General features: G+C 48.2%; 4 protein-coding genes and 1 pseudogene across 6 annotated transcripts; 1 reads left to right on the top strand and 4 right to left on the bottom strand.

The window, feature by feature from the left end:
• Positions 1–8816: 8816 nt before the first annotated feature.
• Positions 8817–16560, bottom strand: UPK1A (uroplakin 1A). The gene is made up of 7 exons (XM_049786665.1): positions 16486–16560; positions 13983–14183; positions 13292–13366; positions 13066–13173; positions 10083–10262; positions 9116–9199; positions 8817–9032 (listed from the first exon to the last, which is right to left on the bottom strand). The coding sequence occupies exons 1-7, from the start codon at positions 16558–16560 to the stop codon at positions 8988–8990; spliced, it is 768 nt and encodes a 255-aa protein (XP_049642622.1). The 3' UTR covers positions 8817–8987.
• A 3097-nt stretch (positions 16561–19657) lies between these two features.
• Positions 19658–19770, top strand: LOC126029241 (uncharacterized; annotated as a pseudogene).
• Positions 19771–28949: 9179 nt separating this feature from the next.
• Positions 28950–37388, bottom strand: LOC126027685 (cytochrome c oxidase subunit 6B1). Its single transcript, XM_049786690.1, has 3 exons — positions 37283–37388; positions 33504–33604; positions 28950–29117 (listed from the first exon to the last, which is right to left on the bottom strand). The coding sequence occupies exons 1-3, from the start codon at positions 37386–37388 to the stop codon at positions 29064–29066; spliced, it is 261 nt and encodes an 86-aa protein (XP_049642647.1). The 3' UTR covers positions 28950–29063.
• Positions 37389–45214: 7826 nt separating this feature from the next.
• Positions 45215–47792, bottom strand: ETV2 (ETS variant transcription factor 2). The gene is made up of 6 exons (XM_049787459.1): positions 47723–47792; positions 47529–47633; positions 47224–47286; positions 46631–47095; positions 45629–45741; positions 45215–45415 (listed from the first exon to the last, which is right to left on the bottom strand). The coding sequence occupies exons 1-6, from the start codon at positions 47790–47792 to the stop codon at positions 45215–45217; spliced, it is 1017 nt and encodes a 338-aa protein (XP_049643416.1).
• Positions 47793–53123: 5331 nt separating this feature from the next.
• Positions 53124–61919, bottom strand: RBM42 (RNA binding motif protein 42). 3 transcript variants are annotated; one of them, XM_049786611.1, is made up of 10 exons: positions 61717–61919; positions 61355–61490; positions 59369–59453; positions 59195–59269; positions 57804–57869; positions 57555–57727; positions 56632–56964; positions 56228–56345; positions 53454–53648; positions 53124–53368 (listed from the first exon to the last, which is right to left on the bottom strand). In XM_049786611.1, the coding sequence occupies exons 1-10, from the start codon at positions 61842–61844 to the stop codon at positions 53256–53258; spliced, it is 1422 nt and encodes a 473-aa protein (XP_049642568.1). In that variant the 5' UTR covers positions 61845–61919; the 3' UTR covers positions 53124–53255. The 3 variants fall into 3 exon arrangements, with proteins under 3 accessions (XP_049642568.1, XP_049642569.1, XP_049642570.1); XM_049786612.1 differs by having other exon boundaries at positions 57555–57706; XM_049786613.1 differs by lacking the exon at positions 57804–57869 and having other exon boundaries at positions 57555–57706.
• Between the last annotated feature and the right edge of the window lie 232 nt (positions 61920–62151).

The raw sequence follows: 62151 nt of genomic DNA, 5'->3' as shown, positions 1-62151 counted from the left end.
CCCAGCATGATTAGACTGGAGAATCTGGTGTTGCTACAATGCATGATCTCCAAAACAGCCAGGGGTGTAGATACCACAACTAGAATGTGCAACACCCATGATCACTGCAAGATGCATATGCAAGGCCAAGGATGTAGCTCAAAAAGCTGGAGCATATGACTTCATGTACAGACCCTGAGTGCCTCAAGCCACTCCCGACCTGTCCAGCACTGCTATATTTAGTCCTGGTGGCTCCAAGTACTGTTGAGCCCCACCATCACCACATCACTAGGCTCTAGCATTGAATTATCAGTCCCAATTGCCAAAATGAATATTTCTGGGAGTGGCCACAGGACTGTCCCCCTCAAAATAGATGTTGAGAGCACCTTGGCCAAGCATGTGAAAGCACATGTGAACACCCCATCCCCAAGGAAAAAGATTTTAGTTTATTTTTATTTGTTTGTTTGTTTGTTTGTTTGTTTTGGTTTTTGGGCCACACCCGGCGGTGCTCAGGGGTTACTCCAGGCTGTCTGCTCAGAAATAGCTCCTGGCAGGCACGGGGGACCATATGGGACACCAGGATTCGAACCAACCACCTTTGGTCCTGGATCAGCTGCTTGCAAGGCAAACGCCGCTGTGCTATCTTTCTGGGCCCCTTAGTTTATTTTTAATTGAAAAGATAGGGGCCTGGATGATATTGCGGCAGGTAGAACATTTGCCTTGCACACAGCCGACCCATTGTATGCCATTATATGGCACCCCATATAATCCCCCCTAGTCTGCCAGGAGTAATACCTGGGCACTAAGCTCCACTGGGTATGGCCCCAACTAAAATATAAATCAATAAATAAAATTGTGAAGATGGGGCTGTACAGTGAGTGGGTAGGGAGCTTGCCTTACATGCTGCTGACCTTCGTTTGATCCCTGGCATCCGATATGGTCTCCCAGGCCTGGTCAGAAGTGATTCCTGGGCCCGGAGAGATAGCGCAGCGGCGTTTGCCTTGCAAGCAGCCAATCCAGGACCAAAGGTGGTTGGTTCAAATCCCGGTGTCCCATATGGTCCCCCGTGCCTGCCAGGAGCTATTTCTGAGCAGACAGCCAGGAGTAACCCCTGAGCACCGCCGGGTGTGGCCCAAAAACCAAAAAAAAAAAAAAAAAAAAGAAGTGATTCCTGAGTCAGGAGTTACCTCTGAGCATTGACAGGTGTGTCCTCCAAGCCAAAAGTAAACAAATTAATGAAATGAAATTATGAAAATACAAAGAAGTCTTTAACATATAGTAACCCATTACAAGGTCAAAAACTGAAGAAAGGGCCCGGAGAGATAGCATGGAGGTAAGGTGTTTGCCTTTCATGCAGGAGGTCATCAGTTCGAATCCATATGGTCCCCCGTGCCTGCCAGGAGCAATTTCTGAGCATGGAGCCAGGAATAACCCCTGAGTGCTGCCGGGTGTGACCCAAAAACCACAAAAAAAAAAAAAAAAAAACCTGAAAAAAATTAACATTGATACTATGCAATAAACTCCCAGCTTTATCAAGATTGTTTCCCATTTTTCTCATTTGTGTTCTATTTGTCTATTTTAGGAACCAGTTTAGGAGACCAGATGGCATTTAGCATACATTTAGTTTTAGACTTTGTGTTTTTCTCAATAGGCAATACATCTTAGAGATGACTCCTTTTATTTTTATTTTCTTTGTTTTATTTTCTTCTACTCAAATGGAAGAATTAGTAGCTGTTAGGCCATATCCAGCTGTGCTCAGGACTTACCCTGGTTCTGTACTCAAGTATGACTTCTTTTTTTTTTTTTTTTTGGTTTTTGGTTTTTGGGTCACACCGACAGTGCTCAGGGGGTTATTCCTGGCTCTATGCTCAGAAATCACTCCTGGCAGGCTCGGGGACTATATGGGATGCCGGGATTCGAACCATCATCCTTTTGCAAGCAAGGCAAATGCCTACCTCCATGCTATCTCTCTGGCCGCTTCCTCTTCTTTTTCTTTCTCCTCCTCTTCTTCATTTTCTTCTTCCTCTTCTTTCCCTTCTTCCTCTTTTCTTGTCTTCTTTTCTCTTCTTTTCCTTCTTCTTTCTCCTCTTCTTTTTTCTTATTCCTCTTCCTCTTGCTCCTCTTTTTTATTCATCTTCTTCCTTTTTTCTCTCTTTCTCTCTCTCTTTCATTCTCCTTCCTTCCTTCCTTCCTTCCCTCCTTCCTTCTCTCGTTCCTTCCTTCCTCCCTCCCTTCCTTCCTCCCTCCCTCCCTTCCTCCCTCCCTCCCTCCCTCCCTCCCTCCCTCCCTCCCTCCCTCCCTCTCTCTCTCTTTCTTTCTTTCTTTCTTTCTTTCTTTCTTTCTTTCTTTCTTTCTTTCTTTCTTTCTTTCTTTCTTTCTTTCTTTCTTTCTTTCTTTCTTTCTTTCTTTCTTTCTTTCTTTCTTCCTTCCTTCCTTCCTTCCTTTCTTTTCTTTTTTTCTTTTTTCTTTTGGTTTCTGGGTCACACCCGGCAGCACTCAGAGGTTATTCCTGGCTCTAGGCTCAGAAATCGCTCCTGGCAGCCTCAGGGGACCATATGAGATGCCGGGATTCGAACCACCATCCTTCTGCATACAAGGCAAATGCACTACCTCCATGCTATCTCTCCGGCCTCTCCTTTTTTCTTTTTATTCTGCTTCCCCTCTTCTTCCTTTTCTTTTTAATCCTCTTCTCCACTTCCTCCAACTCTTCTTAATATTCTCTTCCTGAGTCTCTGGGACTCCAATGATTCCTGTGTCATTCCTGTTGAGTTTATCAAAGACTTCTATTTTCATCTGTTCATATTTATTGAGTAGTTTATTCATTGTCTGATCATTTGCTTTAAAGTTCTTTTCTAATTTCTTCTGCTGTATTGTTGTTCTGCATCTCATCCTCTGGCTCACTGACCCCGTCCTCAGCAGCTGTTACTCCCTTGCTTTTCATTGAGGTTTTCATTTCAAATACTGAGTTTTTCAGTTCTGTTGTTTGAGTTTGGAGTTTTCTGAGTTCTATCATTGTGGTCTGTTCAGCTCACATCTATGCTTACTTTGAGTTCTTTGAGCATCCTCCATATTAATACTCTAAACTCCTTATCTGAGAGGCTTTTCAAGTCGTCTTCATTTTCTATGCATGGTGTTTTCATGCATTTTTTTCCCCATTGCAACACTTGTATAGTGGTTTTTACTATATGCTGTGCTGGGGTTAGTGGATTAGAACCTCTGGCTACATCTTATTGGGTGGGGCCCTTACTGGATTTGGGCCCTGAAGATTGTGTTCAATGGTGTCTTCTTAGCTGTCTTATGCAGAAAAGCAAACAGGGAGCAAGGCAGCAGTCTTTTATACCGGCTATCCTTATTAGGTTGGGCCCTTACCAGGTTTGGGCCCTAGAGTAACTCCAACTCTTCTACGTCTTTGCACCACGAAGACCAGATTCAAAGAGTTGGAATCAGGGCCCGGAGAGATAGCACAGCGGCGTTTGCCTTGCAAGCAGCCGATCCAGGACCAAAGGTGGTTGGTTCGAATCCTGGTGTCCCATATGGTCCCCCGTGCCTGCCAGGAGCTATTTCTGAGCAGACAGCCAGGAGTAACCCCTGAGCACCGCTGGGTGTGGCCCAAAAAAAACCAAAAAAACCAAAACCAAAAAAAAAAAAAAAGAGTTGAAATCAGGCAATTCAAATGAGTATCTATTTTCCAGTTAATGAGTAAATAACTGGCTCCTTGGACAGCATGGAAGAAGCAGTGGATGGGGTGGTGGAGTGTCTGCTAACTGACTTCAAAATTTTTTCTTTTCTCCATTCTGTGATCTCAGAGATCTTGACTCAGTGGATTAGGAAAGAAGGAGGTGGTGATATGACAGGCCATGAGACCCCTCAATGCCCAGCTGAGAAGCTAAACTTTGTGATAATGGTGCTGGGAAGCTAGAGGCTGGAGAAAGCCATGGAAAGATGGGCTAAGGGTGGGTGGGTATTTCAGTAGAAATGACCACAATATAGTTGTCTTTGGAGGCCAAGGTTATAGTACAGCTTAGGGAGTTTGTGTTGCATACAGCCAACCCAGGTTGATCCCCAGCACCCCATATGGTCCCTTGAACCTCTTCAGGAGTGATTCCTGAGCATAGAGTTAGAAGTAAGTTCTAAGCATGGCTGGGTGTGGTTCCCCAAAAAACAATAGTTGTCTCAGTCTTGAATGGTCCAGGGAGACTTACCAGACCCTCATCCCTCATCCCTTTGCTTCCCTCTCACCCACAGGGGCAGGCCTTGGAGTGGAGGGGGCAAGGTAGATGAACCTGTCTTGCAGGCTCAGACCTGGCTCCCCAGGCCACAGTGCTGCCCATCCGGCTAGTCCACACTCGTGGTATGTGGTCAGGAGAGGCCGAGACAGGAGTGGCAAATGTGGGACAGAGGGTAAGACTTGTGGTAGTGCCCAGAGACCAGGAGCTCCCCCCAAGCCCCCAGAACCTGGCAGGGATCTATCTATCTTTATTATTCTGGTAATTTGAAAATATTCTTGGGCCTGGAGAGACAGCACAGCGGTGTTTGCCTTGCAAGCAGCTGACCCAAGACCAAAGGTGGTTGGTTCGAATCCCGGTGTCCCATATGGTCCCCCGTGCCTGCCAGGAGCTATTCTGAGCAGACAGCCAGGAGTAACCCCTGAGCACTGCCGGGTGTGACCCAAAAACTAAAAAAAAAAAAAAAATTCTGCAGTCTAATTCTTTCCTCAACACATATCCCTGCCAAGACAGGGATGGATTTTGGTGGAAAGACAAAAGTAATAATTATCATAGCCTATTTGGAAAATAATAAAATGCCCAGGAACAAAATAAAAATCCCCTATGTTTCCCTTTCCTCAATAGCCAATGTTAATCTCTGGAAGATTTTATCATCTTATAGCAAACATCCATATAACTGTTTGTCTTCTTTTGTTTTAATGGTTCTCAGAACTTTCTCCTGGCCCTGCACTGAGTGATCACTCCTGGCAGGGATATGGGGTTGCAAGATAAGAAAGCAAGTTCCTTATTTGTTGTACTATCTTTCAGGTCCCCATGGCAGGTTTTTCTTTCCCACAGCAATTTTTAAGAAAAAGCTGTTTTGCATTTCAATCTCTATAAACTCCATAGCCATTCTTTAAAGACCAGAGCAATGATACAACAGGTAGAGCATTTCCTTGTATGTGGTAAAATTGGGTTTGATCCTCAGCACCCCATATGGTCCTTCATACCAACCAACCTGAGTGCAGAGCCAGGAGTAAACTCTGTGCACTTCTGGGGGTGACCCAAACAAAACAAAACAGAAAAGTAGATTAGGATGGAATCTCTCCCTCTCTCAGTTACACTTACATGTTGGTCAAATACATGTCCAGGATTGGGGAGACATTTCATTCCAGGGCCTGCTGAAAAACCAGCTAGGCCAGTTAATCTAGAGGGGCTGTGTGCTAAAATATGTTGTGTATTTTGTTTGGGGTATTGGAGATTTTACAAAGAACTCACACATGAAATATGTGTGCTGAACCACTGGGCTATTTCCTTATGGTACATATTTCTGGAGGTCTCCCAAATGAGGCTTAGGGGGTCAAGGACTACTGCAGGTGATATTTGGATAACTGGGCCCAGGGTTCATTGCAAAGGCCCAAGGATAAATATTCTTTAGTGCCAGAGATGACTTAGGCCATCCCAGCAATGCTCAGGGTCCTCCAGGATCACTCCTGGGCTTGGGGGACCATGTGATTCGGGGATTGAATTGGAATTGGTTACATGCAAGCTATATGTCTTAACTCCTGCACTTTCTCTCAAACCCAATGGTGCAGATTTTCAAATGACTATGATGGCACATCAGGCCAGAGGCCACCTTGATTAAAATGTTGGGCTTGGGGCCAAAGTGATAGTACAGCAATAGGGCGTTTGACTTGTACAGGGCCGACCTGGGTCGGACCCGAGTTTGATCTCCAGCTTCCCATATGGTATCCAAGCCTGCCAGGAGCGATTTCTGAGTGCAGAGCACTGCTGGGTGTGGCCCAATCTCCCCCAAAAAATGTTGGGCTTGATCTGGGTTTAGTCCACAGCACTGTGAAAAATGAAAAAGTAAACATAACAAAAACTTAAAAACTGAAATCACATATGCATTTATGCTTTCTGTTCTGCTCCTTACCTCTTTAACCCACTAATAGATCCTGCTACATCTATACTCTGAAACACATTTTAACGATAGAAAAGAATATTTGATACAGGAAAATGACCATAATGCATAGTGAAAAAAGAACATTTTAAATTCTATAAAGCAAGTATGACTATTAAATATATGTGAAGTCTTATTTAAATTTATATAGATGTGTCAGTTTCAAACATCAAAGGACTGTTATTTTGTTCACCTTGCCATTCTTTCTAGTTATGGTGGGAAATACGCTTGACGGAAGCTTACTGGGACTAGAGGCCTGGAACACTCCCATTTCTGTATTTGATATTTTCTTCTTATTTGTTTTGGTTTTGGGATCATACCTGGTGATAATCATGGCTTATTCCTAGCTGTGTGTTCACGGATCACTCCTGGTAATGCTCAGGGAACCATATTCAGTGCCAGGGCCAGCCACATACCTATACTATATTTCTGGCCCCATTTTATTTTTATTATATCATCTTTGAAGAGGAAAGGTCACACATAATTTTTGCTTTTTTGTTGTTGTTTGTGTTGATGCTGCTGTTCTGGATCACATTCAGTGATGCTGAGGGGTTACTCCTGGTTCTGCACTCAGGAATCATTCCGGGTGGTGTTCAGGGGACCATATGGGATGCAGTGTATCAAATCTGAGGTGATTCAAGGCAAGTGTCTTATTGGCTGAAGTATCTCTCAGGCCCCCAAACTTGAATTATTTCTTTAAAAAGAAAGACCAACCCTGTGTATGTATCCACAGGAATGTATCAGCTTTTATACTGCTTGTGATTTGCAGGGTTTCCTGTTCTGCAAGTCTTAGAGCTTTCCCCATGTTAAAACTAGAGCAGAATTGTTCTTCTTACTGTGTGGTAAGGTTTTTTTTTCTTTCTGAAGGTCAAGGACACATCCAGCATTGCTCAGGACTTACTCTTGGTTCTGTACTCAAGAATCATTCCTGGTGAACTCAGGGGACCATACAAGGACCAGGGATTGGACCCAGGTTGACCACTTGCAAGGCAAACATTGTACCTGTTGTAATATTGCTCTGGCTCCCAAATTATTATTTATTTTATTTTTATTTATTTATTTATTTTAGTTTTTGGGTCACACCCGGCAGCGCTCAGGGGTCACACCCGGCAGCGCTCAGCACTCCTGGCAGGCTTGGGGGACCATATGGGATGCCGGGATTCGAACCACCGACCTTCTGCATGCAAGGCAAACACCTTACCTTCATGCTATCTCTCCGGCTCCCAAATTTTTATTTTCTTAGTATACAGAGGTATACATGCAGTTGACCCTGTTTCAAATAGCACCACAAATAGTCCCTTCAATACAGCTGAGTGTGACCTAAACCACCCTGTACTCCACCCTCCTCTAAATTTTTTTTTAATCTATTTTGGTTTTGGGACAACACTTGGCAGTGCTCAGGGTTTACTCCTGGTTCTGTGCTCAAGGATAACTCCTGGAAGAGCTCAGGGACCATATGGGGTGCTGAGACTCAAACCTAGGTTAGCTACATGCAAAACATCCTTTCTACCATACTATGGCCCCCTTCACAGATTTCTTACAAATATATGTTTAAAAGCTTGCAACTGAATTTTCAGAGCTGCTGGAGATGAGTCGAGGGAGGGAGGAGCCTGAAAATGCCACTAGATAGTAAAGGAAATCAACCTTCATCCCCACCCCACCCCCCATAGAGACCAACTTATAAAATGACCAAGGGCGGGCCAATGTGGAAGTAAAGTAGAATGCTGGTGAGATTCTTTTCTTTTTTAGATGGGGCACACCTGACTGTGCACAGGGGTAACTCCTGGCTCTGCACCTAGGAATAACTCCTGGCAGGCTCTGAGGACCATGTGGAAAGCTGGGGATTGAATCCAGGTTGGTCGTGTGTAGGGCAAACACCCTATCTGCTGTGCTATCACTCTGGCCTCACTGGTGAGATTCTTAAACTTCTGTTGTACATTCGTTAAGGAACTTGCTGGAAGCAATAGCCCCTGGAAGGAGGATGTCTGTCACTTGTATTGGCATCCCAAGTATATTTTCCCTGGGCCACCATTGGCTCCCTTGTTAGCAGATACTGTTCCTTCCCCAACCAAAGGGGCCAAACCTGAACCAAGACAATGAGGTGGAACCCCACTCTTGGATAAAGCCATTAGGAGGGACCCTTTCCCACTGCTGTTACTTAGCTCTAAAGATGTCAGCCTGGTGTTTCTATCTGAGAATGAAGCAGGCTTCCTGGAAACCCAAATGGTCCTCTCTGGATCCAGATAGACCTGAGGACTGATTCATTTCTGTGAATGAATAAATACATGTACAGTCTCAGTCCCAGCTGAATGCCTGTCACTTCCAATGAGTGGTCTTATTCACTTTGATCCAGCCAAAAAAAATGCATTCATTTCATCAATTTTTATTGAGTGTTCATGCTCAGCCCAATGCAGGGGACAAGATAATGACCATGACAAAATCCATTCCTGCCCTCTTAGCGTGGCCCATCTCCCAGAGCTTAGATAGTTCACTGAAAATGGTTCTGCCATAACCTGCCACAAAGGAGGGGCTTGGGCAGCTACAAGATAGGCGTGGCAGGACCAGGAAGACACCCTGAGAACAGGATCAGGTTGAGTTAGAAGGCAGGTCAGGAGTCAGACATCAATGAGGTTTGATGAAGTTAAGGGTTATGGGTGCATACATAGTTTGGGCTTGCTAAGGGCACCTTCAGTCCCAGCAAAGCCTAGAAATCCATCCCAAGATCTTTGATGGAAAGCAGGAAAGGCACCAGGAAGGAGTGAAGCAAGGGGGCCAGCAGGCCTGGGGGTGGGCAGAGCAGAGGATGTAGAGGGGTGCGCTGAGCCGGCCAATCTTGTTCCTCACAAGGTGGTATACAGGTACATGGCCAACAACATCACAGGCAGCTGGACAAAGGGTAGTGAGATTGGGAGGGTCTCCAGATTCCCCCAGCCCAAACCCCCCAGTCCACCGTCTCCCCATCTCTCACCGTCCACATCAGGATGGCAAACCCGAACCACGAGATGCCCCAGGTGTAGCTGTCGATGGCGTGACCAATGTGCTCGAAGCAGCCCTGGACAGGGGACAGGGGGCTTGAGAAAATGCCCAAGTATGACTGACAGCTAGAGGCTGTAGCAAAGTCTTTGCCTTCCTGGAACCTCTGGATAATAAGGGCACAGAAGCATCTATGTGGGAGGTGGATCCTGATGCCCTGAAGGTGGCCATGAGGGTCGAGGCAGGTTGTCCTGCTTTCTGCAGGTCCTCAGAGTATGAAATGCACCTTTAGGATCTTTTGACACCTCCTTGAAGCCCCACATCCCATCCCCTCCATGTACAGCCCTGGCCCCCCAGTGGTAGTTGAGTATAAAGATATAGTATGTCCTGGAATCAGACAGGACAGAACAGGGAGTGCCCAGCATTGTCTGGCTGGGGCTTAGAGATTACTGACCCCCTGAACGTCTGCTGTCCTATGTGGAAGGTGGGCAGCTGGGTAGCACAGCCCTTGTGGAGCACTTTGTGGGTACCCTGTGAGCACTTGGCCCAGAGTTGGGGCTTGAGAATAGGCTGACCCATTCTTGTGGGGTGTCTCCATGAATCCTAGTCCCAGACCAGCAGTGAGAGATGCAGTGAGGGATGGCTGTGTCTCCACTCACCTCTCCACCTTTTATCTCAGCCTCTGCACCTGGTGGGGACTCAAATGTCCCAACCCAGACCCTATCACCCTTCCCTAGTCAGAATCCTTTGGGTTTCATCCTCTGGAAAATAGGATCCTTATGGCTGGAGAGAAAGTAGGAGGGCTGGAGCTGGTGTTCTGTATGGGGGAGACCATCCCCAGCACTAAGCAGACATCTTGTTAACTTGTAGAGGGAGATATGGAGAGACAGAGGGGTGGCATGCAGGGTGGTGACCCCAACTGGAAAGGGGAGGTAGAAGAAGCAGGGAGAGGAAGAACACACCTTAGTGTACAGGTAATCCACGTGGCCCACGCGACAGCCTTCTTTGTTGAGAGGAAGGAAGTTGCCTGATCTGCGACAGCACAGCGGTGGCCAGGGGAACACCACTTCTGGGGTGGCTGCACGGAAGACCGAGGTGAAGTTCACCCAGTCCATGGGCCCAGAGGTGCCACAGCACTGTTGCTGGAGAGAAAGGTCAGGTCAGGTAGGTCCAGCATGGAGAGAGCAGTCTGGAGTTACACAGGAAGGGGGTCAGGTGTTTCTTTTTATGAGGTGGGGATCACACCTGGCTTTTGGTTAAGGATTACTTCTGGCTCTGCACTCAGGTGTTGTTCAGGGAACCATATGGGGTACTGGGGATTGAACCCAGGGCAGCTACATACAAGGCAAATGCCCTACCTGCTGTGCTATTACTCTGGCCCCAAATAAATGACTTTAAAAAATTAAATTTTACAAAGGGCCAGAGAGGTGGTGAAAGGGGTAAGGCATCTGCTTTGCCCATGCTAGCCTAGGACGGACCTCGGTTTGATCCCCCAGCGTCCCATAGGGTCCCCCAAGCTAGGAGCGATTTCTGAGCGTATAGCCAGGAGTAACCCCTGAGCGTCACCTGGAGTGGCCCAAAAACAAAAACTAAAACAAAAAAAAATTGGGGCCAGAGAGATAGCATGGAGATAGGGTGTTTGCCTTGCATGCAGAAGGATGGTGGTTCGAATCTCAGCATCCCATATGGTCCCCGAGCCTGCCAGGAGCGATTTCTGAGCATAGAGCCAGGAGTACCCCCTGAGTGCTGCTGGGTGTGACCCAAAAACCAAAACAAAAAAAAATTAATATAAAAAGGAAAGCCAGAAAAATAATACAGCAGGTAGAATGTTTTCATTACATATAGCCGTCTCCAGCATTCCAGGAGTGATCCTTGAGCACGTAGCCAGAATAGCCCCTTAGCACCACCAGATATATCCCCCAAATATAATAAATAAATAAATAAATGAGGACAGGAGGGATAGTACAGAGGATTGAACCTTTGTCTGTACTTAGCCAACCTGGATTCAATCCCTGGCATCCCTTGAAGTGGCCAAGAGTAATTCCTGAGTGAAGAGTTAGGAGTAACCCCTGAGCACCACCTGGTGGGACCCCAAAACAAACAAACAAAAAGGAGCTTCAGGGCCAGGGAATCAGACAGTGGTAATATGCATGTCTTACATGTATGAGGCCCTAGGCTTGATCCCCAGTTCTGCAAAAAAGAAAAGAAGAAAAGGGGAACTTCTAGGGTGAGCGATGAGGGCGGGAGAGAAAGGGAGAGAGAGAGAAGAAGAAGTAGAGAAAGAGAGAGAAGGAAGGAGAGAGGGAGAAAGAACACTCAAAGAGCACTTTGTATGTAGGTTCAACCTACAGCACTGCATAGGCACCCAAACATCACCAGGAATAGCCCAAAAATAAAAAGGGGGAAAAAATAAAGTAACTTTTGGAATCCAGTGGCCTGATTCCATGACCTCCAGTGATCCATTGAAACTCCTCTCCACAGGAAATCAAGAAAAACAAAGAATTAAAAAAAATTAGACAAAAGAACAAATAGCAAACAATACACCCAACTTACCTGTTTCCTTTTCCCTGAAACACTGATCTTCCTTACAGAGTGATGGTGAAAATTAGAACAGTTTTTAAAGTGCTCTGAACTATATAAAAGTTAGTGCTTATGAAATGTCTGTTATTGTCCCTTGTGGTTATATTTTTTGGGGGTGGAGTGGGGTTGAGACATATCTGGAGGTGCTCAGGATTTATCCTGGCAGTGCTTTGGGATCAAGCCTGTGTCAGCTGCATGCAAAACTGCACCTTGGGGCCCGGAGAGAGCACAGCGGGCGTTTGCCTTGCAAGCAGCCGATCCAGGACCAAAGGTGGTTGGTTCGAATCCCGGTGTCCCATATGGTCCCCCGTATTTCTGAGCAGACAGCCAGGAGTGACCCCTGAGCACCGCCGGGTGTGGCCCAAAAACCAAACCAAAACAAAACAAAAACTGCACCTTGATCTCTTAATTTGAATTGGAATTGGGTGGGGGGTTGAGCAGTGCTAGGGGAATTATACTCTGGAAATCCAACCCAGGAATCACATGCTGAGCAAGTGCTTCAGCTCTTTGACAACTCCCAGAGTTGGATCCATTTTGATGCACAGTGAGCCTAATGGCAGAGAGGAAGGGCATGGGCCTAAGCTGCCAAGTTTGCACTCAGAGCTCCCACTTGCCAATTGACTTTCCCTTTAGAAGCCTGCTTATTAATCTAAAATGGTGATCATTAGGAAATTATAAGGAAGCAGAGACTCTTATAGCCCCTGGTCAGCCAGAAGTGGGGTACTATCTCTTTAAAGGTGAAGCTGTCAACTACCAGGTAGTTGCCCCTTGTAACTGCTGCTGGAGGGCAGTTGGCCCAGGTATATAAAGTGAAGTGCTAGAGGATGACCCCAGCTGAATTGCTGGGGAAACTGTTAGCTAGTTTCTTTAATTAATTTTTTGGTTTTTGTGTCACACCCAGCAGTGCTCAGGGCTTACTCCTGGCTCTACACTCAGAAATCGCTCCTGGCAGGCTCAGAGGGCCTTATGGGATGCCGGGATTTGAACCACCATCCTTCTGCATGCAAGGCAAACACCCTACCTCCATGCTATCTCTCCGGCCTGCTGCTCCTGTTTCTTTTGCAGCCCCTCTCCTACTGTTTCCCTTTCTCTGGTGGCTAACTCTTTGCCTTGGTCTAACCTTGACCTTCTCTCCCTCTCTTGGCCTAGGGGGTTGACGGTAAAGGCCCCTAGCCTCTCTGCCTCTCCCTTGATTAAATCCTGTTAACTCTCTCTTGTTGAGATTTTGTTTGGCACTGACAGTGATGACCACAGACTTCCCAATCAGGACCCCAAGAGTGGATTCACATACATGTAGGGCATCATGGGAGCCAACCTGGCTCAGTCACAACATCTAGCGGCCTCATTATGGCCTTCTCCACCTACCTCCATCATGATGCGATCCCAGAGGCGGGTCAGCTCCTGGCCCTGGGCTGTGTCTGCACTGTAGAAGGTCAGCATCTGCTTGGTGATCAATGAGGGGTTGGACACCATCTGTCCAAGGCAAGAACAGCGGTCAGTGGGGCTAACCATAAGGGAGGTCACGGGCCAGGCCTGTACCCTCTCACCCCACCCTGGAAGCGATGCCATCCCAGGCCTATGCCCTGCTCACATAATCGCGGTGGGTGTAGGATGTGATGCAGGAAGCGCACTCAAAGATGTAGACAATGAGCATGAGCAGCAGGTACTGGGGAGAGAGGAGGGAGGGCAGAGATGGGCCTGGTCAGGGCAAAACATGTGAGACATACTGCAAAGTGCCTTGAGGGGCAGACCAAGGCATTAGCTAACTGGCAGCTGTTATTATTATTTTTCTTTGTTTTTTGGTTTTTGGGTCACACCTGGAGGCGCTCAGGGGTTACTTCTGGCTCTGAGTTCAGAAATCACTCCTAGCAGGCTCGGGGAACCATATAGGATGCCAGGAATTGAACAACCATCCATCCTGGGTTGGTTGTGTGCAAGGCAAATGCCCTACCACTGTGCTATCTCTCTGGCAACAACCGCAGTACTCAGGGATTCCTCCTGGTTCTGCACTCAAGAATCACTCTGGCAGGACTCACGGGACCATATGGGGTACCACGATTTGAACCCGGATTGGCAGTGTGCAAGGCAAGCACATACTGCTGTACTATCTCCCCACCCTGATCATCACTCTCAACTCGAAGGCACACCCCTGGCCACATTAGCTGAGAGTCACACCCCACTCCTCTTGCTCAGAGCAGCCTCCCCTCCGCCCACTGCTCCCCAGGTTCCTGCAGGGTCCACCTCTGTGTGGGAGACCCCCCTCCAATTGCCCGCCCACTCACCGTCAACAGCATGGAGCGGCGGTGGCACAGCGCAGCGCCCACACCCAAGCTGCCCACCACGAAGAAGGAGAAGCCACAGAAGATGGCGATCCAGGCACCCGCGAAGACATCGTCCTTGCCGGAGACACCCAGCATCGGGTACACACGATACTGGTCAGCAGCCACCCACACCGTCTCGGCAAACAGGGCCAGGCCTGCCAGCTGGATGGGCAGTGGGTTAGCAAGGCCCTATCCAGTCCAGGTCATGATCGCCTGGGAGGCGCCCACCTCACCCCCCCACCAGTCCATCTCCGTGCCCAAGCAGCCTGGTGGGAATCTGACCTCCAGAATGTTGGGAGGTGCCATGCCACAGCCTGGAGTGCAAGGCAGGAGGACAGGTAGTGGGGGCACTCAGGCTCGATGACAAAAGAGGTGATGGGCAGGGAATCAGCCCCCAAAGGGCCCCTGTCCTGGGCAGAACATCACAAGCCTAAGGGCTGTTCACTGTCACCTAGTTTAAGGGTACCAGAATGCCACACTCCAGGGAACCCCTGTCTGAGAACTTCTGAAATGGGGTGAGGTGGGGAGGGGAAGGGATAAAGGGAGAGGAGAGGGTCTCTTCTAGGGAGAAGCTGAGCTGGGGAGACAGTTCAGGGTCCTGTACCCTGCTGCTCATGTGAAATCCTTGCTGGGTCTGAAAGGTTCCCTAAGCATCTACAGGCAACCTCTGAGTACCTCTGGGTGTGGCACCAAATCCAAACAAAACAACGCACCCCCCCATAAAAACCACCAACAATCCTAGCCTTCTGGAGTATTTACTGGGTGTCCTGCAGTGTCTTAGCATGAGCTGTCTGTGTCTCCGACTGTCACCTGCCTTTGGTCACTGCACATGTAAGCAGCGAAGCCAGCCAGAGGGTGTTTGCCTTAACCCAAGTTCAATGCCTGAGACTCCTAAGGTCGACTGAGAGTGACCAGGAATGATCCCTGAGCACAGAACCAGGAGTTAGCCTTGAGCACATTTATGTATGGCCCCAAACAAACAAAACAAAACAAGACTAACAAGCTTTCCTTTAATCATCAGCTCCTATTTGACTTCCATCTTACAGATAAGGAAATGGACACACCAGGATTTCTTTTTTCTTTTCCTTTCTTTTTTGGGCCACACCCAGCGGAGCTCAGGGGTTACTCCTGGGTATCTGCTCAGAAATAGTTCCTGGCAGGCACCAGGGATCATATGGGACACCCGGATTCAAACCAACCACCTTAGGTCCTGGGTCAGCTGCTTGGAAGGCAAATGCCGTTGTGCTATTTCTCCGGCCCCTTTTATTTGTTTTTTTTTTGGTTTGTTTGTTTTTTGTTTTGTGTCACACCCAGCAGTGCTCAGGAGTTACTCCTGGCTCTGCACTCAGAAATCATTCCAGGCAGGCTCAGGGGACCAGGATTTCAGGATCAAACCCAGCAAATACCTTACCTGCTGTGCTATTGCTCTGGCCCCACATACCAGTATTTTTGACACCACTGGCAAGTTTCCTCAACTAGAAACTAGCCATGCTGAGATTTCAATTCAGCTAGTTTTGTGCTGCTAAAAAAACAACAATGTGGAGAGAAGGTATGTATGAGAGGTGAGATTGTGTTTGTAGTTGACCCGGGTTTCATCCTTGACACTGCACAGGTCCTCCAAGTTCTGCCAGAAGTGATCCTTTGGTGGGGGGGAGGCAGAGAAATAGCACAGCAGGTAGGGCCTTGCTTATGGTTGACCTAGGTTCAATCCCCAGCATCCCATATGGACGCTGAGCACCAACGGAAGTGATTCCTGAGCAAGAAGCCAGGAAAAAACTCCAGGGTTCCTCTAAACATTGCTGTGTGTAGCCCCAAAACAAAACAAAACAATCAAAAAAGAAGTGATCTCTGAGCACAGAGGCAGAAGCAAGTCTTGAGCACAGCTGGGTATGAGCCAAAAGAAATGAAAACCAGTCCAAACAACAATGCCATTGTTAATCCTGTCTGGCTGCCTGAGTGCCCAGCGGGCATTTTCTGAATCTAATCAGGGTGATAAGAGTTTACCCTGGGGTCGGAGAATTAGTGTGGAGGTAAGGCGTTTGCCTTTCAAGCAGGAGTTCCTCTGACATCCCATATGGTCCCCGTGCCTGCCAGGAGCAATTTCTGAGCCTGGAGCCAGGAATAATCCCTGAGCACTGCCGGGTGTGACCCAAAAACCACAAAAAATTAAACAAAATAAAAGAGTTTACCCTGCACCTTTTCTGAATGGAGTTCCTATATATCCACAGCAGTCCCCACAGTGAAGAGCCACTCACTCCACCAATGGGGAAACAGAGGCACGGAGCGGTAAAGTGGCTTATTCCAGGCTGCTCAGAAGGGGAGAAGCAGAGCTTGGGACCAGATTCCAGGCTGCCCTATGGACAGCTTACAGCAGTGGCCTCCCAGAAACACTGTCCTCAGGCCTACCCAGACCTGCCTGTCACCACCTCACTCTAGGTTCAGGGCCACACTGGGAATGTCTCACCAGGATGATAATGTTGCCCAGGACCAGCAATCCCTCCACGACTGGAGAGCCCTTCTCTGCCTCCTCAGAAGCCATGTTGTGCCTGCGACACATAAGTAGGGATGAGGACCCTCTCCCACTCCCCAACCCCGCCAGGGGCTGCCCTGTTTTCTCTGCTAGGCACAGCTGATACTAAATATTTCTGCCTCCCTGTCAGTTCTGGGCCAGTTTGCAGAAGGGGACACTGAGGTTTAGATGCAGGAACATTGACCACAGCCCAGCACTGGCCCTCCCAGGGCTTCAAACCACCCCAGTTCCCCAGGTCCTATGCAGACCCTAGAGGCCCTTCCTCACCTTCTCTGTCGGGGTGTCTTTGACCAGCCCTTCCCAAATAACTCCCTATATATATGCCCAGGCCCCTCCTTAGCCAGTCTCTGCAGAGGGGGGGCTGGGTATCTAAAGGAGGGGCCGAGGGACCCAGCAGGCTGAGACTAGCACCTGTCCCCTTAGCCCAAGTGGTTCACAGACTTGAAATTCCAGACTGGTTGGCTGGTGGCAGTGGAGTGGGGAGGACTCGAGGTGAGTGCAGGGCTGAGGTCTTGTGCTGCACACATAGAAGCCTAAGATGGAGTCGTGACCATGTGCCAGTCCAACCCTGAAACCCAGAACTACCTCCTCTGCTAGGCATCTGGGAAGGTGGGACAAGAACCCCGAAAGTCACACCAAAAAGTCAGATGATTGTATGGAGGGAAGGCGGGCACTGTAAACTGGGTTAGCAAGGGGTGAGTGTAGGCCAGAATGTAGAAAGAGCTGAAAGAGGAAGGGCTGGGGCCGGAGAGATAACATAGCAGTAGGGTGTTTGCCTTGCAAGCAGCCAACCCAGGACCAATGGTGGTTCGAATCCTGGCATCTCATATGGTTCCCCGTGCCTGCCAGGAGTGATTTCTGAGCGCAGAGCCTGGAGTAATCCCTTAGCACTGCTGGGCGTGGCCCAAAAACTACAACAACAACAAGCAAAAAAAAAAAAAAAAAAAAAAGAAAGAAAGAAAGAGATGGGGCCGGGCGGTGGCGCTGGAGGTAAGGTGCCTGCCTTGCCTGCGCTAACCTAGGACGGACCGCGGTTCGATCCCCCGGCGTCCCATATGCTCCCCCAAGAAGCCAGGAGCAACTTCTGAGCGCATAGCCAGGAGTAACCCCTGAGCCTCACAGGGTGTGGCCCAAAAACAAAAACAAAAACAAAAAAAAAAAGAAAGAAAGAAAGAGGAAGGGCTGGACAGGGTAAAGGGACATGTAAGGAGAACAAGCACACAGATGCACACATACATGAGAAAACGGACACACGAACACTCATGCATACATGAGAACACACATACATGCACACACAGACGTGTATACACACATTCACACAATCACACATACATGCCTGAGGGTGCAGGTTAGCCCCAGCTAGCAGCCATGGGGGGAATATCTTCAAGCTACAGAATCAAGACCTAGGGACCCCCCCCTTCCCCGCTCTGCCACCTCTGTGCTGTGCAAACGGGTGCATATGCCCCCCAACGGGCATCATCAAGCCCTTTTCTAGGATGGTGTTGGCCATTCAGGGCCAGATGTCTGCAAAGGAGTCTTTGGAGTCTGGGAGGCCGCAGAAGGGGCCCCGCTACCGGGAGACCCAAGGTCATTAGATGCTGCCCCCTCGTGGCATACACTGATAACGCAGACGCAAAAGACGATTGGGAATTCTAGGCTTTCCCTACCTAGAACTTCTCCCACCCCGAGGCCCCGTCTTCTTTGGACCCCGGCTCCCGCAGTGCATGCAAAAATGCACAGACAAATGGAACTTAACATTCCATTGTCAGGATATTGTTTCTGAGACCCGAGATGTTTTCCAACTAAAAGTAGACCATTGAGTTTTCAGTCAATCCACTTTCTACCTGGGCAGTTTTTCTCTGCTGATCTGCATTTATATTGAAAGAACATTTTCTTTGCTATTGTTTTCTGCTTGGGTGGGGTTTTTGGGCCGCATCTGGCAGAGCTGGGGAAGGTGGAGGGCTGGGCTGTGCCTCAGGGACCATTAAACCCAGGCTTAGTCTGTTGCGCTATCTCTCTGGCACTTAAAGAAAAAAAAAAAAATCTAGTACAGCAGGTAGAGCGTTTTGCCTTGAACATAGTCAACCTGGGTTCAATGCCCAGAATACTATATAGTTCCCCTGAGCCTGCCATAAATGATTCCTGAATGCAGAGCCAGGAGTTAAACCCTCAGCAATTCTGGGTGTGGCCTCCACACACACACAAAAGTTTTAAAATAAATTTACAGGGGCCAGAGAGATAGCACAGCAGTAAGGCTTTTGCTTTGCACGTGGCCAACACAGGACAGACCCCGGTTTGAATCCTGGCACCTCATGTGGTCCCCCAAGCATGCCAGGAGCAATTTCTGAGTGCAGAGCCAGAAGTAACCCCTGAGCGGCCGGGTGTGACCCCAAAACAAAACAAAAAACAAAACAAACAAACAACCTCGGACTTTAGGGTTTACCTTAAAATGTAAAATTATTTGGAGCTGGAGAGATAGCGCAGCGGTAAGGCGTTTGCCTTGTAAGCAGCCAATACAGAAAGGGACCCAGGTTCAAATCCTACACACCATATGGTCGCTTCTGAGTGCAGAGCCAGGAGCCAGGAGCCCTGAGCACCACTGGGTGGGTCCCAAAACCAATCACTCAATCAATAAATAAAGTTTGAAAAATAAAGTAATTTTACTTTTTTGTTTCTTTGTTTTTGGTTTTGGGTCACATCCTGCAACACTTAGGGGTTACTCCTGGCTCTCTGCTCAGAAATCATTCCTGGCAGGCACGGGGGACCATATAGGATGTCAGGATTCGAACCAATGTCAGTCCTGGGTCAGTCGCTTGCAAGGCAAACGTCCTACAGCTGTGTTATCTCTCCGGCTCCAAATAATTTTCCATTTTAAGGTTTTTTTTGTTTTGTTTTGTTTTGTTTTGGGGGCATCCTTGGTGACACTCAGCGGTTACTCCTGGCTATGCATTCAGAAATTGCTCCTGGCTCGGGGACCATATGGGACTCCGGGGGATCGAACTGCGGTCCGTCCTTGGTCAGCCACATGCAAGACAAATGTCCTATCGTTGTGCTATCACTCCAGCTCCATACATTTTTAAATTTTAAATTAAAAATAAAAAATTTAGTGCTCGCTTCGGCAGCACATATACTAAAAAAAAAATTGGAACAATACAGAGAAGATTAGTGTGGCCCCTGCGCAATGATGACACGCAAATTCGTGAAGCGTTCCATAAAGAAAAAAAAAAAATTTAGCAGGGGCCAGAGAGAAAGCACAGTATGTAGGGCCCTTGCTTTGTGCACCACAGACCCAGTTTGATCCCCAATACCCAAAATGATTCCCCAGGCTCCTCTGGGAGTGACCCTGAGCACAGAGCCAGGAGTAATCCCTGAGCCTCAGTGGATGTAGTCCAAAATCTAAAAAGTAAGTCTGCAGTTAAAGAAAAATAACTTAAATTACATTATATATATTTAATGCCATTTATTTGGTGTGATCTTTTGTACATTTGCATGTCTAAGTGAAAATAAACTGCAAAATAGTGCTATTTCAGTAATGTGAAATACTTTTATTTTCAAATAGTTGTTAACTACTGGTAGAAGTTATATAAAATGTTCAGTAAAGGCAAAAATTTATCACCAGTCATGAAAAGATCCATTTTATTCTGAAACATGAAGCTAGTGTACTTTATGTCAAACTTGAATTTTTAGGGGCTGGAGCAATAGTACAGCAGGTAGGGCATTTGTCTTGAGTGCAGCTGACCTGGGTCTGTTCCTAGTATCCCATATGGTCCCTTGGGCCCTGATAGGGTCCTGAGCACAGAACTGAAAGTAAGCCCTAAGAACCCTGGAGTATGGCCCCAAAACAACATCATCACCACAAAAAAATCTTAAATTTTCTCTATTTTTTCCTTACTAAGCCATTCGCAAAACAATGCATTTTGAAATGCTAATTACTTCTCTTTTATAAAAGACCCTCCTCATAAGAGTTTGAGGGTTCCATCCAAGCACTTTAAAGTGTGGCCCTAAAACAAACAGTACAAAATGAAAAGTAAGGGGTCCGGAGAGATAGCACAGCGGCGTTTGCCTTGCAAGCAGCCGATCCAGGACCAAAGGTGGTTGGTTCGAATCCCGGTGTCCCATATGGTCTCTTGTGCCTGCCAGGAGCTATTTCAGAGCAGATAGCCAGGAGTAACCCCTGAGCACCGTCGGGTGTGACCCCAAAATCAAAATAAGTAAATAAATAAGTAAATAAATAAGTAAATAAATAAATAAATAAAAAAGAAAAGTAAGAATGACGGGCCTGGAGAGAGTTTCTGTAGCAGAGCACATAATTATGGTGCAAGGCCCAGAGGTCGAGTCTCAATCAGCTCACACAGGCCACTGCGCACAACAGGTAGGACTTTAGCGCCACCTATCACAGTTGGGTGGAACTTCATCAAGAGCGGTTCTTTGGCTCACTGAGCACTGCGAGGTGTGTGTGTGTGTGTGTGTGTGTGTGTGTGTGTGTATGTTGTGTGTGTGTGTATGTTGTGTGTGTGTGTGGCCCCTACATTGCCTGTGTGAGGCACCGGATTTAGTCTCTAATCTCTCAGGGTCTCTCAACACTGCAGCACTGTTGGGTCCCAGCAACATCGATAGCATCACTGGGTCAACCACTGAATCGTCCAGTTCAACTGGCCAAGTTTCTGGGAGTAGCACCCAGACCCCCTCTGAGTGGGTGTCAGCCCCCACCCCACTCTCACAATGAGAAGACCTAGTAAAGAACTAGCATAAGTCTATCATATAATCCTAACATATATATATTGTATATAATAACATATAAGTCTGGCATATAATATCATTAGTCCCTGGGAATTCCCATTTCTGTGTACCAATTATGTGAATGTATTCATATCAACCCTTAATTATAATGATAAACCTTTACAACAATAGATTTAATAATAAAAATGTAACAGCACATATTTTTTTAATTTTATGGAGCTGGAGTGATAGCACAGTGGTAAGGCATTTGCCTTCACGCCGCTGATCCAGGACAGACCCCAGTTCGATCCTCAGCGTCCCATATGATCCCCCAAGCCAGGAACGATTTCATTTTTTTTTAACCTTTACTTATTTATTGATTGGTTATTGGGCCACACCCAATGGTGCTCAGGGGCTACTACTGGCTCTGCACTCAGAAATCGTCCCTGGATGGCCCCGGAGAGATAGCACAGCGGTGTTTGCCTTGCAAGCAGCCAATCCAGGACCAAAGGTGGTTGGTTCGAATCCCGGTGTCCCATATGGTCCCCCGTGCCTGCCAGGAGCTATTTCTGAGCAGACAGCCAGGAGTAACCCCTGAGCAACACTGGGTGTGGCCCAAAAACCAAATGGGATTCCGAGAATTGAACTGAATCCCTCCAGGGTTCGCCGCACACAAGGCAAATGTCCCACCACTGTGCTATCCCTCTGGCCCAGAATTAAATTTTCATATTTACACTTACTGCTCTTTTTTGTTTGTTTGTTTTTGTTTTGGGGCCGTGCCCATTGACACTCAGGGGTTACTCCTGGAATGCTGGGGATCGAACTGAGGCCAGTCCTGGATCAGCAGTGTGCAAGGCAAATGTCTTACCGCTGTGCTATCACTCCGGCCCCTCCAGAGCGATTTCTGATTTCTGAGCGTATAGCCAGGAGTAATCCCTGAGCATCACTAGGGTGTGGTCCAACCCCCCCCCCCCCCGCTAAAATTTTTGGGCAACACCCAGTGTTGACAGATTCAGGAAACCATGTGGGATACCGGGGATCAAATCTCATTGGCTGCATGCAAGGCCTTACCTGCTGGGCTATCACTCTGCCCCTAGAACGTATAATGTCATATACCACCAAAGCACTTAACTATATATGTATAACATAAACACACAGTATGTATTGTATATGTATGGCATAATATATGCTGTTTATGATATATATAACACTTAAACGCTTACTCTTACCTGGAGCATAGGTGTGCATTATGGCAAGTATGCACAATGAAACTTCACAGCAATAAAAGGGAAAAAACCATAGAAAATACAGAACACCCAGCAATGTTCAGAAATTACTCCTGGCTCTGTGCTCAGGGACCATTCCTGGTGGAGCTTAGGGGACCTATTTATGATGCTGAGAATTAGGTTTGATCAAGGTTTGTGCAAGATAAGCACTTCACCCACTGTACTTTCTCGGGTACCATTCTTGATCTTTATGTATTGACACCCCCATTGGTACTGTTTTTGCTGTATCCACGGATTCTATGTTGGTCTTTCACTTCCTTTTTTTTTTTTTTTAATTTTTTTTTTTTGGTTTTTGGGCCACACCTGGCAGTGTCAGGGGTTACTCCTGGCTGTCTGCTCAGAAATAGCTCCTGGCAGGCACGGGGGACCATATGGGACACCGGGATTCGAACCAACCACCTTTGGTCCTGGATCTGCTGCTTGCAAGGCAAACGCCGCTGTGCTATCTCTCCGGGCCCACTTCCCTTTTTTTTTTTTTTTTAAAAATATATTTAAGCACCATGGTTACAAACATGTTTGTAGTTGGGTTTCAGTCATAAAAAGAACATCCCCCTTCATTAGTGCAACATTCCCAGCACCAATGTCCCCTTCTCCTTCCTCCGCCATACCCTGCTTATATTTGAAACGGGCATTCTACTTCTCTCACTCACTACCATTGTCATGATAGTTGTCAGTGTAGCTATTTCTTTTTTTTTTGGGGGGGGGTGTAGTTATTTCTCTAACTGCACTCACCACTCTTGGTGGTGAGCTTCATATTGTGAGCTGGTCCTTACAGCCCTTGTTTCTATTGTCTCTGGGCATTATTACAATAGTGTCTTTTATTTTTCTTAAATCCCATAGATGAGACTATTCTTTTTTGTTTGTTTGTTTTTTGTTTTTGGGCCACACCCGGTGGCACTCAGGGGTTACTCCTGGCTATCTGATCAGAAATAACTCCTGGAAGGCATGGAGAACCATATGGGATGCCAGGATTCGAACCAACCACCTTAGGTCCTGGGTCCGTTGCTTGCAAGGCAAACGCCGCTGTGCTATCTCTCAGGCCCCTAGATGAGACTATTCTGTGTCTATCTCTCTCCCTCTGACTTATTTCACTCAGTATAATAGTTTTCATGTCTATAGATGTATAGTAAAATTTCATACCTTTATTTTTCCTGATGGCTGTTTAGTATTCCATTGTGTATATGTACAACTGTTTCTTTAGTCACTCATCTGTTGTCGGGTGTCTGATTTGTTTCCAGACTCTGACTATTGTAAATAGCACTGCAATGAATATAGGTTGTAGAAGGAATTTTTGTGTTCCTAGGGCATATTCCTAGGAATGGTATAGCTGGATCATATGGGAACTCAATTTCCAGTTTTTTGAGGAATTTCCATATTGTTTTCCATAAAGGCCTTTCTCTCCACATCTCCACCATCACTGATTGTTTTTGTTCTTTGTGATGTGTGCCAGTCTGTGGCGTGAAATGGCACCTCATTGTTTTCATTTGTATTTCCTTGATGATTAGTGATGTGGAACATTTTTTCATGTGAATTTCCCTTTTTCCCCCCAAGTACCTACTATGTCTAATCCTATAAAAAGGGAGGCCAAACTGACCTGAGTACATTTTACAGTGAATGTGAGAGAAGCCAATCAGATAAAAAAAAATCCAATTTCATGTCATCTTTGACTGTTATCAAATTATACATACTTGCTTATTTTTAATTTTGGGGTCATGCCCACTAGTGTTCAGGGGTTATTCCTGGTTGAGGGATATTTGTCCTGGTGTTGCTGAGGGACCATAAAGGATGCTGGGGACTTAACCTGGGTCAGCTGCATACAAGGAATGTACCTTACCTGCTGTCCTATTGGTCCAGCAAATTTCTCATATTTAAACTGGAGCAGTAATATGGTAGGTAATGTGCTTGCCTTGTATGCAACTGACCTGGTTCGAACCCCAGAACTACATCAGAAATGACCACTGAGTACAGAGTCAGAGTAAGTCCTCATCGCTGTCTGGTATGGCCGCAGCACAAATCTTCTCATATTAGTCTTTTTGCTTTGGGTAGTTTTGTTTCCTGCACTGAACCTTATTTTATGTAGTCATTGGTGTGCAAATATACCAAACTGCATGGGATGGGAGCATCATTGTAAAATAGGGGTCGTCTGAGTCATACATGGCTTGCCAATTTTTTGGAAGGGCCTAAGTAAGATAGGGAAATAGTAGTTTTACAGCCTCTAGCCCCTTGCTAAGAAAGGAGGTGGAAAGAACTGTGTGAAATCAGAACTAGGGAAAAGTTCAGACCTGGTTTTGTTGGGGTAAGTCATCTCTAAAGTGCATACCAAAGCAATGCATCTCCAATGTATTTCTTCCACTTTGTAGTTTTAGGTTGTATAGTCAGGTATAGTTCATTTTGATTCATTTTTGTGTGGGGTGAATTTCATTTTATTTTTTTATTTTTTTATTTTTGGCTTTTGGGTCACACCCGGCAGTGCTCAGGGGTTACTCCTGGATCTACACTCAGAAATCGCTCCTGGTAGGTTCAGGGGACCATATGGGATGCCGGGATTCGAACCACCAACCTTATGTATATAAGGCAAACGTCTTACCTGCATGCTATTTCTCTGGCCCCCCATTTTTTTTGTTTTTTGGTTTTGGGTCACACCTAGTGCCACTCAGGGGTTACTCTTGGCTCTGAGCTCTGAAATGGCTCCTGGCAGCTGCTTTCCTGTGTGAGGTAGCCAAGAAGACGAAAGTGAATATAATCTCTTCAGGGCCCAACACCTGGTAAGCTGTCTCTGCCCAATAGGATGTAGGCTGATTCCTGCTGTTTGGGCACAGGAGAGTCATTATATAAGGCTGCTTCCTCGCTCACTGCCTGTTTTCCTTCATGAAGCAGCCAAGAAGAAGGCAGCAAACATAATTTCTTCAGGACCCAACACCCAATAAGGGTGGAGCCAGAGGAGTGCAGCCGCAGAGGGAAGCGGAGCGGCCATGCACATCTTCTAGCCCATAAATCCAACCACAAAATATATTAAAAACCACATTACAAAAGTGGCAATGGGGAAACAATGCAGGACAACACCATGCATAGAGAATGAAGATGGCAGTCCTGATGACCCGAAAAGTACCAACTAACTAGTTATCCTCTCAGGGAAGGTGTTTAGAGAATATGGAGGATGTTCATAGAACTCAAAGAAAGCTTAGGTGGAGCCGAACAGAGCACGAAGATAAAAATCAGAAAACTCCAATCTGAAACAGCAGGGCTGAAAAGTCTCAGTAGATGAAATGAAAACCTCAATGGAAAGCCTCTTGGACAGAGTAACAGCAGCTGAGGGCAGAATCAGTGACCTGGAAGAGGAAAGCAGAACAATTCCATACAGCAGAAGAGATTGGAAAAGAACCTTAAAGCAAATGATCCGTGGGAAAACTCTCAAAGAATGTGAACAAATATAAATAGAAGTCTTTGATAAACTCAACAGAAACAACATAAGAATCATTGGAGTCCCAGAGACCCAAGAAGAGAATAATAATAAAATGAGCTGGAGGAAGAGTGAGAAGAGGAGGAAGAGAAAGAAGAGAGAAAAAAAAGAGGAGAAAGAAGAGGAGGAAGCTAGGGATGTGGTTCAACTTGTAGAGCATATTACCTTCATTTTCCCATGGGATTGTTTTAGCTATTGGGAGTCTTTTGCAGTAGTAATGCTTTCCTTTTTCTTGAAAAATATCATTTAGGGGCCAGAGAGATAGCAGAGTGGTAGGGTGTTTGCCTTGCACACATCCGAACCAGGATTGATAGTGGTTAGATCCCGGCATCCCATATGGTCCCCTGTGCCTGCCAGATTTCTGAGCAAAGAGCCAGGAGTAACCCGAGTGACTAGGGGTGTGGCCCAAAAAACAAACAAACAAAAAATGAAATTGAGGAAAGTCTGCTGAGAGGAATAAATCAGAGAGAAAAAAACACCAACATAAACGATGACAAAACAAACAGTCCTTAGACTCTGACAGCAATATAGTGGTTTCCAGAAAGGCATGGTGGGGGTGGGGTGGGGCCTATGGCAGTGACAGAGGGTCAGACACCAGTGATGGGCATGGATGGTCTACATTTCAAGAGGTGATAAGCTGAACTGCCCTAATTCAAACTGTCCTGGAAACCAGTGTAGGAAGAGGAGGAAAGGAGAGGGGGAATAAGATGGAAGAGGGAAAAAGAATGAAGGAAAAAGAGGGAGGGAATGAAAGGAAGTGGGGAAAAGTAAAAAGGGAGAGTGAAGGAAGAAACAGAGACAGAAACAAAGAGGGAGAGGGAAAGGGAGAGACAGAGACAAGAGAGAACCACCATGTCCCTTGTTGGAGCAGTGCTCCGAGCTTACTGCTGGCACAAAACTCAGGGTTGATTACTGCTGGTAAGGCCAGGTAGACCCTGGGTGCCAGGGTCAAATCCCAGTTGTCAATGTACAAGGCAAGCACCCTATGTGCTGTACTATCTCTAAGGACCCACATAGGTGCTATAAGAGGAAGAATCAAGGTGCTGGCTGAGGTTTGGGATAGTCCATTGAAAATTCCCTTCCTTGGTTTATTGGGAAATGTGAAAGGATTTGGGCCCTTTGGGAGAGCCTTTTCCCTAGATCACCCCACAGGACCAGTGAGAGTGGCGAAAGGGAAAACTTCTTGTCCCCAGAAGAAATTGCCAGTGGCCACTTCACCCACGAAGGGGGCCACCAAGCAAGCAGGTGCTTTGGTAGGAAGATACCCAGATGCACACAGGAGCCTCCTCCTTACTAGCCTCCTGCCAGACCTTTAGTCATTCTAGTTTCTAAGCTCTGCAGAAGATGGTGGAGGCTGGCTGACCCCCTGATTGAGCAAGGTAAATCCAGAGTCAGGATGCTTTATCTGTGACTGAAAAATTAAAAGTTATCTTTTGGGGGCCTGACAGTATAGAGGTTATGGTGTTTGCCTAACAGGACTGACTGTGGTTCCATTGCTAGCACCACTTATGGTCCCCTGAACACTGCTCGGAATGACATCTGAGCACAGAGCCTTAAGTACCACGGGGTGTAACCTAAAAAGTCTACAAATAAAATCATACAGATAAGAGTTAAAACATGGGGCCGGGCGGTGGCGCTAAAGGTAAGGTGCCTGCCTTGCCTGCGCTAGCCTTGGACGGACAGCGGTTCGATCCCCCGGTGTCCCATATGGTCCCCCAAGCCAGGAGCAACTTCTGAGTGCATAGCCAGGAGTAACCCCTGAGCGTTACTGGGTGTGGCCCAAAAACCAAAAAAAAAAAAAAAAAAGAGTTAAAACATATAAAGTTGGCGCCGGCGAGGTGGCGCTAGAGGTAAGGTGTCTGCCTTACAAGCGCTAGCCAAGGAAAGGACCACGGTTCGATCCCCCGGTGTCCCATATGGTCCCCCCAAGCCAGGGGCAATTTCTGAGCGCGTAGCCAGGAGTAACCCCTGAGCATCTAACGGGTGTGGCCCGAAAAAAAAAAAAAGAAATTAAAAAAAAAAACATATAAAGTTTTGAGGCTATTTTGTATAAACCCTCTGTTGTCTGGCATGGGAGATGTCAAGGTTCACTGATTGAACCTGAGGCAGTCTCAATTGGAGCCTTTGCTTTGCTTCATCTGCAGGACCCCTGAGCACAGTGGGATATGGCCCAGCCTCACCTGCCCTCCAAAAGTTTGAAAATAAAATTTTAAAAGAAAATAAAATACAAAAAAAAAAAAAAAAAGAAAGAAAGAAAAAATAAAACACGGGGCTGGAGAGATAGCATGGAGGCAGGGTGTTTGCCTTGCATGAAGAAGGATGGTGGTTCAAATCCCAGCATCCCATATGACACCCCCCCCCCCAGCCTGCCAGGAGCGATTTCTGAGTGTCAAGCCAGGAGTAACCTGAGCACTGCTGAGTGTGACCCAAAACAAAAACAAAAACAAAAACAAAAAAAAAAAAGAAAAGAAAAGAAAAGAAAATACAGGGCTGGAGATAGTACAATTGGCAGGACATTTGCCTTGTACTGGCCAATCTCCAGCATCCCATATCATTTCCCAGTCCTCATCAGAACTGACCATGGGCTAGAGCGGTGGCACAAGTGGTAGGGCATTTGCCTTGCACAGGCTAAACTAGGACAGACCACGGTTCGATCCCCCGGCGTCCCATATGGTCCCCCAAGCCAGGAGCGATTTCTGAGAGCATAGCCAGGAGTAACCCCTGAGCATCACTGGGTGTGGCCCACAAAGCAAAACAAAAACAAAAAAAAACACAACTGACCCTGAGTTCAGAGCCAGGATTCAGGACTATGCACTGCCAGGTATGGTTTCTTCCCCCACAAAAAACTCAAAACCCCAAAGCAGTTTGAGTCTCTTATTGTCACATCTGTCTTACCACCAGTTTCTTTCAGCCCTTTTACACAGAGTCTTACATGGGTTTTCAGTAAGTGTTTATTAGTTAAGTCAAGAGTCAGAATCCCAGCGTGGGGATCTCAAAGTGCTCTGGTCCTTCAGCATCCTGGGAAAAGGACAGAGGGTGGAGCCAGCTCAGATCTTCCCCGGAAACGTGCCGTCAGCCCGGCGGTCATCCCACGCCGACACCTGCGGGGACAGGGCCAGTGTTAAGTCCATTGGGGTGACCCCCTGGAGGGTCTTCAGCCCTCCTCCCCAATTTTGTGTGCCGGTACGGGCATTGCTCCAGCCAGCATCGCTGTCCTGGGTTCAATCTCCCCACACTGCATGCTGCTACTGGGCACCACCAGGTGGAACATTCCCATCTTCTGCCCCCAAGAACTGTCCTTCCCAGGTAGTGGAAGGAAGGAGGAATAAGAGACAAATCCCCTGTCATGTCCCGTCCCAGCAGGGCTGTTCCTGAGAGAAATATGGAGTTTCAGGAGTGTGGCTGTGCCCTGCCTAAGGAATCGGAGTCTAGAGGTCTTTATCAGGAAAAACAAACATACAAACAGGGAAAAGCGGCCAGTGCAATAGCCCAACAGGTAAGGCATTCCCCTTGCACATGGTGGACGGACCCGGCTTCAATCTCCAGCATCTCACATGGTCCCCTGAGTACAGCCAAGAGTAATCAGAGCAGAGACCCAGTAAGCCCTCAGCACTACAAACAAATGAGAAAGAAAGCCAAAGGAGAACTAGACAACCGTGGGGGAGAACAAGGCTGGGATTGACCCCAGCAAACAAGGGTCTCCAAGAGAGCCAGGTTCAAAGATTCCCAAAAAGCACTTCAGCCGGGATAGCTGGAGGGCTACAGTGAGACAACTGGTACCCCTGCCGAGCACCAAGACTGGGCACATAACCCCAGTCACTACAATAGGACAAAAGGGGTGTGGAAGAAGGGGCGGGATTCTATTGACAAGCGCACTCTTCACTTTCCCCTGCTCCCACGAACCTTCCTTTCAGGGCTTCTTAGAAGCATGTTTGCTCCTCTCACCTGACTAGGAGTAACTTCTGATACACTTACTTGTTAGTTACTAGAGGCCAAAAGCAAGGCTGATAGAGGTGAGTCTGAACTCCCATCCACAAATGTCTGTGTGAGAACTGAGTTAATGACATGGCCAGTCAGGGGCTCGCTTCCCAGGCTGAAAAATTAGCATCTCGGAGCCTGACCTCACCCTCCTCTCTCAGGGTCCTTTAGATACCATCCAATGTCTTCAATGTGGCTGGCATGAAGTCAGTGCCAAATATGTGTGACTTTATTACACACCCACATCTTGCTGTGCTTAAAGGTGGGTCAACTAAGGAGACTGTTCTAGAACTTGCATGTCCTGGTTTAGAGCTCTTTCTGCATTATCATGTCAAGCCAGATAAATGTACCATGTCTGACCTAACATGGGTTCTTCTGAATGTTCCCTGGTTCTTAGAGAAAACACATTTGGTGCAATGAAATTGTTTACTAAAGTAGCATTTGAAATAGTGACATGGCTAGGGGGGAGGGGCATTCAAAGGGCTGAGCCCATGCTGCATGCAAGAGGCCTGGGTTCCAGCCCTGGCACAGGGTCCTCTAAATACCACATGGGGCATAGCCATCAGCTCTGTGTAGCCTCCAAAAAAAGCACCATGCAGCTGGGCATAATGGAAGGAGCCCCACAGACTGCTGCAGCCCAGTCAGGGCAAGCCCCGTGCTTGGGATGGGACATGGGGTGCCACTGGGACCTGCAGCAGGATCTGGGACACCCGAGATTGGAGCACATGACAAGAACCACGTGTTAACAAGATTGTGGAGAGCCAAGAAGTCCAAAGGCCACTGGAGACTCAGACCCAAGTCAGTAAGATTAGTGAGGAGAGAAAGCCAAGAAGCTCCCCAGGCAAAGGCCCAAGGAACAAACCAAAGACAGGCATCAAGATGGGTAAGACACTGAACAACTGTGGAAGAGACAGTTGAGTAGAGTGCTTGTAGCCACCGCAGCTCAATCCCCAGCATCAAATTGGCTCCCCAAGCACTGCTATGAGTGATCTCTGAGCATAGAGTCAGGAGTGGCCCAAGCCCCCAATAAAGAAAAAAAAAAAAAAAAAAAGAACCCAATCTCAAAAGGAAACCATCTAAAAATTAAGGCAATATGGCAGGTCAATAAAAAAGGCTCCTACGGGCACTGGTAAGAAGAGTACAGCAGGTAAAGCATCTGCCTTGCACATGCTAATTCTAGCAAACCCCCAGCACCCCATATGGTCCCGTGAATAATTTCTGAGTGCAAAACTAGAGTACTCTTGAGCACTGCCAGGTGTGACACAAAAACAACTCCCCAAAAAAGATCTAAGAGGGGCCGGAGAGATAGCACAGTGGTAGGGTGTTTGCCTTTCATGCAGAGAGATGGTGGCTCAAATCCCGGCACCCCATACGGTCCCATGAGCCTGCCAGGGGTGATTTCTGAGCGCAGAGGCAGGAGTAACCCCTGAGCGCTGCAAGGTGTGACACAAAAACAAAAACAAAAACAAAAAAGATCTAAGAAAGAACTGGTGATGTTTGGGGGTGCCAGGGCCATGTTTCCTTTGGTTAACATATATTTGACTTGATGAAAGGAGCAATGCTAAATATTATTTCATTATTAATAAATAAATAAATAAAAGAGGTGCTGGAGCAATAATACAGCAGTTAGAGCATGTGCTTTGCATGCAACTGACCTAGGTTCTATCCCTGACATCCCATATGGTCTCCTGAGCACTGGCAGGAATGATTACTGAGTTGTAGAGCCAGGAGTAATTCATGATCAGTGCTAGTTTGGCCCAAAAATCAAAAGCATATGAATGAAATAAAACTAAAGAGTATGACCGAGTGACAAAAAGAGATCAATAGTCTGGTCCTATGAGGACCAAGGTTGCAGAGTTCTGACTGCCAGCACCTCCAGGACGCACACTGTACTCAGCATAAAATGGTCCTTCTGACTTAGTTGATTAAAATATTTCAGCAAAGGAAAGAAAAAGGAAACAGACGATCAGAGAAAGGTGAAAAAAATCTTGAAACTACTGTTTTTTTTTTGTTTTTGTTTTTTTAGTTTTTGGGTCACACCCGGCGGTGCTCAGGGGTTACTCCTGACTGCTCAGAAATAGCTCCTGGCAGGCACAGGGGACCATATGGGACACCGGGATTCGAACCAACCACCTTTGGTCCTGGATCGGCTGCTTGCAAGGCAAACGCCGCTGTGCCATCTCTCCGGGCCCATCTTGAAACTACCGACTTTGAGCAATGAGTTCATTTGTGGTTCACTGAACTATTTCTCACTCTTTTCTTTTTTTTTTTTTTTTTTGGTTTTTGGGCCACACCCGGTAACGCTCAGGGGTTACTCCTGGCTATGCGCTCAGAAGTTGCTCCTGGCTTGGGGGACCATATGGGACGCCAGGGGATCGAACTGTGGTCCGTCCAAGGCTAGCGCAGGCAAGGCAGGCACCTTACCTCTTGCGCCACCGCCCGGCCCCATATTTCTCACTCTTGTCTATTTGAAATGTTCATAATAAAAAGGAGGATCAGGAAGAAGGCATAAAGGGGAGGATAACAGTACACACTTTACGTAAAAGCCCTGGAATCAATCCCCTGGCTAGTTTCTTACAGCACCAGTGAGACCAGCCTCCAAGGGGTTGCTCTCCTGAACTAGGCTGGCCCCAAAATACATAAACAAAAGCCGTTAATTGTGACAAGAGAGACTACAGGTGGTACTAACTGACCATGGTGTGATCACCAGCACTACATAAGGTTCTCTGAGGCCTTCCAGGAGTGATCCCTGAATTCAAGAGCCAGGTGTAAGCCCTGAGCACTGCTAGCTATGGCCGCAAACAATAGAAACAAAAACAAAAACCATAAAAAATGATATCACACAAGTGGCGTAAACATAGGCTGACCCAACCACCACTATCTGCACACGGGTGACAGTACACGGGTGACAGTGCTCTAGTTAAAAGCCACCCCATACCACTCCAAAAAAAGTGTCCGTGGAAGAATGGGTGATACTCTAGGAAGAAATGAAGTCCAGAAGAAAAAGTCTGGAGCTGGAACGACTGTACAATGGGGAGGGCGATTGTCTGATTCATGTTCAATTCCCAGCACCCTATATGGTCCCCTGAGCACATCAGGAGTGATTCCTGAGTACAGAGCCAGCAGTAAGCCCTGAGCACTGTTGGGTGTGGCACCTAAACCAAAACAAACACATAAACAAACAAAAAATCAGAAGAAAAGCCTGTCCTTTGGGGCTGGAGCAATAGCACAGCGGATAGGGTGCTATTGCCTTGCACACAGCTGACCTGGGTTCGATCCCTGGCATCCCTTACAGTTCCCTGAACCCTCCAGGAGTGATTATGATTGCAGAACTAGGAGTAACCTTGGAGCACCACTGGATGTGGCCCCAAAACCAAATCAAATCAAACCAAACAAACAAAAAATAATGCCTGTCCTCTCTTCCTCTCACAGATGAGCACCTACCAAAACACTATGGTCCTACCCAGAAGATCCCACCCACCTCAGCACCCCCAGAATGAGACACATACCCAGGATATGGGGCAGAGGGACTTGTACACACGCTGGTACCACTGGCACACAGAGACGTCACCCCCTTTGGCGTTCATTGCCTTCTCGCAGCGGTGGAAGTCTGTGAAGAAAGAGGTCCTGGTCAGCCCACTCTCAAAAGCAGACACAGCTGGTGACTACAGACACGCACACACGCATATGCACACACATACAAAATCTTCACAAAGAACCAAACAAATGTTCTGAAAATGGCTTGACACAACCAGTTCATTGAAGGTGCAAGCACTAAAGAATATTCCACTGGAATATTCATTCAGGAGTGATGAGGCCAATACGGAGACCAGGTGCAGGAATTACAAAATTCCAGAACCAGGGCAATGAAGTTTTTTTGCTAAGATACTGGAAATCTAGAAAATAATCGATCTGGTCATAATTCTATTTTTTCTCTTTTTTTTAAATCATTTTTCTTAATTTTTTTAATTTTAATTTTCTTAATTTTTATTATCATATTATTTTGATAAACTACACTATAAATTACAAGTTATGAATTACCATTTACCGTATTTTCCGGCGTATAAGACAGCTTTTGAAACAAAAAAAAGTCAACCAAAATCAGGGGTCATCTTATACGCCGAGTATATCCCCAAAAAATGTTTCAATATGCGGCTAAACAAAACAAAAGAAAAATCAGGCCGCAGAGTTTCCAAATCTCTTTATTGGGGGCTCCCAAATAGTACTCAGGAGATCTGGGGGCCTCTTCTGGCAAAACCCAGCTAACTGTGTTGGTGGTTCAGTGCTAGGGTCTGAGGATGGGGTATTGTTTGGTTCATGTAGTGGGGGAGATTAACTGACGCCACCAGGGAATTGCCAGAAAAGGTGCCTATGATAAGGGACCAATCACTGCAAGGTTGCTCGGACCGCCTCTCTGACTCAGCCAATCCAAGCAGGCTTTTGATGCATGCAAATTAGACAATGTTCTGGACCTGAATCTACACTGTCAAAGCCTGCTCAGATTGGCCAGAGTCAGAGGGGAAGTCTATTACAGTAGAACCTTTGAACCTTTGCTTGTTGTGATTGGCTCACTGTGGTGCATACAGTTGCAGCACAGGAACGTTCTGTCTGATACAGCGAATATAGGCCTAAACCTATGTTTTAACTGCAAAATTAGGGGGTTGTCTTATATGCCCGGTCGTCTTATACGCCGGAAAATATGGTACATGTTGATAGTTTTTCACTTTTACAGATTTATTGAAATGTAAATGATTAATAAACAGTGTACAGCTTTGTGATCTGATTTATATATTGCTTAATAATTGCCATAAGTTTAGTTATATCCATTATCTTATTATTTAGTTATATCCATTTTCATAAAAATCATTTTTTTTGACTTAGGATCAATTTATTATTGGACCAGAGATAAAAACACAAGATGGTAGGATCTTCTAACTCATATTTCTTTCATGGGATTCACAAGTAAATCTGGGTTTAAATTTAAAGGGAAATGGAATCTTTATACTTTGGGGGGAAAAAAGGGTGTCACAATAACGTTAACATTGCTACAGCAAATGGGATATTATCATTATCACTAATAAAATTAGTAGCTGTTTTCTACTGATCACCATAGCACCATTTAGATGCTACAGTATTAATATTAATTAATATTGATAAATTAATATTAATAGAACAATCACTGTCTTTTTTTGGGGGGGGGCCACACCCGGCGGTGCTCAAGGGTTACTCCTGGCAGGCACGGGGGACCATATGGGACACCGGGATTCGAACCAACCACCTTTGGTCCTGGATCAGCTGCTTGCAAGGCAAACGCCGCTGTGCTATTTCTCTGGGCCCAAAAATCACTGTCTTAAGGAATCTTTCAACAGGGTATATGTATTTTTAAGAACATTTACAGAAAACTATGATAAGCACAATACTTACTGCAGAGTTTGCATTAGATTTTTGAGAGGCATACATATGAGAGGCATTTGAAAATAAAAGCAATAAGCCTTTGCCAACATAAAAATCATTTTTGATGGGGCTGGAGCAAGAGCACTGTGGGTAGGGTGTTAGCTTTGCCTATAACCAACCTGTTCCCTAGCATCCCATATGGTCCACATGTCATGAATAAATTCTGAGAAGAGATCCAGGAATAAGCCCTGAGCACTGCCAGGTGTGGCCCAAAAACAAAAAAATAATTTTTGGGTAACTGGAGAGATAGCACAGCAAGCAGGACACTTCCTTTGCACATGGCTGGCCCAGGTTTGATCCCCAGAACCTCATGCAGTCCCTTATTCCGTCAGGAATGATTCCTGAGTGCAGAGCCAGAAGTAAGCCTTGAGTTCTGCCGGGTGTGCCCCCAAACAAAACCAAGAGAGATTCTTGGGGCCAGAGACAGGACACAACAGGCAGAAAGCCCAAACTCGATCTCAGCACTGATCCCCTGAGCCCAGCCAGAAATGAACCAGCACCATCAGGTATGGACAGCCCCCTGGCCCTTCCCTATTTATTCCCAGAAACAGTCCTGAAAGCAAAAATCACTTCACCTGGCTGTGATGTTATAACTGTAAGAGCCCCACCTGGAAGACACGCAGGTATCCAGGAAAGACAGAGTGATAAAAGTGCACAAACACAGCAAGGAAAATCCTAAAAATCACTGATTAAAGAAATCCCAGGCTAGAGGCGGGAGAGATAGCATGGAGCTAGGGCATTTGCTTTGCATGCAGAAGGATGGTGGTTCGAACCCCGGCATCTCATATGGTCCCCCGAGCCTGCCAGGAGTGATTTCTGAGCACATAGCCAGGAGTAACTCCTGATTGCTGCCGGGTATTACCCAAAAACCAAAAACAAACAAACAAACAAAAATCCCAGGCTAGAGAGGCCGGAGCTATAGCACAGCGGGTAGAGTGTTATCCCTGCACATGGTCAACCTGGGTTCAATCCCGGGCATCCCATGTGCTTCCCCGAGTCTATCAGCAGTGCTTCTGGGTGTAGCCCAAAAAAATCCCAGGCTGGATAGTACTGCAGGTAGAGTGCACTTGCCTTGCACACAGTCGAGCAGGTTTTTTTGTTTTGTTTTGTTTTTTTGTTTTTTTTTTTTGGTTTTTGGGCCACACCCAGCAGTGCTCAGGGTTACTCCTGGCTGTCTGCTCAGAAATAGCTCCTGGCAGGCATGGGGTGACCATATGGGACACCGGGATTCGAACCAACCACCTTTGGTCCTGGATTGGCTGCTTGCAAGGCAAACACCGCTGTGCTATCTCTCCGGGCCCCTCAAACAGGGTTTGATCCCTAACATCCCATATTATAACATCCCTGAGCTACCAGGAGTGATCCTGAGTTCAAAGTCAAGAGCAAACCCTCAGCACCACTAGGTGTGACCCACAACAATACCCCCCCCCCCCCGAAAAATAAAAACACAAATAAACCAAAAAAGGGAGCTGGAGAGATAGCACAATGGTAGGTGTCTGCCTTGCATGCAGCTGATCCAGGACAGTAGGTGGTTTGAATCCCGACATCCCATGGTCCCCTTACCTGCCAGGAGCGATTTCTGAGCACAGAGCCAGGAGTAACTCCTGAGCGCTGCTGGGTGTGACCCAAAAACCAAACCAAACCAAAACAAAAAAGAGCATTGGAATGACCCAGGGCCAGGTCTTGAACTGAACTGGAGATGAGGGGAAGGCTGAGTAGGAGAGAAGAGGATGGGGTACTTAGATCCCCAGGAAAGAGGTGAATAGTATTCAACCTGAAGGATGAGCCCAGGGAAGGGGCACAATCCTCACCACCCCAACACCGCTCTGCTTACCCAGGTAGTTCTGCCAGCAGTTCCGGGTCTGGTTTTGGTTGGGGAAGCGACTGTCAAAGGGGGCAGTCTGATAGTTCTTGATTTTCCTTTTCATGTCTTCCGCCATGATGCTGACTCCTAGAGGCGAAGAGTGGGTGTTGGTTGGGGTGCAACAGGGCCTAGGTACCTACCTGCCTAGGTAGAGCCAGCTGCAGTGAAGGTAAAGAGACAGGATAAAGGGCTGAGTTTAACCTGCCCTCTCTTTAAACTCACACACAGGCCCAGAGAGACCTATATATGTGGATGTGAGAGTTAGAGAAGAGTTTGGGGGTAACTCCTTAGTAAAATCAGGCTTTTTATTTGTCTCTAAATCACACTAGCCAACAGTCACTGAGCGCTTACTACGGGGCTTATTACTTATTGCTCTCCACACTTTACCCCTCCTGCCACTCTAAAGGATGAAACTATTATGAAGGACAGTGTGTTTTGCAAGGTGACACCGAATACAAGAATGGAGCTGCCTGTAGTCACTGATAGACTCACACTGCAGAAATTATTAATATTCTGGGTGCTGGGAAGCCCTCCAGAGATCATCTGAACACTTTTCTATCAAGCCTCCTACACAAATTAAAAAAAAAACTGCATAGGAGAATTTAAAAAAAAAACTGCAAAGGAGAAACAAGAAAATAAGTTATATGGTGCTGAGCTTTTTGTTCTGTAAGCCCTGGACTTACTCCTGACTGCTCAGGGCTCACTCTAGGCAGAATTTAACTCCTGTAGTATCTCTCTGGTCCTGTGGCTGATAAGTTTTCATTCAGTTTTTTCGAAGTCATGAGTACAAACGCTATTGTGGCACCTGCAATCATGATGCAGGATGGTAAAAATGCCATGACATGTATTCGCTGGCAATACGACCGTTTCAATTAAAAAAGAAATGTTAAGACTTCAGCCAGATGGCTGGTCCGATGGCAGTAGTTTATCAGAACTTATTAATGTTAGTATCACAAAAGTTGGTATATAACCCCCCCCACTGCTCAATTTGACTGGTTTAAAAAAAAAAAAAAAAGACTTCAGCCAGAGCTTAGCAATATCATAGATGTCAACCCTTCCCCTCATTCAAGTTCTAGGACCCCTTGAATTCGACAGCATTCCGTGGCTCGAACGCATTCTATCCACGTCTGTCTCCTTTGACTTTTCACGAGGTAATTAAAAACCTGCAAACCCCTGCCTCTATCCCAAGGGACTCCCAGGAGTCATGAGGGGTTACATCAAGCTGTGGAGGCAGTGGTAGTGCAAACGCGAGGCACTAGCGCTGTCTTTTGGGATGCCCCAGGTCCATGGTGGGTAAAGTGATGGGTTGGAGCAGTGGCTGGCTACAAGTCACCCATTCTAGCTAGGCCAGGGATGGGGATGATCGTGATGACAGGAGTTCTTCCAACGCGGGGGTGGGGGTGTAGGGTAGCTTCTGTCACAGAGAGAAGGGCTGCCTGTCATTAGGTAGGCTGAGGAGGCCACAGCCTGCAATTTGACAGCTGAAAGCGCTGCCGGGTCCAAATCTGGGTTGCTGGGAGGCCTTGGACCTTGGGCAAGTCGATCTGAGCCTTAGCCTCAACTGCTAGGCCTTAGAACCAATCAGAGGCCCCAGCACCAAGGTTTGGATGAGAATTAAGTGTTTTTTTTCCTATTAATCCCATAGAAAGCGATGCAGGATTAAGGAAGGGCGAGATAATCTCTAACACACCATTATATCTCCTCTTATCATTACAACCAGATTCACCCTCCCAGGGCACCCCCGGAGGCCGGCCTCCAAATTCACCTCACTGAGGGCAGCACAAGGCTCAGAATCTCATCCCCATACCTCGGAGCTGCTGGGACCCGAGCCCCAGAGACTCACCTAAAGCGGCCTCCAAGCACCTCGCAGCTCAATGTGACCCTTCTGCAAAGACGCCACGGTCCCACCGGAAGCGGAAGAAGCGACCGGAAGGCGGGTGAGTTGGGGCATAGAGAAGTCTTCCCCGCGGCTAGAGCGGTCTCAGGGCGGCAGCCAATCACACCGTTGGGATACGCTCATCCCAGTCGGATGCGAATGCTGATTGGGCGGAAGGTCTGTTCATCATCTCAGCTGGCCCAACGGGCTGGAGCGAGGGAAAGCTGGTGGCAGCTTCTCATCATCCTGGAATTGGAGAAGGTTCTGGAATCTGGGACTTGCTGGAGAAACAAAGGGGGAAAGTATCCCAGCGGTAGAATGCTACTTGATACAAAATTATCTACTCAGTGATTTCTGTATAAGATTAGGAGATGGAAAAAAAAAAAAAAAAAGATTAGGAGATGTAATGTTGAACCAAACGGAAAAATTCAGCATCCTCTAGCCAAGAGCAGTTAGGGGTTAAGGGTGCTTGGCCTTGTGTCCATAAGGACCTGGGTTTGATCCCCACCAGGGATAGCACAACGGTAGGGTGTTTGCCTTGCACGCGGCTGATCCAGGATGGACCTAGGTTTGATCCCCAGCGTCCAATATGATCCCCCAAGCCAGGAGTGATTTCTGAACGCAGAGCCAGGAGTAACCCCTGAGAGTCACTGGCCCTAAAACCAAAAACTTAAAAATAAAAAATAATAAAAAGAACTGAACACTGCCAGGTTTGTCCTCCAAACCATGAAAAACAAAAACATATCAGTGTTATCTCATGATTGGTGTTTTTGCAAAGTTGCGGACCACACCTGGCTGTGCTCAGGAATTGCTCCTGGCTCTGTACACAGGTATCACTCCTGACAAGGCTAAAAGAGACCATATGTAGTAATAAAGATTAAATTCAGGCCAGTGCCCTGAAATCAGTGCCCTACCCATTGTACTATCTTTCCAGGCCCCTCATGATTATTAAGATAGTTTATTTATTTGGGTTTTTGGTTTTGAGGCCATACCCAACGGCGCTCAAAGGTTGCTCCTGGCTCTGCACACAGAAATCGGTCCCAGCAGGCTTGGGGACCATATGGGATGCCGGGAATTGAAACCGAGTCCATCCCAGGTCTGCAGCGTGCAAGACAAAACAAGGACTGGGCCGTTTGCTACCGCTGTGCTATTGCTCCAGCCCCATATTAAGATAGTTTATAAGGGGCTGAAAATGAATCAGTCTCTGTTCGAAAACTGTCCCCATTTCAGAAAGCAAGCGTTAAGAATGAAAGTTCTGGGGCCGGGTAGGTGGCGCTGGAGGTAAGGTGTCTGCCTTGCAAGCGCTAGCCAAGGAAGGACCACGGTTCGATCCCCCGGCGTCCCATATGGTCCCCCCAAGCCAGGGGCGATTTCTGAGCACATAGCCAGGAGTAACCCCTGAGCATCAAACGGGTGTGGCCCAAAAACCAAAAAAAAAAAAAAAAAAAAAAAAGAATGAAAGTTCTAGGGCCCAGAGAGATAGTACAGCGGTGTTTACCTTGCAAGCAGCCGATCCAGGACGAAAGGTGGTTGGTTGGAATCCCGGTGTCCCATATGGTCCCTGTGCCTGCCAGGAGCTATTTCTGAGCAGACAGCCAGGAGTAACCCCTGAGCGCCGCTGGGTGCGGCCCAAAAACCAAAAAAAAAAAAAAAAAAAAAAAAAAAAGAAAGAAAGAAAGTTCTAGAGGCTGGAGCGATAGCGCAGAGGTAGGGCCTTTGCCTTGCATGCGACTGATCCCAGTCTCCAAGCCAGGAGTGATTTTTGAGCACATAGCCAGGAGTAACCCCTGAGCGTCACCACGTGTGGCCCAAAAACCAAAAACCAAAAAACAAAAAAAGAAAAAAAAAAAAAAGAATGAAACTTTAGGATTCAGGAAAAGGCTTAAAGGGCTAGAGCATATGCTTTGCATACTGGAGCCCTGAATTCCAATCTTGCCATTGCATGCCACCTTCCCTAGCACTACAGGGTTGACCCTGGTGGCTTCGGCAGCACTTAGCACTGATCGGCCTGGAGTATCATCAGGCCTGGCCTGGCCTGCAAGTGACTCAGGGATATCCCCACACACATACCCAGAACTGCTGGGTATGTCCCAAGGTCCTGGGTGTTTGGGAGTCTCCCAGCATCTGGAACTTTGAAAAAGGAGGAATGTGGCTCTGTAGTTAAGTTCATGCCTTTCCTCTTCAAGGTCCTAGGTTCCATTCCCACCATCAAAAAGACTTAAGGCTTACTTTTTTATAAAGGGTCTGGGAGAAATCGGCCCATCTTGGAAACTGTTATTGTATGTTTGTGGTTATAAAGTCCTTGGTTCTATGATGAAACTTCCCTTGCCATATCTAGTCCATCTCTGCAACTCTGGTCTAGGTTATTGTGGTGACCCTCTCTCTGGCTTTGCTGTTGCTCTCCACAGTCTTTCTCAGCCAGCTCTGTCAACCTCTGTCAGATCACTTCTCTCCTGTGCATCTACTTTAGACAAAGTTATTTTTATTTGATTGTATTCTTTTAGTGCTTGTCTAGTGTGATATGCATTGATGCTCAGACACTAAAGACTGTGTTTAGGCATAGCTCCTGGTGATGCTCATAGGAGTATGTGATATTAGGCATTGAACTGCATATAAAGCATGTACTCAGTTCACTGAGCAAAATCTTTGGTCCAAGATAAAGAACTTTAAGTTGTCATCTTTTTGTTTGTTTGTTTGTTTGTTTGTTTTTGGGTCACACTCGGTAGCGCTCAGGGACTACTCCTGGCTCTCTACTCAGAAATTGCTCCTGGCAGGCCCTGGGGATTATGTGGGATGCCGGGATTAGAATCACCATCCTTCTGCATGCAAGGCAAACACCCTACCTCCATGCTATCTCTCCGGCCCAAGTTGTCATCTTTTATTTTTATTTTTGGTTTTTGGGCCACACCTGGCGGTACTCAGGGGTTACTCCTGGCTATCTGCTCAGAAATTGCTCCTGGCAGGCACGAGAGACCATATGGGACACTGGGATTCGAACCAACCACCTTAGGTCCTGGATAGGCTGCTTGCAAGGCAAACACAGCTGTGCTATCTCTCCAGCCCCAAGTTGTCATTGTTTAATTATTGTCATGGTAGGGATACCTGGAGGCTGTGTGGACTAGATAACCACCAGGACCAACCCTGATGATGCTCCAGAGACCATGTGGGGCCAGTGATTGAACCCAGGGGCTCAAACATTCTGAGAAGGGCTAAAAAGATAGTACTGAGGGTAGGCCCCATAAGGTCCCCCCAAACCTGTCAAGTGTGATCCTTGAGCACAGAGCTAGAAGCCCTGAGCACTGCCAGGTGCAGCCCATGAATAATAATTAGTATTGTTTATGATTTTGATTAACAACATGTGCATGAGACCCATTAGGTCTGACTACTGCAGCCCACATAGAACATGTAAAATTTTAGGGGCTGGGTAGGTGGCGCTGGAGGTAAGGTGTCTGCCTTGCAGGCGCTAGCCAAGGAAGGACCGCAGTTCGATCCCCCGGCGTCCCATATGGTCCCCCCAAGCCAGGGGCGATTTCTGAGCACATAGCCTGAGCGTCAAACGGGTGTGGCCCAAAAACCAAAAAAAAAAAAAAAAAAAACATGTAAAATTTTAAAGGTCAGACTGGGAAAGAGGAAAATAGTTCTAATTCAGACCTCCCTCTTGCAGGCCCTAGAAGCACAAGAAGTGACTAGAGGGGCCTGAGACAGCTTGGCAGGCATGAGGTTAAAATGAGTTTAAAGCAAGAACATTAACCTGAAATTATAATTTGTGGAGTACCTCTGTTCATAGGCTACATTCTCCCATTTTATTTTATTTTTATTTTCAGTTTTTGGGTCATACCTGGTGGCTCTCAGGAGTTACTCCTGGCTCTGCATTCAAAAATTGCTCCTGGCAGGCACAGGGGACCATATGGGATGCTGGGAATCAAACCGAGGTCTGTCCTGTGTTGGCCGCGTGCAAGGCAAATCCCCTATTGCTGTGCTATCTCTGCGGCCCCTACATTCACCCATTTTAGTGAGATTTTCCTAAGGGTCAAATTTCACAGGCTGGAGATGTACTTGAGTGGAGTTCTGACACTAAAAACCCAATCCCTCCCACACTTAACTTCATCACCTTATGTCTTCAGGACATTCTAGGCTCTTCGTCAAGTTCCAGCAATCCTCTGTGACCTGATCCATGGCCACCTTCTAGTCACTGTGATATTTTAGTACAAGGAATCTTGCAGTTGAGAAGCTCTGTCTCCAGTTTTTTTTTTTTTTTTGGGGGGGGTCAAACCTGATGATGCTCAAGATTTACTCTTAGCTCTGCCCTTAGGAATCACTTCTGGAAGGCTTGGAGGCCCCTTGGAGTGCTGAGGATTGAACATTGGTCTGTCTGCCTTGAGCAAAGCAAACACCCTAACCCTGCTGTATTATTCCTTTGCTTCCCCTCCAGGTCTTTGTTTATGCTGTTTCTAATGCCTAGTGTAGGGGTCCTCAAACTATAATTCAAGGGACATATGTGGTCCACCAACGTCATTTATCCAACACACTGGTATTTTTTGCCAATGCAGCCTGTCCTGCTTAGCAGCCACTGGTTCCAGGCCCACAGTGTGGACCACACTCTCCTCCTCTCCTCCTCTCCTCCTCTCTGTCTCTCTTTTTTTTGGTGGGGGACACACCCTGTGATGCTCAGGGGTTACTCCTAGCTCTGTGCTCAGAAATCGATCCTAGCTAGAGGGACCATATGAGATAGAACCACCCTACGTCCTGGATCAGCCGCATTTAAGGCAAATGCCCTACCACTGTGCTATAGCTCAGGGCCCTCCTCTCTGTCTCTTGACTCTTCTTCTCAGTTTTGGTCAGGGGGTCCTCAAAAACAGGGGGCCTGCTTTTGGCAGGCCATAGTTCCCATTGAAATACTGATAAGTTTGTCAATTTAATTTAACTTGTTGTTCATTTTAAATATTGTATTTGTTCCCTTTTTTTACTTCAGAATAAGAAATGTGTCCAGTATGCATAGGAATGTGTTCAGTTTTTTTTTTTTTTAAACTATAGTTTGGCCATCCAACAGTCTGAGTGAGTGTAAACTGGCCCCCTGTTTAAAAAGTTTGAGAACCCCTGGCCTAGTGAGTTCTTGGCTCATCTGACTTCTCAAATCAGTTGATTACTCTTACAGGAAGACATCTCAGATACGACCCTCTCACCCCTGCCTCAGGCTAGGTCAGTTCCCTCCTTTTGGCCTCCGCTGGGCCCTGGGGGTTTTCCTGTCTGGGTGGATCATCCAGTCTGACTGTGAGCTCCCAAGGAGTAGGGTCCATTGCAATACTGCTGGGAACTGAGAACTTTCTTATTTACCTTCAACAATTGTTATTGTTCTTTGTCTTGTTTGGGGGCCACACCGGCCTTAGTCCTGGCTCTGTTTAGGGATCATTCCTGGAAGGGTTTAGGGGACCAAATGTGTTTCTGGGGATGCAACCCAGGTTGGCCACATGTGAAGCGAGTATCTTTACCTACTGCTCTCTCTCTCTCTCTCTCTCTCTCTCTCTCTCTCTCTCTCTCTCTCTCTCTCTCTCTCTCTCTCTCTCTCTCTCTCTCTCCCACACACACACACACACACCCGGTGACACGCAGGGGTTACTCCTGGCTCTATGCTCAGAGGGTGACCATATGGAACGCTGGAGGATAGAACTATGGTCCATCCTAGGTTAGTGTGTGCAAGGCAAATGCCCTACTGCTTGCGCCACCACTTTGCCCCCCTGTGCTCTCTCTCGTAATGGGAGAAGAGGGCAACCCAGCAGATCAGTGACTGGGCCTGATTGATTCCTTGCCAAGGACCCGGCAGGCATGAACTGGCAAGACTGAGTCTTGACTCCCCTGCAGGCCCTACAATAAGCCCCCTAAGAAAAAGTTGACAATCACTTAGCACACGGGTCAGTGGGCAAGGAAATACGCATCTAGTGGGGTGTGCGGTGGCGCGCCCCAGAGGTCTACCCACCCTGGGAGGGAAAGAAAGAGGCCAAGGCGCTGTGAGGTTGGACGCGATCATTTTATTGGGTCGTTGCTCCCTGCCCGCCCGCGGGACTGCAGGAATAGGCTAGAGCCGGGACGCGGCCCCCAAAACGGTAAGTGTACTTTCGACCCCCGCTCTTGAGCACGATGTCACGACGGTAGTAGTAGCGCAGGCCTCGGCTCAGCTTTTCGTAGTTCATGCTCGGCTTCCTCTTGCGCTCGCCCCAGAGCCGGGCCACCTAGGGAGGAGGAAGGCAGGGTTCAGGGCTCAGGGTCGGGTCAAGTCTAGGACCCCGTTAGTCCCAGGAACCCCTAACCGGTTGAAATGAGGACGAGTGGGCAGGGATGCAGGGCAGAGGTAGGACACCCAGGAGGAAGCCAAAGACACATTGGGGCCAGGCGGGTCCGAAGGAGATGGGGACCCCGGCTTGCTAGCAGGGTTGCTGCCTCACCTCCTTGGGGTCACAGAGCTGGAACTCGCGGCTGTTCCCCGTCCAGCGGATGCAGCTGCTGCGCGCCCCATCTTGGAGCAGCTCCAGGAGAAACTGCCAGAGCTGAATGGGACCTGATGGTGGAGGGAGGCAAGCGACCATAAGGCCTCCCGCTTGCAGACTGTTGCTTTCATCCCTTCCAACGTCTACGAGTCTTCCCTTCCCCTCGGGGATCCCTCCCTAGAAGAGACCCAGACTGGGGCCGGAGCGATAGAGCGATAGATAGCACAGAGGGTAAGGGAGTTTGCTTTGCAAGTGGCTGACTAGGGTTCGATTCCTGGCATCCTATAGGATCCCCAACCACCGTCAGAAATGACGCCGGAGCGCAGAGCCAGCAGAAACCCCTGAGCACCGGCCGGGTATGGCCCATAAACCAAAAAAAAAAAAAAAAAAAAAGAGAGACCTAGGGGCCGGAGAGATAGCACAGCGTTTGCCTTGCGCGCGGCCAGCCCAGAGTTAGCACAGCGTTTGCCTTGCGTGCGGCCAGCCCAGGATGTTCCCCGGTTCCTTCCCCAGCATCTCATATGGTCCCCTGAGCCTGCCAGGAGTGATTTTTGAGTGCAGAGCCAGGAGTAACCCCTGGCACCGCCGGGTGTGACCCAAAAATGAGAGAATGAGAGAGAGAGAGAGAGAGAGAGAGAGAGAGAGAGAGAGAGAGAGAGACAGACAGACAGACAGACAGAGAGAGACAGAGAGAGAGCAGAGAGAGACACAGAGAGAGAGACAGAGAGAGAGACAGAGAGAGACAGAGAGAGACAGAGAGAGAGACAGAGAGATCCAGAGAGAGAGACAGAGAGATCCAGAGAGATCCAGACTTCCAGGTCCCCATTGCAGAGATCTCTTAGTGTAGCTGCCCCCAGCTCGGAGACTCTCATTTCTTTCCTCTTATATATAATTCAAGAGCCAGAGCCCGCTCCCCCTGCTCCTCAAAAACTAGGAGTGTGACTCCCCGCCACTCCTCACCTCTGTGATTTGTTTTGGGGTAACGCGCCAATGCTGTGCGGTCCGACTGCCGGCTGGGTTCGGAGCGAGCGGGGAGTTCTGACATGGGGTTCCCCTTGGAAGAGGTGGGGCCGTGCGTGTGCAGCCCCGAGTCCCAGTAGCTGGTACAGTCTGAGCTGGCAGTTCCCCACGAAACGTTACAGTCCGCTAGTGGCTCCCCGCCCAGATTGTTGTTGCTCCAGCCGCCGGCCCGGTCGAGGGCAATTGGACTGTCCCAGCTGGTGGCGGTCGGGATGGCCGGTGCATGCGGCCAAGAGCCGGGGCTGGGCCCTCCCGCCGGCGTGGTGCATCTCAGGCTCGCTGCTCCGTCCAAACTCGCCAAGGGGCCGGTGCCCAGGGCCTGGGAGAACCCGCTCCAAGTCCCCGAGCCGGGGTACGCCTGCTCGGTCCAGTCTCCCCACCAGGGAAGAGCTTGAGCGGAGATTTCTGCAGGGTAAAAGGCCCCCAGTGAGGGAAGCCCGCGTGTCTCAGGCCCCTCCGAGCTCTAGGCACCCCACGCTCTCCCATGCCACCCACACTGACCGCCCGGCCCAGTCCCATCTGCAAACACTCACCTGTCCGCCACGAAGAAGCTTCTGGGTATGCTAACGCTGAACCCCAATCCAGCTGCGGAACCCCTGCGAGGGATAAGAACAGAGCCGAGTTAGGGAATGGGGTGAGCATTGATGGAGAAATCCACACCCCCCCCAACCCAGCCTTTATTTGTCCTTTATTTATCTTTTAATAACCCATCAGCACCAGGACTCAGGACTTCAGCCCGGACAGCAGCACCATCGTTGGGAGTTCAAGCAAGGGGTGCAATGCATCTCTTCCAGCTTAACACCCAGGGGTCCCGATCTCTCGCCTTTATCCCCAGTACCCTGGGGTTTCCCCGGGGCACAGGTACCTCTCCAGCACGTGTCCTCTGTCACCGAGTCCTCCTGCAGCGTCAGCTCAGGCACATAGAAGCCGCAATCATTTCCTTCTGCAGGCAAAAGGAGAATTAGGGCTTGGCATCAACAGTGGTTTCCCCTTCTTGGGCACTACTTCCCCATCCCCTGCCCAGCAGCCTACCCAGTCCTGGCAGTGTGCTCCCTGAGGGCACTTCCTGAAGGGGTGCTTCATTCCAGTTCCACAAATCCATGCTGGCTGGGAAAATTTGGGGCTGGGGGAAGGAGGGAAGGACAGTGAGCATGCAGAGATCCTGGAGTCTGGACTCCATCCAGGCCTCTGCTCCCCCTCCTTCCCTAGGTCCCTGGGATCTTGCTCCCCAACTTTTCAAACCAGAGTTGATGGACCTCAGCCCTCTCTCTTCCCTCAGTTCCAGAGTTCAGTCCCAGACACCCAGACAATCCTTAGCTCACCTCTGGCTTGTCCCTCTGTCCCCAACCAGGGGTCTCAGCCCCATTTCATACCCTGCACCCCTCCCTAGGGTCTAGGTGGGGGGGGATTTTTCCAAGACGTCAGAGCTGGGGGTCTCAGCCTGGGTCGAATTGCAGGGTCTGGGGCGGGGCAAGCCACCTTAACTCCCTGCAGGGATGCTGCCAGCCTTTGCCAGCAGGGGTTGCCCTGCTGGGGGATGGGGGGAAAACTGGGCTTGCACAGGAGCTCAGGGAAGGTGTGGGGTGCTGATGGGGTGTTAGGGGGTGTTGGGAGCGGGGTAGGGGGGTTTGGTGGGCGGGTCTCTTCATTTAGGGACTTGTTACTACGACATGGGGGGTAGAAGTGGAGGAGGGCCTGAGGTCAGCAGGGCTGCGCCAAGCTTATCTGCAACAGGAAAGGGGATTTCCGGCCAGACCCCTGCTCTGTCTACGTCACAGTGTCACAAAATGCAGGGTGATGGCGGGGGTGAGGGGGACACAATGGATTGGAGGGTGGGATGTCATCTCAGAATCCAAGCCCAGTTGAGTTGTCCCTTAGAGGGCTGCTCCACAAGGCTGTCAGTCATGCGAACAGTCCCATCAACAAGGAAAAAACAAAAATTAACACTGAGTGTGGCCACCAACAGAGTAATGTGTCTTCCTGTAGCTGCTTCTTTGAGAGAGGTACTATTTTCACCCCCATTTAGTGGTCAAGACTGAGGCAGTCTTTCCTTTCCCTGACTCTTTCCCTGTCCTTCCAGGCTAGAATAGTCTGGGGTAAAAACAAATACAAGTTATGGAATTAATTTCTTTATATGTGATAATGGCATATCAAAGATGTCTCTACAAGGAAATAAGCACTGAGGTATTTTGCGGAGAAGTATTTTGATGTTTAAAATTGGCTTCAGGTGATTCAGCAGAACAACAAAACGAAAGAAAACACCCCCCCACCTGCTGTACTATGCTCTAATCCCCTGGTTTTAATTTATTATTAAATTATTTAATTATGGGGGTTTGGGCCACACCCAGATGTGTTTAGAGTTTACTCTTTGAGGCTCAGGAAACAATATGGGATGCTAATGATTGAATCCAGGTGGGTTACATGCAAGGCAAATGTACTACCTGTTGATTTATCTCTCCATCCTATAAAAATATTGTTATTGGGAGCCAGAGAGGTGGCGCAGGGTATAAGGCGTCTGCCTTGCACTCGCTAGCCTAGGAAGGAACTCAGTTCGATCCCCCGGTGTCTCATATGGTCCCCCAAGCCAGGAGCAATATCTGAGCGAGTAGCCAGGAGTAACCTTTGAGTGTCACCAGGTGTAGCCCCCAAACCCCCCCCCAAATATTTTTATTGGGGGGCAGAGTAATTCCTGAGTAGAGAGCCAGGAATAACCCCCGAGCATCACTGGGTGTGGCTAAACTCCCCCCCCCCATTTCCTTTATTGGGGCAGGAGCAATAGCACAATGGGTAGGGCATTTGCCTTTCATGTGGCTGACCCAGGTTCGATCCACAGCATCCCATATGTCCCAAAAGCACTGCCAGTAATGACCCATCACCACAGAGCCAGGAGTAACCCCTAAACACTGCTAGGTGTGGCCCCCAAACCAAAAAACATATATTTTAATTGAGGCTTTAGTTTACAATTCTAGCCAAGTTATTGTTTCCTGTTGCAGGGCTACTGTACCAACCCCCTACTGCCAGTGTCCTCACTTTCTCGGGCCATTGATTCTGTCCCAAGGGTTGTTACATTGTGGATTGTCTAATCCCTAACTTTGTTTCTTTATACTCTGTTTAAGAGAGCATCTAGTATTTATCGTTTACTTTCTCATTTGTTTGGTAGCTTCCAGTTCCATCCAGATAACAACCGAATACAAGATTACATTTTTCCTCATAGCTGAATAGCATTCCTTTGGGCATATATTTTAGTTGGTATGTTTTGTTTTGCTGGGGATTCATTCCAGGTTTCACACGTGCAAGCATGCACTTACCACTGAGCTACCACCCTGCCTCAGCCATGTCCTGCATTTTGTTCCTAAAACTGATGCCCTAAGCCACATTAGGGTATTTTTTTGTTTGTTTGTTTTTGGGCTACACTCGGTGATGCTCAGGGGTTACTCCTGCTCAGGGGTTGCTCAGAAATCGCTCCTGGCTTGAGGGAACATATGGGGTTCCAGGGGATCAAACTGCAGTCAGCCCTAGGTCAGCGCGTGCAAGGCAAACACCCTACTGCTTGTGCCGGCGTTCCATCCCCACTAAGCCACATTAGTTTTGCTTCATAGTGGGTGCACATCCCATTCTGCTAGATTCATAATTATATTTACCCTGACTTTTGTTTTGTTTTGGGGTCATACCCAATGATGCTTGGGGGTTACTCCTGCCAGTGCTTTTGCAGGCCATATGGGATGCTGGGGGTTGAGCCTGGATTGGGTGCATGCAAGGCAAACAAACACCCAGTTTACTATCATTCCATGCCACCATAAAAAATTGCAAGTGAGAGATAATACAGAGGGTAAGGTAATTGAATTATCTTACATGTGATCAACTCTGGTTCTATCCCCAGCACTACATATGGTTACCAGAGCCCTGCCAGAAGCAAGCCCTGAGCAACAGGCAATGGCTCAAAATCCACTAAAAAAATTAATCCCAGGGCTGGAGTGATAGTGCAGTAGGGTGCTTGCCTTGCAAGTGGTTGGCTTGGGGTTCAATACCTGACACTTCATATGGTCCCTTGAGACCAGCCAGGAGTGATTCCTTACCAGAAGCCCTGAGCACCAAAGCTTATGGCCCCCAAATAAAGCAAATCAATAATTTTTTTTGCCACACTCCAGTGCTCAGGGGTTATTCCTGGCTCTGTGCTCAGAAATAGCTCCTGGCAGGCTCGGTGGACCACATGGGATGTTGGGGATTGAACCCAGATCTGTCTGGGGTCGGCCACATGCAAGGCAAATAAATGCTTGACCGCTGTGCTATCTCTCTGGCCCTTCCCCACCTCCCCCTTTAAAAAAAAATCTGGGGCTGGAGAGAGAGCACGGAGGTAGGGTGTTTGCCTTGCATGCAGAAGGACGGTGGTTCAAATCCTGGCATCCCATATGGTCTCCCAAGCCTGCCAGGAGCATTATCTGAGTATAGAGCCATAGAGCCAGGAGTAACCCCTGAGCGCCGCTGGGTGTGACCCCCCCCAAAAAAAAATCTTCATATGGGGTTTTTTTTTGGGTTTTTGGTGCTCAGGGGTTAGTCCTGGCTGTCTGCTCAGAAATAGCTCCTGGCAGGCACGGGGGACCATATGGGACACCAGGATTTGAACCAACCACCTTAGGTCCTGGATTGGCTGCTTGCAAGGCAAACACCACTGTGCTATCTCTCCGGGGCCTCATATGGCTTTTTGCTAGGGAGTCATTGAGTGGTCATCAACCTCTTGATATTCTGGGGGTGGGAGGAATGTGTGTGAGAGCTGTTGTTAGTCTCTTACAGAAGGCAAAAGGCTTCAAGGAGAGCCTCATGGTAGAGTGCTAGGGTTGGATCAGTATTGGCTATCCCACCACGGAGCCCTTGAGTAGAATCTTTTATCCCTTGAGGATCAGGCTATGGGCCTCCAGAGTCCTGACTGCTCTTCCCCTGGCGCCTTCCCCCCCCCCCCCCCCCACCCCAGGCCTGTCTTCTTCTCCTGGTAACCTGTTACTCTTGGCCCTTCTGTTCCATAGCTCCCTTTCTGCCCAATAACCTGTTTTCCCATCTTTTCGGCTTTTTCTCCCCACTGTACTGTCTCTAACTCCCTCTCCATCTACCTGTTCACAATGATTTTCCTCTGGCCTTACACATCCCAAATCTTGTCAACTGTCCTCTGCCTTCTCACCTCTTCCCTTGCCCCCATGGTTGAAGAAGGTCAGGAGGGTAAAAGATGGGAGTGGGGTTGAGGGTCCTGGCACATGATAGTCCAGACCAGGTGGCAGGGGGTCGAAGGGCACTTCCTGCCCAGTAGGGAGGCCCTCACCCGAGCAGACTGGAAAATGTGACGTCAGAGATGGGGCCAGGAACAGAGGAAACCTGACACCTCTCCTGAGGACAGCTTCCAGAAGCCTTTAGCGCTGCTTCCCCTCCCCCAGACCCTGCATTGTCCTTCTGGCCATCTCCAGGAGCCCCTCAATCCCTTCCCCAGGCTGTAGCTCTGCTTCCTGGCGCCTGACTCAGCCTCCTCCTAGACCTCCAGCCAATATCTGGTAATCACAGAGCTCTTAAAAGACAAATCTGGGATGCCAGTCCCCAGTCTAATTTCCCAGTCAGTCTAAGTTTAGCTGGTGATAATGCTCCAGAACACACTACTGTTTTCTGTTTTGGGGCCATATCTGACAATAACTCCTGGCAGTACTTGGGAGACTATACAGGATGCCGGGTACTGAACTGTCAACTGTGTGCAAGGCAAGCACCCTACCTGCTGTACTATGGCTTAGCTCCCTGAACACTTTAGATGAGCAGGCAAGGTGACACTGGGAAGGAAAAACCTATCAATTCAGAGAATAACTGAGCTATAGATAATCAGAGACAGGAAACAGATGGGTGCTTACAGAGACAGAGAAGCACATCCCGAGAAGCACTCAGACCTACGTATGGTAGCTATACTGGCTAGGCTTCGGCAGAATAAAGAATGAAGAATCTGGAAAACAATTTCAGAGATGATCCAGGGAGAGAAGAAACTAGGAGAATGACAGGAAGAGTTACCAAAATGCCCACTTCCTCTGGGAAGTTTTCCAGGCTTCAAGGCCAAAAGCCTGGGCTGCACCTGGCCATTTGGAACCATCACTGGCAATGGGCCAGTTTCCTGCCACTAAATCATCAGCTGGGTCTCTGGGTGACCATGTCTCCAGCACTGTCTCTACCTTTGAAGAGTGTCTGCAAGTGAATCAAAGCCTGATCTCCTAGGATATAGGCCCAGGAGACCCCTATCTGGTGCTGTCAGGAGAACCTGAGCCCTAGCTATGGTGCGGGCTGTGCTCTCTTCCCCAGAATAGGCATCTAGCAGGTGCTGAAAAAACCCTCCCACACGTGTGTCTGGCTCCACAGCATTCTTGGTGGGATGCCGAGCCTTGCTACCAGTGTTTCTAAGCCCAGCCAGGGATGGAAATGAACGTAAATTTATTGAAACTGGTGATGGGGAAGAAGGGCGGTGGAGACTGGGGGTTTTTCCAAAGAGAGCTGTGGGGAAAAGCCAGCGCCCGGCCAGGTGTGATCGGGTGCCAGGCCACAGACCCTATCTTAGGCCCAATTTCTTCTTCTCTTTCTGCTTCTTGCGCACCACGTCCAGGTTTCGGTCCTTCCACATGCTCTTGCGCAGCTTGATGGGGCGTGAGCCCACATACTTTCCTGTAGAAACGAGGAGTTCAAGGTTAGGACTGGGGTCAGGATGAGACAGGACTGCCACACCAACCATCCAGGAGGCCGCACCCACCGTTCATCTCCCGCATGGCGCGAACGTAGTCACTGGGATCCTTGAAGCTGACAAAGCCATAGCCCTTGGTCTTGCCTGTGCGCTTGTCTCGGATCACCTTAGCCTTAAGGAAGGATGGGAAGCGGCTGAAAGCACGTGCCAAGATGTCGTCGTTCACCTCATTGCCCAGATCCCCACAGAAGATCCGGAAGTCATCTGGGGTTGGGAGAGAGGCGGTAAGTGGAAGCAGGTGCCCGGCCTGATGTCTGCCTTATTTAGATGACTCCACAGTTCTCTGGAGACATCTCCCTGTATTCCCAGAAGTCTCTGCCTGGATCCTGTTAGCAATAACAACCAATACCAGTGTTCTTGGCCCTGTACTAGGCTGTCATTTAGTTTGTATTTTGGGCCACACCCAGTGATGCTCAGGGGTTAATCCTGCCACTGTACTCAGGAATCAGTCCTGGCAGCTCAGGACAGGATGCCAGAGATCAAACTTGGGCCAGCCATGTGCAAGGCAAGTGCCCTACCTGTTGTAATGCTCTGGTCTACTCCTGAGTTTTTTTTTTTTTTTTTTTTTTGCAACACTCAGTGGTTACTCCTGGCTCTGCACTCAGAAATCTCTCTTGGCAGGTTCTGGGGGACCATATAGGATAGTTCACATGCTAGGTAAATGCCCTACCTGCTGTGCTATCACTCTGACCCTGCGCTCCTAAGGTTTTAACACTGACAATGACAATTGGAAGACTCTTATACATGGAGGTAAAGTAAAATCCCTGCCTAAGTTATTTATCAGGATCAGCAGATCCTGGCCTTGAATTCAGGTATTTGGCTCCAGAGGCCTCACTTGAACCACCTGTGTGCTGCCCTTTCCCAGTATAGGTAGCTCACCCATCCACAGCGAAGCCCTGAGAGTCCCTGTGCCTTTCCTAAGCCCCTGCATTCTTACACCCCCTGGATACCTCCCCACACATTCCCATGGCCCCTAACAAGCCCTGTTCCTGTAATAGCACCCCGGTACCTTTCCTTAGCTCTGCTTCCTTTACAAAATCACTCAAATTCCCTGTTGAGCTACTGAAAATTAGACACAGGCAAACTACTCAGCAGCTTTCTGCACATTTTCTGGGGAAGGCCAGGTCTGAGCAGAAGAGGAAACAGAGTGGAAAGACTAAGTAGATCACAGACTAGGATCTACATCTGAGCTGAAGCCCTGGCTTGGGGCAGGCAGGCAAGCAAAAAGAGGAAGGAGTCAAGGACTGGGATGTGAAGTCAGTAGTTTCCTATGGTGAAGTGATCATTCCTATGATCCAGTGAGGATCCCTTGGAGGAAAAAACATGATAGACTCAGAGCATGGAAGCTGCACTAAGACAGCTGCTCTCACATTTCAAAAAACTAGAATATAGGGGCCGGAGAGATGGGATGGAGGTGGGGCGTTTGCCTTGCATATAGAGGGACGGTGGTTCGAATCCCGGCATCGCATGTGGTCCCGAGCCTGCCAGGAGCGATTTCTGAGCATAGAGCCAGGAATAACCCCTGAGCGCTGCTGGGCTTGACCTCCAAAAAACAAAAAACAAACGAACAAAAACAAAAAAACTAGAATATATAACCAAAGCAGTGGCAGGAGACCAGTCTCCTTTAAAGATGAACTAATGACAATTAATTGGATAAATTCTGGTTCAAGACCAAGCCTTTTCTTAGGTGTTATTAGTATTACAATATAAAAGAAAACTTTTTTGGTCACACCCGGAGTGCTCAGGGGTTACTCCTGGCTCTATGCTCAGAAATTGCTTCTGGCAGGTTTGGTGGACCATATGGGATGCCGGGATTCGAACCACCATCCTTCTGCATGTCAGGCAAACACCTTAGCTCCATGCTATCTCTCCGGCCCCAAGAAAACTTTTTTTTTTTTTTTGCCATACCCAGCATTACTTAGGGCTTTGTGCTCAAGGATTATTCCTAGTGGTGCTTGGAGGACCATATAGGATGTTGGTGATTGAACCTGGGTTAGTCACATACAAGGCTTACCACTGTACTATCTCTACAGCTTTGAAATCATCCTTTTTTTTTTTTCCCCTTAGAGGAGTACTAATAGTACTTAGGACAGATAACTTCCATCATCTATAAGCATAGAAGAATAAACTTAATATACAAAAGTCTTTTTACAAGGGAATAACTGACATCAGATTTGATTTTTGATATGTTAGAAAATGCCCACTACAGGCTGGGAGATAACTCTAAGGGCTGGTGCATATGCCCTGCATGCAGGAGACCAGGGCTTGATTTCTGTTCCTATAGGTTCACTTCAGTGTGGAGCTGAGTGTCCAATTGTCCCCTAAACCCGAAACAAATGAAAAAAAAAAAAAAGAAGAAGAAGAAAAAAACCCACCCTAAATGACCACCACAGTATGTTATTATGGTCAGCCTCAAATAATGATAAAACTATTTTCTTCTCCTCTAGCATCCAGGAAGGTGCTTGGTGGCCAGGGATGTGGCTCAGGGGGTATGAGAACTAGGTTTGAGTCGTGGGAATTGAAAAACCAAACTTTTTTTTTCTTAAGGTGAGAAATATAGAAAAATGCCAACCTTGCTAAATCAAGGTGGTATAGATGTGGCTCTTACTCCGGGCAATTCAGCGCTTAAATGTTTTCATAATGAGTTAGGTGGAAAGATCTTCGACTTTCAGCAAACCAACCAGCTCCCTCATAATCAGGGGCCACGTTGTTGTTGGCAACCAACTCTTCGGGGTTCTGTCCAGTGCTGGGCCCTGTCCCCGACCAGCCCCCTCCCCACTTACCTGCATCCCACTCCAGCAGACTGGGGTCCTCCCAGCTGCTCCCTGCTGCAGTGCGAATGCAGCGTTTTGATTTCTCGGGCTTTCCTTTTTTCTTGTCTTCACCCAGGGGTTCTGGGACCTGCAGAAGGACAGGGATGGCGTGCAGAGGGCCTGATATTGTCGTCTTCTGGATCCCCCTTTGCCCTGCAGACTCACCCCCTTTTCCCTTTGTCCATGATGTTGCTATCACCATGGTTACAGGATGCTTGTGCTTCTATGGGGATAGGGGTGATGAGGTTATGTTTACTTTCCTCTTCCATGTCCTGGCCCCACTACCAGAAGAGACTTTGTGAGCCTGTGTGTGGAAGCGCACAGACGCCTGCCTGCACCCACCCTCTTTGCCCTCATGGAGGTGCCCTGCTTACCTCCAGAGCCATAAGGCCAGGGGGTGGCTCAGGACGAGGGGGTCGTGGGCGTGGGCGCAGTGACAGCAGCTCAGGAATGCGTAGTGGGGGCAGCAGTCCCCGAACCACTTCCAGTGGCAGGGGCAGGGGCTCAGGCTCAGGCAAAGGCATGGCCAGAGCCAGCGGTAAGCTGGGCCCGATGACTGCAGGGCCTGCTGGGGCGCCTCCTGCCCCCACAGCCACCGCTGCACTAGCCTCTTCCAGTCCAGCTGCTGCTGCCACTGCTACCTCTTCCTTCTCTTTCAGGCCCAATCCCAGGCCTAGGCCCAGCTCTCGGGGCGTTGCTGGCTCTTCCTGTGGGTGAGAGGAGGGCATGAGGGAGGCCAGACCACAGGTTGTTCCCCAACTCCCATCCCCATCATGAACAACAAAGCAAGGGCCTGGGACTCAGTGAGCAGGCAAGAGACACAAGACAGAAAAAGAAATTTCTAGTCAGAGATGGGGACAAACAATGAGACCACAATACAAATGGGCTGGAGAGAGAGTGCAGCAAAGTAAGGTGTTTTCCCTGCATGCAGCTGACCCAGGTTTGACCCCTGGCACCCCAAATAGTCCCTGAAACTCTGCTAAGAGTGATTTCTGAGCATAAAGCCAGAAATAAGAAACCCTGAGCAAGACCACTGGCTGTGGCTCAAAACCCAAACCATAAAAACAGGGACAGTCAAGAAAAAAATAAAGCTACAGAGACACACACTTACAGCTTGTTCTCACTCTCCTCTCCTCACAAAAAGACTGGGCCACAGAAAGAAACAGAAAGACAGAGACTGAGACAAAGGCAGGGAGTAGGTAGAAGACAGGTGACAGCAGACCTGCACCTATCAGCTCGGGAGGGCACTCCTGGCCCCTGTAATGGCCCTGCAGACCAGCACCCAGTTCCCACTCACCAGAGCCGGCCTCAGAGCCATGGAGCTCAGCGGGGGGCCTGGGGCCCGCGCCATCGGTGGCAGCATCATCGGCGGGCCGGGAGGCCCAGGCAGAGGGGGTCCCACAAGGGCCTGGTGAGGGGGCCGAAGGGCCATTGGGCGGGGGCCACCTGCTGCAGAAGAGAGAGCAGGATCTGTCAGGGTGTGAGTGGGGTAGTCGGAGGGCTGAGGGGGAGGTATGTGGCAGGGATGATGACCCTGGCCCCTCACCTGCTCTCTGTAACACGTGGGGGACGAAGGCCGGACGCAGGATAGGAGCCCTCTGGGGGGCTACAGCTGTGGGAGAGAGAGATGGGGTGTGTGTCATGGGGGACCAGGACAATTGGACACCTAGGACAAGGTATGTATGTGCATGTGTGTGCGTGCGTGCATGCCTTTGTATGTGTGTTGGCATCCAAGAAATCATGGAGAAGAGCCTCAGTAGCTGTCTGGGAGATGAAAGGATCTTTTATCTGTTCATTCAGCAAAAACTTTCCACCGACGATCTCTTCTGTTCTGGGAAATATTAGGGAAACATCAAAAGATGGGCTCTCAGCTTTCTAGAGCAGGAGGAAATAGGCGAGGGAAGAGAGCTGGTTCCCAGGGGTGGGGACCTGGAGAGCGAGTGGGGCTAGACAAGGAAAGCCAGGAGTGATGGGAGCAAGAGATACCACCACCTGTACACAACTATAAGGTTCCTGAAGAAAGGGGCCTAGAAGCTCAGACTCAAAGGGTAACAAAGAGCTAAAGAGACAGAGGGTGAGTGCAAGGAGAATATTGTAAACCAAATCTTCTCCCGTTTTCAGATCGGTGTACTGTAACAGAGGAATCTGATGGTTGGAGAGCGCTGAAGCAGAGGTGGAATGGTAAGAAGCCATCAAGTACAGCCTGACTGGCCAAGCAGTGGAGGGCCTACAGCAGCACAGGATGCTGGGCATTTGAATCAAAGCTCTATTACAGAGTAAGAGATGTTATGTATCTCAGGTCTTCAGATAAAGGCGCCTAAGAGGATTTAAGAAACACAATTAACAAATTTCATCTAATAGAACTTTTCATCTAACAGAACACAAATCCTTCTGCACATGTTGAAGAAGTACTGGCACAAAGACTGTGTGGGAGAAGGTCACCTCAACTACCAAAAGAAAGAATAACTGTAAATAGGAAAGGTTTATTTAGTTTAAGCTTGATTTGAGAAATTTTTGACAATCCGGGCAATGCTTCTAGGAAGGATGTAAAGGGTCAGGTGATAGAAGGTTCCTGACTGAAGAGGAACCGAATATTTGATTGTTTATCCACCCTGTGAAACAGGCAGTAGGTAATGGTTCCTTTGTAACAGACTTCCATCTCTCAATGGAGCTTCTTTTTCAGAGTATGTCAGAAATGAGAGTCATAGTAAATAAGTCAGAGATTGCTAGTAGGTGTTAAGTGCCACAGATGACACAGCTCAGGTAGGGCTTAGGAGTGACAGTCAGGCAGCTGGGTGACTGATGAAGTTCTTAACTTAGTTTGTGTTTTAGGAAGATGACCTCAAGTGGGGGATGAATTGAAGAGAGTTAGAGCAATGATTTTGGCAAGATAGTGAAGCAGTTGGCTAGCTGGGGGTTCCCTGGCCCCAGACCTACCTGCTCGCCGCAAGAACAAGGCTTCTCGAGCCTCTGGACTGTCCAGGTGACTCCGATCCGCAGGGCCAAAGCCAACTGTTTGGAGGGGAGAGATGAGAATGGGAGGAGGAGAATCCAGGGCAACTCTTCCGACAACCCTGTCTGAGCCCAAGGATCCCTCACCCCATTCCTTACCTGGGCCCACAAAAGGAGGGCCACCCACCATCGGAGAAACAACTGTGGCTGCAGCAGCTGCCCGGGCTTCCAGAGTCTGCTGGACCTATGGGAGGAAATTGGCGTGAGGCCGATTCCACTTTCGGATCTGCCAGACTGACTCAATCTGGGGGGCCCAAGCATTTCATTCCTTGTGTAGAGCTGGCTCAGAAACTTTCAGGATCAGTGAAAAATGCCAGAAAGGCTTTTCAGAAGGTTTTTGGGAAATCATACTGGCTGGAGTTATCCTTAATCCCTTCCAGCAGCAACTTCTCCTGCCAACCCTTATCATCCTCTCTACAACACTGAACACTCTCTGAAATTATGTCCAGTCTTGTTCCATCTCCACACCCACCCTTTGTTGAGGCTGTCATTATCATGCGTATAGATTATGACAGTGGTCTCTTCCTCATTTTCCCTGATCTGACCCACCCCTCCTACTCTGTCCTCCAAACACAAGCAGGGTGAGCCTGTTGATTGATCAGTCCCAGTTTCTACTCAAACCCTCCACAGCTTCCTATTACCGGAAAAGACCAAAGTCCTATAGTTGCCCATGGACCCCAGAAATCTGTCCTCATACTTCCAATTCTCGCCTTTGCTCATTCCCCTTGTCATTCTATTCTCCCTGTTCAGGAATTTGTTATTTAAGTACCTCCCTCTACCAGGGCTACGCTTTCCCCAGGTATCTACATGGCTTCCCCTCCCACTTATTTGCTTAAACATCAGAGATAGCCTTTCTTTTTCTTTTTCTTTTTTTTTTGGATGTGTGTGTCAGGTTTTATTCCAGGCTATGAACTCAGGGAAAACTCCTGGTGGATTAAGGGAACCATATGGGACATCAGAGATCGAACTGGGTCAGCCTCATGCAAAGTGTCTACCACCTTACTATAGCACTGGCCCCATACACCTTTTCTTCTTTCTTTTTTCTTTTTTTGATTTTTGAGTCACACCCGGCGGTGCTCAGGGGTTATTCCTGGTTGTCTGCTCAGAAATAGCTCCTGGCAGGCACGGGGGACCATATGGGACACTGGGATTCGAACCAACCACCTTTGGTCCTGGATCGGCTGCTTGCAAGGCAAACGCCGCTGTGCTATCTCTCCGGGCCCTCTTCTTTATTTTTTTCTTTGGCTTTAGGGCCATATCAGGCAGTGCTCAGAGATTACTCGTGGCTCTGCACTCAGAAATCGCTTCTGGTAGATTTGGGGGATGCCGGGAATCAAACCTGGGTCCATCCAGGGTCGATTGTGTGCAAGGCACACAGAGAGCCCCTATCCTGCATCTGGCCTTCGCCCCCCACGTGCTAGAGAGCAGGTGAGGGGCCAGGTTCATCATCCCTGCTACATACTGAGGTGCTATCAATCCTGTCTCTTCTTTTTTCTTTTTTGAGAGTGGGGAGACAGGGTACCATCTGTTAGGAGATACTCCCTACAATGTTCAGGCGACCAAATAGTGTTGGATTTTGAACTTGGGGCTTGTACACATAGTATGACTTCTCTGACACCAGGAGGACCTTCTTTGACTTTTCTGGTAAATACCAATATTTTCTAGTAAATCATAAACTTCCCACCTACAAAATCATGACTGGCTTGGTTTGGTTCTCTGCTAGATGCCTAATGCCAGGTGCTTAGAAGGCACACAGATTATTACCTGCCGGATAAATTAAGTTTCATGTGCTTTCTTCCCAGGAACTCCATTAATTATCTCTGTTAAGGAGCACTTGGAATTGAACGAGATGTAAAGCTATGAAATTTCATCTACACAAAAGATCATTTCCACGTTCTACCAGACCATGGCACCCCCAAATACATGCAGAAAGGTTTTTGTCTGAGTCCTTCTTGTGCTCTCAGCATCAGGCACATGTTTATTACGGCAATTCACCACCACGCCAACCTCTGGCCAGCGGTTGTTTACATTTACTGTGTTCAAGGCCCTGTACTCTCATTTACATGCCTCTCAGCTCGGCCATACCTGCTGATATGTGTTGGTGGCGATAATTGGGCGGATGACAGGAGCTGTTGGGACTTGCATTGCTTCGACCGTGGGGACAGTGGGCATCGCAGTTGGGATTCCGGTTACTGGAGCCCCCAAAACTTCTTGCTCAAACCTGTATGAAAAAATACAAACACCACACCCTCGCGCCAATGCTGTGACTCTGGGTACATTCTGACAGCGTTTTTCACCTCTGTCAAATTCTCCCTCCATCCGCCCCATTACCTCCTAAATCCCATATCCCCATCATAACGGGCCTATCTAGGTCCGAAGACGCCCAAAGCTCAGTGGCTCTGGTTGCAGGATGGCCTTTATCACATAAGCCTTGGCCAGGGCCTTACAGGGCCATCTCCGCCTCCATCTCCTTCAAGCGCTCCTCGCCGCTTTTGCCCGGGAGGCCGGCGCCAGGGCCCGGGACCACAGGACCTCCTGCACCCGGGAGTCCCGGGGCTGGTACCGCCCCGGCCATGGTTGCTGTCAACGCTGTCGTCGCTAAGAACAAGTCGGCTCGACAACCTTCCAGGTTCCGCTGTAGGTCCCGGGCTTCGTCAGACTGGCGCCTAGAAATGACGTAGAGGCCAAGCGCTCGGCGCGGTGGCATGACGCCATCGGAAGCTGACCAATGAGAATGCGGCCTCGCCTGGCGGAGCCAATCAGATCGTGAAAAGACAAACCAATGAAGCGGCTCGGTCTCCGGAAGTGCCGCGTAGCCGGCCACGCCTCCTGGGTGGAGGATTCTGTGGTCTGTTTTCTGGTCTCTAACGGGGAAGCAAGGG

Source organism: Suncus etruscus, chromosome 14 (genome assembly GCF_024139225.1).
Source record: "Suncus etruscus isolate mSunEtr1 chromosome 14, mSunEtr1.pri.cur, whole genome shotgun sequence".
In the NCBI taxonomy this organism is placed as follows: domain Eukaryota; kingdom Metazoa; phylum Chordata; class Mammalia; order Eulipotyphla; family Soricidae; genus Suncus; species Suncus etruscus.
Note: the sequence above shows the minus strand (reverse complement) of the source record. Positions and strands in the feature narration are given on the sequence as shown.

What these genes read in the sequence shown, in the direction of transcription:
- UPK1A (XM_049786665.1), bottom strand. Translation starts at nt 16,560, where the DNA reads ATGGCTTCTGAGGAGGCAGAGAAGGGCTCTCCAGTCGTGGAGGGATTG. An exon ending in TGGGCAACATTATCATCCTG is followed by an intron (nt 14,184 to 16,485) that starts GTGAGACATTCC and finishes CTGCCCATCCAG; the next exon opens with CTGGCAGGCCTGGCCCTGTT. An exon ending in TTGCCATCCTGATGTGGACG is followed by an intron (nt 9,033 to 9,115) that starts GTGAGAGATGGG and finishes CCCTTTGTCCAG; the next exon opens with CTGCCTGTGATGTTGTTGGC.
- LOC126027685 (XM_049786690.1), bottom strand. Translation starts at nt 37,388, where the DNA reads ATGGCGGAAGACATGAAAAGGAAAATCAAGAACTATCAGACTGCCCCC. An exon ending in CTGCTGGCAGAACTACCTGG is followed by an intron (nt 33,605 to 37,282) that starts GTAAGCAGAGCG and finishes CTTTCTTCACAG; the next exon opens with ACTTCCACCGCTGCGAGAAG. An exon ending in CCCTCTGCCCCATATCCTGG is followed by an intron (nt 29,118 to 33,503) that starts GTATGTGTCTCA and finishes CTGTCCCCGCAG; the next exon opens with GTGTCGGCGTGGGATGACCG.
- ETV2 (XM_049787459.1), bottom strand. Translation starts at nt 47,792, where the DNA reads ATGGATTTGTGGAACTGGAATGAAGCACCCCTTCAGGAAGTGCCCTCA. An exon ending in CCCCAAAACAAATCACAGAG is followed by an intron (nt 45,742 to 46,630) that starts GTGAGGAGTGGC and finishes CTCCACCATCAG; the next exon opens with GTCCCATTCAGCTCTGGCAG. An exon ending in AGCTCTGTGACCCCAAGGAG is followed by an intron (nt 45,416 to 45,628) that starts GTGAGGCAGCAA and finishes CCTCCTCCCTAG; the next exon opens with GTGGCCCGGCTCTGGGGCGA.
- RBM42 (XM_049786611.1), bottom strand. Translation starts at nt 61,844, where the DNA reads ATGGCCGGGGCGGTACCAGCCCCGGGACTCCCGGGTGCAGGAGGTCCT. An exon ending in ATGGAGGCGGAGATGGCCCT is followed by an intron (nt 61,491 to 61,716) that starts GTAAGGCCCTGG and finishes TTTTTCATACAG; the next exon opens with GTTTGAGCAAGAAGTTTTGG. An exon ending in CTTGTTCTTGCGGCGAGCAG is followed by an intron (nt 57,870 to 59,194) that starts GTAGGTCTGGGG and finishes TCTCTCCCACAG; the next exon opens with CTGTAGCCCCCCAGAGGGCT.